At 37.4% G+C, this 72,089-nt stretch overlaps 3 protein-coding genes across 3 annotated transcripts in view; 2 read left to right on the forward strand and 1 right to left on the reverse strand.

The window, feature by feature from the left end:
- Pur-alpha (Purine-rich binding protein-alpha) overlaps positions 1–1,748 on the forward strand; it is a 72,184-nt gene extending 70,436 nt beyond the window's left edge. Inside the window, exon 7 of the mRNA XM_071594233.1 lies at positions 1,431–1,748. Coding sequence (XP_071450334.1) covers positions 1,431–1,748 — 318 coding nt within the window. The remainder of the gene's footprint in view (positions 1–1,430) is intronic.
- Positions 1,749–9,940: 8,192 nt separating this feature from the next.
- On the reverse strand, positions 9,941–18,958 carry LOC139695188 (uncharacterized). The gene is made up of 4 exons (XM_071593858.1): positions 18,762–18,958; positions 18,577–18,678; positions 17,703–18,507; positions 9,941–10,388 (listed from the first exon to the last, which is right to left on the reverse strand). The coding sequence occupies exons 1-4, from the start codon at positions 18,780–18,782 to the stop codon at positions 10,114–10,116; spliced, it is 1,203 nt and encodes a 400-aa protein (XP_071449959.1). The 5' UTR covers positions 18,783–18,958; the 3' UTR covers positions 9,941–10,113.
- A 123-nt stretch (positions 18,959–19,081) lies between these two features.
- Positions 19,082–44,656, forward strand: LOC139695152 (tRNA pseudouridine(38/39) synthase). Its single transcript, XM_071593803.1, has 8 exons — positions 19,082–19,238; positions 19,328–19,455; positions 19,631–19,832; positions 19,912–20,217; positions 31,524–32,101; positions 33,811–33,957; positions 36,506–36,645; positions 44,328–44,656. Exons 1-8 carry the CDS (start codon positions 19,179–19,181, stop codon positions 44,420–44,422), a joined length of 1,656 nt encoding a protein of 551 aa, XP_071449904.1. The 5' UTR covers positions 19,082–19,178; the 3' UTR covers positions 44,423–44,656.
- The last annotated feature ends 27,433 nt before the right edge of the window (positions 44,657–72,089 follow it).

The following is a 72,089-nucleotide window of genomic DNA, read 5'->3' on the forward strand; positions in this document are numbered from 1 at the left end:
AATAGTAAGCCTACTCGATATACGAGGGGTGTTCAAAAAGTAAGGTGACTTTATATTTTTATGAAAAAATATTTATTTATTCTTCAATATGCAAGTAATCCCCTTCAAAGTAGTCCTCTCCAGATATAAAACACTTGCGCCAATGCTTTTTCCAATCCTCAAAGCAATTCTGATAAGCAATTTTTGGTATAACCTTGAGCTCTTCAAGCGATATGGTATTTATCATTGCAAATCTCTGTCCTTTGATAGTTCTCTTCAGTTTTGGCAACAGGAAAAAGTCGTAGGGGGCTAAATCCGGTGAATATGGTTACTGAGTCATGATTGTGGTGTTGTTAATGGCCAAATAATCTCTCGCAAGCAACGATGAGTGAGCAGGTGCCTTATCGTGATGCCAAAGCCATGAATTTATTTCCCACAATTCTGGATGTTTTTTTCATATTGCTTCTCTAAAAGTGTGCATAACTTCAAGGTAATACTCCTTATTGACCATATGACCTTGTGGTAAGAACTCCTGATGCACTATGTTACAGTAATCAAAGAAAATAGTGAGGAAAACCTTGACATTTCATTGAACTTGGCATGTTTTTTTTGGTCTTGGTTCTTCTGGGTTCTTCCATTGGCACGATTGGGCTTTGGTTTCGACGTAATAGCCATGTACCCATAATTATTTGCCAGTTTTGATCTTATTGAGCAAATCAGGATCATCATGAGCGTCATTCAACAGCTCCTGAGCGATGCCCATGCGATGGTTCTTCTGGTCAAAATTAAGCAGTTTCGGAATGAACTTCGTTGACACACGTCTCATGCCCAAAACATCCGAAAAAATTGAAAGGCACTTGCCAATTGATATGGCAACATCCTCAGCATCTTCTCTAATAGTGATTTGATTATTAATCAAAACAATTTTCTTCGCTGCTTCAACGTTTTCATCTGTTGTTGATGTGCTGGGGCATCCAAAGCATGGTTCGTCATTGGCATCTTCTCGGCCATCTTGGAAGAGCTTGTACCTCTTATAAAAATATTTTTTACTCAGAGCATACTCACTGTATTTCTTTGGCAACATTTAAAGTTTTTTAGAGCACTTAATTCAATTTTTTACACAATTTGATGCAAATTCTTTGATCCATTTTTTTTATAGCTGAAAATCACCGAGCACACCAAAACATGTCTAACATTTGTATCTATCAATAACAAACTAAATATGCAAAATAGTTTAAACTGTAAAGAGATACTTATGTTTGGGACATGTGTACCGGCACAAAAAATCAAATGTTTGTTTCCCACACAATTTGAAAAGCCAGGTTACTTTTTGAACACACCTCGTATTTCTTAAGCATCTTGCAAGAAATTGTACTCTGTTTGAACTATATGACTATTTAATGGAAATAGTTCAAAATCATTATAAATTCAATCTTTTTCTTTTCCTTCAGGTGAAGACAAACTTCCGAACTGCCATCACAATCCCAGAGAAGTCCTGGTCTCGGTTCCGGGACATATTTGCGGACTATGTGGATAAAATGAAGGAGGGGGGTGGAGGGATGGTGGGTGGCGGTGTTGGCTTGAGTGTTGCGGGCGGGAGTGTGGGAGGAGGCAGTGGGGCAGGTGGGGGTGGAGGTGTGGGGCCGGACCACAGCAGTAAGCCCACCGTGTCCTCATCCACCGGTGATGGAGGTGGTGGAGTGATGGGTGGGGGAGGGGGCACGGGGGTCATGGGGGGTGGGAGTGTTATGGGTGGTCCCGGAAAGTGAAAACATAGGCACTGGCGCGAGACGGTGGAGGCTTTGCCGTGGCAGTGCTGTCAAGAATGTGGAAGAGGGTGCTCTTGAGAGGAGAATAAGTGTTGACGCCAGTTAAATTTGGAAGGCTTTTGAGGAGCCTATTTGGAGCTGTCCTCCAGCGAAGCAATGATGTTGGTGAGGAAGGAGTGTTTGATGTCCAGCGTTGCGGTTCACTTGGCAGTGGAATTTGGATGTGGTGGTACTGATCTGTGATCAACGTGTGAATGTGTGAATGAATGATCATGTTGGTTTGTGTGCTGTGAGTGCATCTCTCTCTCTATCTCTCTCTCGTGTGTCTCTCTCTCTATCAGAAAAAAAGAGTAAAATGTTTTTGCCCCATCCAAAGTAGGCCAGGCCATTAGATCGGTGGTGCGGGCTTTTGACGAGGGCCACAACATAATGCATGCTCCAATTTCATTTCTTACGTCTAACCCATGCCTAAAAGCTTCCTGTTCATATCTTTTGTGTTCCAACGAGTGGCTCTGGAACAAGCTGTTAAATGTCGTTGACTCTTATTGATGTTATTTTTTTCTGTTAATTTTATGTTTCTGCTGCGATTTTAAGAAATTTACCTTATGTTGAATCAGTGGTTTACATATTTCACTTTATACCAAATTCCTTCGTAAACTGTCTTCTTTATTTATTCCTCTTGTGACAGCATTAATTAAATTCTTGTCTTTTATGTTGAGTTAAAGTTGTATGGATATCAGATGGGCATTACAGTTCTATATCTGCTAGTTTCTTCCAATACCATTTCTCCCTCCATCAAGACAATCTCTAAAATTTTTCTTACGTCTCTGTTTTTTCTGGTTCCTTTGTTATTTCCTTCTTCCCCAGAGCTTCCCTACAATGTCTGAAAAGTACATAAAAGATTTTGACAAATCCATTTTATACCCAAAACCTTATTGGCGCTGAAGTACCTCTTAATCCATTTGGTAGCTCCTAAACAAGTCCCTGTTTATTACAGACATTTCTAGGGAGTTTCTAAACCTGTTTAGTATGAATGACAGCTCATTGCTGGGACAATTTAACTCTAATTAAAAACTATGGATAGCTGGCAATCCTCAAAGGAATTGTGATGCTGACATACTTCCCTCGAGTAAGATGCTGTACATTGGTCTTAGGGAGGCTGGAACCTGGTGATGTGTGTGGAGCATATGGTGTTGGAAAGAGTGAATTTATCCAGCCTCCTAGTTGCCCAGTGGGCATCACGAAACCTCTTCAAAAAGAGTAACGAAATGCATAGCTCCACTTAAACGAAAGTAGAGGAACTGCTTCAATGTTGTGTGGGACTTTTTTGGTAGAGGAAGAGGAGGTTGTGGATGAGGAAAAATTTTTGTTTGTGCGTGTGTGTGAGTGTGTGTATGAAACAAATCTGTCATCAAAATCCATTTATAACAACATTTGGTCCTTGTTTTGCATTTGTTTTTGAGAGAGAAAAGAATTTAAATTTAATGTTTTAAAAAATTGTCAAAGGCAAGTAAGTTGTGTAAACAGAATTGTTAAATGTGTGCTGTTAGAAGACCTCAAGATTTGCTGGGTTTTTTATATATGGCTTAAGAAAAAAAGTACATCTTTGCGAATTTTTAACGGTTAGCCAGTATGGTTTTTGATTGCTTTTATGTTGCCATTTGCATTCATTCCTTACATGGGTACATGAGAAAAAGCCTACCAGCTGAAATGGCCTATTAATTGCTTAATGTTACCGAGGGTTCTTTGGACTATTTATCTAAAATGTTGGATCTACTCTAAAGAGTACAAAAATGTTTAAATTATTGACTATTATTCCACGTAAATTAGTTGATTTTAAATGTGTTCAAGTGTTTTTTGTTGAATTACCAAATGATTATCTGAAGTTAGTTTAATCATTTGCAATAAATAAATAATTAGTGGTGCATGTTTGAGGCTACTTAAAGAGGAAATAAGCATGAGGAGCATGATTGAAAGATTTAAAAAATCTTTACTTTGCCCTATTGCTACCTCACATTATACCTTGGGGATGTATCCCTCATTGTTTTTAAATGAGTAGTTTTGATCATTTGTACAAATTTCCCTCGGTAGCCATCTTGCTTCCTTCATCTGTCCCCCTTTTCATCCTCTCCACCACTGCCTCCCCCTCCTCGAAAGAGAATCCTTTGACATCATCATCGTTGCCATCATCCCAACATCCATCCAAAGTACTCCTCTTCCTCATCATACACCTTCCTTCTCATGTTGTGTTAGGATGCTTAAAAGATATAAAAAATATGGTAGAAGAAAAAATCCTTATGGTATTTGATTGATGATTATATGTTGTGTAAAAAGCAAACAGAGTTTAACAGTGTTGACCTCCTGCAAACTAATGAAAGTAAGAAGAGAAGAATGGTGTGACAAGTAGTACGTTTTGCACACAAAAAAAGTCGCCACGGACAAGACAAGTGGACTCTGGGAATCTTCAGCTTGCTCTAGCGTGTGCGAAAAAAATAATAAATAATAATAAACTAGATAGGAAAATGTGAAATGAAGATGGTGTGGGAAAAAGGACTAATGACTGGACAGTGTTTGCAAACAAAATTTGGTCCTCCTCCATCTTTTCTCATCTTTGTCTCCTGGATCAGTCTCTCCCAAGAAACACCCTTTGTTCATTGCCCTGTAAATGTTTACGTATGCTCTATCCCTTATGTTGAAAGAAGCTCACTGTCTCTACAAGTGACAAATGTAATTAATAATCCCATGCCAGCTGATAGTCTACACTGAACTGGATGAACATGACATCAGGGTGAAGTCTCTGTGAAATTTTGAGTGAAAGTAATATCTCATCAAAGTGCAGTCTTTTACAAACTGGGTGAAAAATAGGATGCTTTCATAGTTTGATGAAAGTGTTAATGTTGACCAGGATGTGGGAGAGGAATTTAATGGAGGGGCTCTTGTTTGAAATAATTCACTTGTCCCCCTTTAAAAAAAGCTTTTATATAAAATAGTGTCCTTTTTGGAAAAGGTCACTTAATCCCCAAGTAAATGCTCCTTTCATTGAAATAGGGCTAGAGAGAAGGGTAGTAGGTTTTGGAGTTTGGAAATTCAATGGGAAGAAATAAATATGCGTATATATAATAAAAAAAAGTAATGAAGGTGTGTGCATGAATGCTTAGGTGTGACAGAGGGTGGGTCAAAGTTTGCAAAGAAAGACGAGAAATTGTTGTTAAAAAAGTCCTGTTTGGCTCTTAATTAGTGCAATGCCTGTAAGTTCCAGTTTGAGGAGATATGTTTTATTCTTCCATAGATGTGCTCAAAAAATATTAGTTTTTTTGATAAAAATGTTGTTTAAGAAAAGTTTAGTTTTCTGTTATGCTACTGCCATTAATGGTTTAAAGCTATTGTTGATGAAAGTTTTGCAGAAGTTTGACAGTATTTCCTCCCTCTCCCTTCATAAATGCCTCAGAAAATATATAAATGGGACATCTCATCCTCTGTCCATCTTCTGTCACTCAGAAGGAAGTGAAAAAGTTGATTTTTTTCATTTTTTTCCCTTGTGGCTTAGTAATACATATTGTTACAGCTTTATTTATGTATGTATAACTGAAAAATTGTTGAATCAGTTTTGTAATTATACAAATTTAAATGAGCCTGGCTGAGTAATTTTTTTGATTTTTGGGTATAGTTATGTAATGGACAGTTATATAATACATATACATGTGTACATATATATGTATACTATGGTTTGTGGTGGAAACATTTCAACATGAAACTGCCAGTTAAATTATTTGGTATGCAAACAGTTTTGTTCATTGCTGAGGTGAAATACGACAGTTATATTTTGGGGTGTGGTAAGTTGTTACTGCAACTGCCTTACATCTTAACAATATTGGAGTGCTATGATAGGGTTAGATTGGTCTGCTTATAGTGAAGTTGCTACAAAGCAACTCCTGGCTTTCATGAAGCAGTCCATTGTTACTTGCTTACTTTTTTTGTTTGTTGATAGAACATATCGAGCAGTTTTCCACTGTACCCCCCTTCAAGTTAAAGAAGTTTTCCTTTGATAGGATGACTACAGAAATTTTAAAAAGATGAATACATTTAAGATTGCATGAGTGTGCGAGTGTGGGAATGAATGAATGTGTGTGACAACACTTCTTTCTTTAGCAAATACACTGCCATTTCCACTTATGTGCAGGCAGGAAAAGCCCAAGCACCTAGATTTATTTCTCTTTTGAGAATCATGCAAAAAACCGTGAAGCTTCAGATATGCCGTTATTTTTAATCACCTCAGATTTACAGTTTTTAGCTCTTGTGCATATGAATTTTTTTCTTGGAATCTGTTCCATCCTACGGCATACCTGAATTTTCACAGAGTCACAGAGAAAGATGAGCTGCAAAAAAAAAAATAATAAGGGATTTTGGATTCATTGTATGTTTGTGTGTGCATGTGGCACTAGAGAGAAAATGATATGAATGTATGGTGATGATGATGTTAACTTGTTATCTTCTTGTTATTGCCATTGAAAAAAAAAGAAAGGTTTTTCCAGTTTTGTGTATTTTTTCTGTGGAGTGGCGGACCAGAGCTAATTCAAAATTGTCTTTGGAAATGAAACTAGGAAAGGAATATTGAGATACAATATCTCTTACTTAAGAATTCATTCCTTGTTTCATGTTTGAATGATCATGTATTTTGGGTTTAAGAATAACTTAGAGTGGGATCCCCTTTGGAAGTAGTTAGAGAGAGTGTAATCAATATGAGAGAACTTGGAGGAAACTTAACTGTAAAGATAGTTAAATGTTGTGTTGTTATGATAATCTCAGTTTTGTTTTTAATATATGTTTTAAAATGAGACAAATAGATTTATGTTATTAAAATGAAATGAGAAAGTAATGGTTAGATTATTTCCATATACATTTTGAAAATTTTTGACCATTTAAGTGTGTTACTCATTTTTATATTCTAATGAGTTTGGAGAAACTAACTGGATTTTGGATAAGTTAATAGTGCTTATATCAAGTAAAGACCTCTGAGAATTCAATGGTTTGTGAGTCCTCCTCAATTTTACCTTTGATATTGGAATGAGATACCCTCCTCCCCTTATAAACTGTCATGAGAAACTCTCGATATGGAAAGTGGTGCATATTATAGCTTCCTTTTAAGTAACCGTTATGTGTTAGAGAAGTGGCCAAAATTGTGTCAAATGGGATATGCACAACAAAATGTAAATATGATCTGAATTAGCACAGCTTTGGACTGTGCAAACTGGTGTTGGTGGATTATGAATACAGTAATTATTAATATATTTATTAAAAATAATTATCGTATTTATTTCCCATTTGTGTTAGCCTTGCTTATTTACATAATGTTGTTTGATCATTTTTTTGTTGATATTTACATGCAGAAATAATTTGATGTTAAATTAGCATTTTTAATTGCCATGTTTGTTATTTTTTGTACACATAATTGATCCACCCTGCAAGTTTGGAATAGCTACATTTAATGGAATTACTTTTCTTTATATTGAAAATAAAAATGGATTCCTGTTTTAAAGGAATTAATTCTACATTTGATTTGGTAGTACCTTTGGTTGTTGTAAGGTCATACATATCACAAAAGGTGTTTTGGCTGAAATTTGGGGTGGGATCAGTAATGTCAATTTGTTACATCCAGATTGATGCAAAGAAATTGAACCCTGAAATGAAATAATCATAATTTTGATTCTTGAAAGTGTCCGTATTTTTAAATTGCTATTTACTAAGCTCTGGGCCACTGTGAAATTTGTCTTCAGAGACTCACTTCCAGGGGAGTGACTGGGTTGACTCATCCTCAACTGCCAAGATGAACTGCCACTTAAAATAAACTTGATATATGTATATGTTCCAATATACATATAAAAATATATAATAAAGCCAAAGGAGAAATACTGCTTATGTTTAAAATATTTGAATTAATGAACTGATTGGTTGTGTAGTCATCCTAGAAGTTACATTTTTCAACATTTATTCCAGATATGAGGTCATTGTTCTTAGTTTTATGTCTAGTCATTTTTCTAACTTGATTTCACTTAAAAGGCGGGGTAATAAATGCTGTATTGGCGTGTTGAAATACTTATGCCAGCAATTGTTATTTCTGCCACTTGTGAAATGTCGGTTATGTTCAGTTATTCATAGTTTCCTTGATGCAGGTTTTTCATTAAAGGGGTATGAAAAAGGTAGCTCAACTTGGTTACATGAAATAAATTAGGAAAGAAATCATTTATCGTTCATCTTCTTTACCTGCTAAAAATGATCAGAGTTGATTAATGCTCCAACATTTTTATTAAAATGACATTTTATATCAATTAGTACTGAACAGAATGCTTCTTGAACATTTTAGAATATATTAAAACTTCATTGTACTGATTTTTGCCAGATCAACTTTTATAAAACCATTTAAATCTATTTCTTGGACCTATGCAGATGTATTGAATAAATCTTATTTGCCATTATTAATCATTATTGACGCATTGCTTACAGCTGAATTTGATGAAGATAATATTGAGTTGTTAACACCATTCAGTGGCAAATATTGCCTGACCCTCATAGCAAGTATGAAATAATGGTGCAGTATATGTTGAAAGGTAATAGATAATGGTAAGCCTTTGCAATTCATGGACAACAATTTTATCCTTGTACAGGAATGTATTTTTCCAATTTTTATTGCATGTACTTTTATTAGACTTCTTGTTAACTGACTTGTCTCTGGATTGGGCTTATAAGTGAATTTGACTTGAAGGATGTAATTGGTAGGAATTGTGACAGGTAATAAAAGAATTGTTTTATTTGCTGTGTATGTTCATGATAAAATATTTAAATGGAGAAGAAATTCAGCCTGGTGATGACGTAGGACACGTTATATGGTCACAATGGTGGAATTTTTATTAAAATTAATCAAGAGTTCATATGGATGTTGAAATCCGTATTAAGGAAGAATTTCACATTCTCTCGTAGTGATTCCAGTCAAAAAGCACTGCAGTTGAAGATATTGTGTGGTGTTGGAATAATTTCCCTTATGAATAATTTCAATCCATTTGTATCAAAATGAACAGAGGCAAAAATGTGAGCCGGATGAATTTTTTTCAGCCGTAGACCCCAATTCGGTTTTAAGTACTGCATCTGAAAGTGGTTTAAAGTTAATGAAAACTGGTGATTTTGTAGCCTGTAAAACTATAAACTGGCTTTGAGTAAAAACAAATACAATCTCTGGCTGTAAACAGTCTGCCAGTGGTGTCCTGTCAGGCTTATAACAAACTCTTTGACACGAGCTGGCAAAATACTTCTTTTTTATAACCTTTTCCATCAAATGCAAAAAATATGATTGCTTATTTATAAGCAATAAAAATCTCCAAATACTTATTACCTTGTACGCTCAATATTAAGGATCTTCAGTTGAAGGCAATTTCCCTTAATTAACATGCTCAAGGTTGATTTAATTTATTTTGGATGTGGAGGATGATCCTGATTATTTATTTACCTGTGCACTTTTCACTGAATTTATACTTGTATTATAGTTAGAAGCACAACACATTTTAAACGCAAATATGGGAAGTTATCTTTCATGAGAGGCAATGCTGTGATAATAACAATGCTTTAAATTTGGGCATATAACTTGTAATAATTTATATTTTTGATGAAAAGAATTACTTCCTACATTATACATTTTGGCCAGCTGGGCATAAGAAAACTTGAAATAATTTTTTATCTCATTTTCATTGTAATGGTTTAAATGCACATTGAAAAGTAGTCATGTTGGGACTTGTCTCCATATTGAATATGTTCATTAATATAATTTACCTTGGTATCTAATTAAAAAAATTGCATCAAAGTTATGAAATCATACTCTAATGAAGTTGATATGGTAAGAATTTTTTTTAATAATGCCAATGCCAATGCAAATGCCATCTTGTTCCTTTAAAAGCCCCAAAATTTCAGAGTTTAAGAGGACGCCTCGGTAGCTTAAGTGGCTAAAGCACTCGACCGGATATTGAGGGATCTGGGTTCGAATCCCAGTCAAGGCGAATGATTTTTACACTCTGAAACTGTTGCATTGAAATGCACATTAGCGGATGACTCCGTTAAAAGTTACTGTTGCGGCATCTCCCGCAGTTTCTTTGGAATTTGTAATGCCAATGGATCAAGTACTAAGATACAACAGCTCATGAAGAGGTTTGAATAGTTTCAGCATTAATATGGATATTGTCAATCCTGTATCAATGAGAATCACACTGGAAACTAGATTTTTAATAGGCTGATTAATGTTGAGGTAGAAATTTTTTACCAAAATGGTATAAATCACAAGAGAGAGATTTACAGAAATACTGATACTGTTGGATATAATCAGTCAGAGCAATTCTGCAAGGTCCAAGAATGGCAACCAAGCTGGAAAATGAGACAAAACAATAACCATGACTTCAGTAGGTAGACCTGAGAACATGTTTGTGACCTGACATGAAATAAGTTCTCTATGCTCATTGCTGGATAAGGTGTCAGGATCTATTTCCATCAAGAGAATTAGTGGTTGCACTTGCAGAGGATAAAATTCTACTCTTCCTTTGGCAGTCTCTTGTGCAAATGTTTTGCAAAGGGATGACAATGATGACCAGCTTAGTGAGCATTCTGAAAGGAGAAAGAGTTTTGATGGTTAGAATATAAGAGGTTTAATAAAGGTTAACTATGTAACCAATGTAAATAATAGAAGGGTGCAGATGATAATTGCATCCCGTAACATGAATTTTGGATCTGAATCTTCTCATTTAGGGAAAGAGGTTACAAATTCATGTGACTCCTTCCATCTTAATGGAAATCATAATTGATAATGGACATTTATGGGGGAATAATGAGTTTACTTTACTTCATACTGACAATCTTAGATCCATTAGTATGGGATTATTTGATTATCATTCTTTTTGCACTATCACCGGTCATATTTAATAACAATAACATTATATCTATGACATAGAACTGTGTGGAAAGCAGCAATAAACACTTAGAATATTACCACAAAATTTGAAGGGCCAAAACACTAAAATTGAAATTATTGATTACCTCTTTAGTGTCAAGTTTTTGGTTAAAGCCATGGCTCTCACCCATTATTATGAATCAAGTGATTCAAATGCAACACACTAAAAAGAGTGATTTTATAAAATATCAAACTATTATAAACTAGAGCAATATAATTTAAATTCTTTTCGTTCATTGCTCTTCTTTTATACCTCCCTCTCATTCCCATTAGAGAGACATTCATGATGGAGGAGATAAGCCACTGGTATTGCCTGCTTAGCTGAAAAATCTAGCGGAGATTTAATTGGATCTGAATGGTGGCTTGTTTAAATTCTAGTTTTTTATTGTATAGTATACTGCTAGCAACAAAGTGAATGCTAAAAGCTGTAATGTCAGAAGGACTTCATCGGGGTAAATAAATGATATTTATCAATTAAGTCAGGTTGTAATGCAACAAATATAGTCTTAAATTGAGGATTTGAGCTCAGTCTTAGGCTAATAAGAGCTAAAAAGTTGGTTCTTTTCTTTGGAAAATAGAAGCCTTCAATTTATGATGGTTTTCATAAAACTAATGTGCAAAAATTAAAAGTTTCTCACAACCCTCTAAGCAAAAAAGAACAATATTGTGTGGGAAAAGAATTACATAATATTGACAATATGAATTTACTCAAAGAAATAGTCATTTCTTTGTAAGACAGGGCTTTCATTTAGAATGGTAATGCAGAGTAATTTTCAGGGAGCAACTGCCTTTGGAAAGGATTGCATGAAACCTTGATTATTACTCAATATAACCTTTTAAAATGTAAGTTTTGAATGCAATCTGAAACTACCATTCTACCTCCTCTGCCACCCACATTGTCCCGTTTTCCTCATGGTGTCCCTCATTCTTAATGTTCTCTCTTATATAAAACATCTTCAACATATCACATTCTCTCATTGATATTATCTCGATCGACCGATCCAACAAATTCTTCCTGTGTAGAACTAATTTTTCTCATGTCCTTTTTACTTCATTATGTCCACCTTCATCTATACTTTCATCTTAATACCAACACTGACTCTAGAAGACCTTGTTATAATCATTGAATCCTAGTAGAAATAAGCTTTACTAGCCATCCCAGTTAATTTGTTCTCTGTATTTCATTATTTTAGTAAAAGCTTACTCTGATAGTTGAATTCCTTCCCATTGTGAAGGAATTACATTACTTTTTCATTTTGATTTATATCCATCATCTTTTATTCTCTAATGCATTCATAAGTATTTACGATATGTTGGTTGTTTGACAAGAGCCCACAAATCTAGCTTAATGAGTTCCTTACCTGTCATTTCCACCACCAGCCCTTCCCACATGTCTCTTTATTTCCTTTGCAATTCTATTTAACCTGATCTATTCTCTTTTGAGGTGGGATAACAATTGATCTCATTCAAGCATTCTGACTAATCTCCTTCCTTAAAAATACACTCAATTAACACAAAATGTATTTTTTTCGCAAATATGATTCCTGGGGGATGCTATTTTCTTATTTCACTGTTCATGGCATTAGATATGTTTACTTTTAATAAAGTTGGCGAAAGATAGCCTTATAATATTCTTTTGTCAATTCATAATCTGGGGATATACTTCTTCCCAATTTCACAGCAGACAGTGTCGGCATATTGACTTTTAATAGATTCAAATATTATTTAATGGTGTTAGCCATACGAAAATCTACAAAAACAATCATATTTTTTGCATGATTTTGTACGAGGTTTCTTATGGGCAATTCTGCAAATGACAAATTGAAAACTACTTTGTTCTTCTACATCCATACATTCTTTCTCCACCCTTCCAACTGAACTTGTGACACTGATCATTCAGTCCTTCCTATAATTTTGCTGTACTCCTTCAAATATTTGTGCAGTCAAGTCACTTCCAAAGTAAAACTGGTAATAGCAAAGACAAGTCTTTGGGAAATTTGGGTTTACTGCTGTCTAAAATAAGTGACTGGCAGGGAGGTGCTCTCAGGGGAATGGTAAGAGAGGGTTAATTCATAGAACACTCATTTGTAATACAATTGTTACTTAATCATTGCCAATTGGATTCAACATAATTTTTAATTTACAATTACACCAGCTATTAAAAAGTTTAGAGGCCTAAAACTGGGGAAAATAGAAAAAAATAATAGCTAAGCATAACTAGATCTTGAACAAAGTTTGGAGAATTGTCATGGTGTCATCTAGTAACAATATCATCAAAAAAATATTCCCAAGGTTAAAAAACGATCACATTCGTGAAAAATACAACAGAAAGATGGCTACTTATTAGTTTCAGAAAGAGTTCAAGTTAAAGCGTTTTTATTCATGTCATGTATCATCTCATTTTACTTATTTATGATGGGTCAATATCATTTGATTCCAGTAATTTTCATTTCAAAAATGTACCATGGAGAATGATGGTTATTCATCTATGTTAATGAAGTATTAGTCAGTATGTGCATGCATATTCAGATAAACTAGCATAAATCAAACATTCTTCTGAAAACACACATACCCTGATCCAATTACATCAATGTCGACACTTCAGGGTAAACTTTGCCCTACATGTCTATATCTACTGCCCGGCGAACCATCCCAATATCATTGCAAATGCTCACAGTGGTGTTTGCATATGTTACTGTATGCTCCGTGGTTTATTGGAAAGCACCTCACATTATGATTAAAAGAAGAACAGTCATAAATGCAGAACGTTTCCTGGGTATGTATATTATATCACAGAGTGAGCGATTTAGATGTTTTCTAATTGAAAAAATGCCAAGGGAATGCAAGTAGAAAATTTGGAATACTGCTTTGATTGGAACAAAAAGGTAAGAATGAGTTATTTTTAGAAATGTGAGACTAGGAAAAGGTAGGAGAGCATTCAAAAGAAATACACAGCTATTTCACAAAATATATAACTTTACTGTGACTGCTTTTGATACAGCATATCATCATCTGACAATTTTACAAAGTTTTCAAATGGTTATATAGCATTGGATTGGGGGGATCATCAGCAAGGAAGGGCAGGGGGAGGTTGTTTTGGGAAGTGAGAGCAGTTGCCAAAGGTTAATATGGTTAAAAGGTGCTAAAAAATGATGTTACAAAGATCTGCCAAAGGTTCTATTAGATTGTGCAAGAGAAATAAATGTGTTGTCATTGAATGCAAGAGCAATGACCAGGTAAATGGAAAATGTGGAAGAAAAAATTCATATACAATTGGAGAGAATAAAGGAAATATACAGGCCATTTCAGGAACAATATGGTCTAAGTCTGGATCCTATTTTGAAAATTTTACTTATGAGAACATCTGCAGTTAAATCCTATGTTACAAAACTGTGGCTAAACAAGGTTTACCAAGAATATTTCTGATTTAAAATGAAAATGTTCAATGGAGAGGAGCTAAAATTTTTATGAACTTCCAAAAACCACTTGGCTGACTGACAAGTTAAAGCTTGATCATTTGTAAACCTGATTATACGTACGCCTCGCCTACTTTCATTCCTATCTCCAGTTCTTCCCATACCCCATTAACCATTTTTTCTACATTTCTGTTGAACAGCAATGGTGATTATGGACACCCCTGTCTTACTTCTTTTCATAGCACTGCTGATCCAGATTCTCAATTTGCCAATCGTACCAGAGCAGTCTCACATGTAAGGGTTGTAGATAAGTCTATCTCACCAGTTACTCCCATATTCAGCAATATAATTCCACCTGATTAACTCTAAATGCTTCCTCGAAATCTAGGAAACAGAAAAATACATCCTAGTTGTATTGTATGTTCCCCTCTATTAGTGACCTCATTACCGCTATGGTATCATGCATGATTCTCTCATTCCTGAACCCAAAGTGATCATCTCCTAAGTAATCATTTGCTTTTTCCTCCATTCTCTTATTAATGATACTGAAAACCACTTAAGCTGAGTGTGAAACGTATTGTTCTCCATATGGCTGCCTTTCCCTTTTTCGGGATATTAACTAAACCTGATGTGACCAAATCTTTCGGCTAAAGTCCTCCCTCATAAATGCTTCGACATAGTCCATATAAACTCTTCTTCCAACATTCTACTAAATATTTTGTAGTTCCACAGGAATGCTGTCCACCCTCACGGCCTTGAGTTGAATTCCCTCCATGCCCATTCTTTCTCGCCATCAAATAAACCTGGACCCAAGCTATCCTCCTCTATATCATATTTCCTTTCTCTGTCTAACCTCACTGACCTAATTTATTTACCATATAGTTTTTCTATTTTTTCCTTCTATCTCTGTTGAATATTTTCCACTTAAATGAATCATTTTCCTGACTTATCTTCGTTTGTTTGCAACAATTTTCCCTTCTTACTCCCTGACATTTTTTTAATCTTGATGTTTCAATTTCACCCTTCCTTTGTAAGCTTTCTATATCCTCACACTGTCTTTCGCCATGCCTCTTTCACTCTCTTTGTTTCCTGCCTCATTTTATCACTTAACTCCTTCTACCAAACCCTGAGTTTACATTTTTCCATTTCCTTATCTTGTACATCTTTCTTATCATAAATAAAATGGCTTGTTTCTAAGCACCATTTTCTCAGCCAAGCCATATCCTCCAGCCACGTAATGCCCCTTTTCCTCCTAGGTTTTTCATGAGGCTTTCTTCTGTCTTTCCAAATAATATTCTCTTGGTAATTAAAGGGATCATGATGGTGTGGTGGCTAACATACTGATTTCCCACCGAAAGGGCCCAGGTTCAAATCCTGGAGGCAACATATTTTTCAGTGGTATTCCGATCCCTACTTGAGGTGCTTTGGGGAGAGCACTTTGAGTAAGTATGACATCCATACGGTAAGGCATTTAACTGCGGACCCCATGGTGCCTTTCGTTAAGAGTAGGCTAATTCTGATACCAGGTTTCTCTCCAACCTTCTCCTTTCCTATCCATCCCTAATGGCACAAATGACCTTAGCTGTCAGTTTCCTCCCTTAAAACTACTACTCTTGATAATTTTCTAAGGAAATACTTTTGATGTGGGAGACATTAGACTCAACTTTCTTTAGTATTGCAATTATCACACTTTTGCCAAAGTCTTCTAATAGTTTTCTGCAGTCAGTGCTATTTTTGATTATTCCAAAGAGACCCTTTACTTGAAACACAAGCACCTTGGTTATTTCTCTGGAAGTTTGCTAAATCCTGGCACCTTGTCCTTTAGGCCTTTCACAACCCTATGGAATTTGCTTCTCAGTATCTCCAGGCCTTCCTCTTCTGTTGTGATTTCTTCTTTCAGTCACCAAGTGGTTTGAAACAAAAGTAGAGTTTTTCAATGTATTCAATGCATCTTTTCTCAACTTCTTTATCTTCTATTGGTATTTCACATGCTGGGAAACTTAGTTTTTCTTTATCCGATTATTTCTCTACCACTTTACAGGACATTTCACATTTCTTTATGCTGTCATTGTTTTTCTTCCAGCAGAATTCTATCTAATCTTACCTTGATTTTCCATCTCATGACTTGGTTCTCTAACTTAATCAGGGTTTCTTCAATTTGATTAATTAGATTCTTGTATTTTCTTCTTTTCTATGGGGTTTTTATTTATGCTGTTATCCATGACCTCACCAATTTTTCCCCAACTAAAAATTTATATCTTACCATAATATAGTCTGATATCTATCAGCATGTTCCATACGTACCAACATATACTGTAATGTTTAAAACGGGTATTAGTCATAATTAAGCCATTTCTTCCACAAGAATCGACATATAGTTTTCTCTCCAACGTAATCCATTTGTCCAAAACCATATTCACTCACCTATCAAGTTCTTTCTTCACCTACTACTGTATTCTAATCCCGCAATACTATCAAATGCTTTCTTCCAGGTACATCCATTATCATTTCATCCGACTGATTGTAAACACTATCTAAGCTATATCTAAAAGTACTATATACTTCTTTCTCCCCATGATTGATTCTGGATTACAGCAAGAGTGACTGGATCTGCTCTTATTTCTACTAATAATATTCTATCATTCAACTGTTCCATATGCATTACCTTTCTCCTCTGGATCCCATTCATTACTATAGCTACCTTATATTTACCCCTGCCCCTCTGCACTCAATAATTCTGTAACTATCTGTCCAATCACCTTGCATAGGCCTGGCATTTTTGTACATCACTAGGCCCTCAGGGCTGGATTCCATGGCTACTTGGACTCATTTTCATGTTAAGTACCATCATCATTTGTTAAGATAAATAACTGATTTGATTCCCCATTACCTTCCTAAATAGCCTTTAACGGTGACACCAAAAATAAAATGGATACCCACTGGGGTCAACTGCCTTTGGAACCTCCTCACTGATAAATATGCTGAGCAGACAAACTTTCGTCTAGTTCCTACCATTTTATCTTTCTAGCACCATTACAACCACTAAAGCACATTTAAGTTGCTCCCATCAGTACAACTCTATGGGTCACAGGAACGAGTCCTACCATGTGAAGGTTGTAGTTCACAGGGAAGGATAATGTATGCAGAAAGAAAACCTTTAAACCTACCACTGTTTATGATGATGCAAGGCATACCTGTCGCATACGTCCAGACTTCACCTAAAAACAACCTACTAGAGCAACTGTTAACATATCACATGATGAAACATCATCGCTTGCATATCTGGTTAATTAACAAGCATTCGACTTACTTTCATTCACGGATTACAAAATTTGGCTGTCAAACTCCTTTGAGTAAATATGGTTTATAAAAACATACCTTAGATTTTCTCCAATACATGGATTTTACTTTCCCCAACACTGACTTTCTTCATTATTTGAATTTTCGCAAAGATCTCAAAAAATGCAATCCAAGGCAAGATGGTAACATTGCTTTGTATTATTCTTAAATTCTCATTGGAACCATAGATTAAATATTATATAAAATAATATTTACTTGATGCCTGAATCAGTAACTGATTCAATATGGAAGAGGACCTTTGGAAGAGTTTGGGTGAAGACGCAGCGGCAGCCAAAAATATGGGCGACTCTTGTAAGACACTCAGTGAATTAAGCATCACATCTTCGCTGTGAACAGAGCCATTTCTGCAACCCGCAGTTGCACTTGCAAAACCTGGCCCTTTGTTTTCAAACGGGTCAACCCTGTGACAGCTAATCAAGGCTTCTTTGGCCCATGACAGCACTACCTCTTCTATGCATTCGGGTAAATTATAAAGGGCATCACCCAAAATATCCGGATCTAATTTGATAAGACCTGTCCTTGCCCAGCTCCAAACGTGTTTTAAGAAGCCGAAGCTCTCATCGATGTTAAACGATTCACTTCCACAGTTTGCCCTTTTCTTGGATGGGCCAATATCACTTAAGTTCCGCGCATATTTTTTGTTAACATGACTTTCGCACACATTTGCGTTGTGATGGTGCTCATCATCCATCTCCGGTGCTTGAAATGCATTACATTTCTCGACACAATTTCCATTTGATAAACAAAAACATCTCTTCGATTCTTCAATTTGGCTTATGAAGAGAGTAGTCAGGGAAGTAATGAAAAGATTAAACTGCAGAGGATGACATATAATGAACGACAGATGTGCGTTTATGGATGGCGCGAGCATATCAAGCTTGTGGACTGAGGATTTACAATGTGAAAGAATGACTTTGCTAGATTCAACTGTGCTCAATGCCTTGAACCATGGCTCATGATCATGGAGGGCAAAACCCCTCGTAGCCTTCTGCAGGAATTTCTGAAAGAAAAATAAAATATTAGTCCACAATAATGCTTCATTTGAAGCAAAGTAATGTTCTTTACTAACCATTGCCGATGTTCGAAATGAGTCATTCCCAGGAAAACAGAGAATTCGACTTATTTTTTCACTCGCAAATTCAGCAAAATTTTCCTTAGTGATGCAGGTGTCCTTTAGAAATTAAAATCTGGATGATATCTCAACTCTTGTAAAAATCTTGTAGCATCTAAATCAGTTTTTCAAAGTGTACTTACATTGACGCCTAGCTCATCCATGATAACGATTTTTAAATTATCTACTAAATGCCATTATTTGTACGCTTAATCTGTAAGTGAAGAAAGGCGATAGCAAAAATAATTAAAAGTTACAGAATTATGTTTCTGATAAGTTGGTTGACACGAACATGTTCCATATATTTCATTCTTAACAAAAATGAAAATTTCAAAGTTCCTACACGTTGGTTACTTGCGCACTTAGAATAAAGCTATTCATTTTTTCTAATTCGAGAGGTTAGTCAACTGTTGCACGTTAGTGCCTGTCGTGTTTAAATCTATGTTGACCTGTAATCTTCATATTTGTAGTGAGTTAATATCACGTAAATACCCAATGTTTACTTGCAGAATTGTTTCACGGCTTTGAAAATTATAGTGGTCAATATTCTGGTGGGTCCGATGGCTAGCATAAAGAATAAACCAAAAGCATGCGAAGATCTGGGTAAATTAACCAAAGAGGTAATTCTTGTTTGTCATTGCCTTGTATCGAAGTACCTATGGATTGGTACCCGCGGAATATTAATTTTGAATAAAATTCAAAAAATTAGGAGCTGATTCTTCAAGTCCAGCGGCTGACAGCTCACAATATGCAATTAAAAGGTATTATTAGTAAAACGTTGGAAAATAAACAATCATCGATAGGAGACACGAACAAGAAAAAAATGGACTTTACTAAGTGAGTAGTTATTATTACAGGAATATCTACGCATAATTGTTATCTTTGGAACCGTTGTTGCGGCTCAATATGTTACCAATTTAGTCTTCCTTAAAATAGTATAATTCACAATCGTCATATCACTCACAACCAAATAAATAATTATTAAACCACCCGAACACATTTGTTTTTTCAGAGTCCGCAAACGTCACATTTTTCTCAAGATTTTATATTTAGGTTGGGACTACCAGGGGTATGCTACTCAAGACTACACGAATAAAACTATTGAATGGGAACTATTTCAAGCCCTGCGAAAATCTTGCTTAATTGAGGAACGGACTACCAGTAACTATCACCGGTGTGGGCGGACCGATAAAGGAGTCAGTGCTTTTGGACAGGTTGTAAAGGCATGAAAACGAATTCACTCAGCGCACTGAAAGACCTTTGTCGTTTTATATTTGGTTTTCATTTATCCAGGTTATATCTTTAGATGTCCGAAGTAATATTCACCGAAACCAAAGGCCTGAAAATGAAGCAGTTGCTCCATCTACTGTTGACAAAGGAGGAGTTGAAGTAGGGAGTGAAAAATGTACGCAGGTTCTTCAGCCCTATGAAGAGGAGACTCAAGGAGAATTGGATTACTGCAAAATCCTCAATAGACTTCTGCCACCTACAATTCGTGCCATTGGTTGGAGTCCGGTCCGATCTGATGCAAGTGCCCGGTTTAATTGTAAATGCAGAACTTATAAATACTTCTTTCCGCGAGGGAATTTGAACATTGAGGTAAAATATGCATGTTTCATTGAGTGAGACCTTCACGACATTTAAGTGATAAATCAACACATCCAAGTTTTCTGGGGTTTTGGAATTCTCTCCTAATTTTTGCACAATATGATTAACAAGTAGTCCTTTTCTTACTGATCTCCTTAAAGGAAACTTTAAAATAGTAATGTTGACAATCATGAGATTTGATTAAAAACATGTCTCCCAGCATTAGTTATTGGCCATTTATCAAATAATTGATTTTTACATTTTAGGTTGTAAATGCCATCATTTGTGCTCTTCTTTCTTTTTGGATCATGTAATAGATGACTATCATCATCTACATTTTTATTCCTTGTTTTATCATTCCTTTAGTTTAATTTTCCTTTTCTCATTGCTATAATTTAATTTTTCCCCTGCCACATAAATTTCACAATTACAACTAACTCCTATTATCTTTCTCTTTAGTTTGCCCTTGTAAAGCTCTCTCTGCAATCGATTTTCTGCAGCACAAGTATTTAGTGTACTTTAGTTGCTATTCTGGGACAGCATAGGCTTTTTTCCCCAGTTTCTGGACATGTTGCCTGTTATTGTGGAGCTAGCTGTTATTAGTACATAGTAGATTTTAGAGATGGCTATTATGTGGAGTAATTTTATGAGTAAACCATCAGATAAAATAAGCAGTACATACAGTCCATATAGTCCATATCTGTTTGGTAGCACCTCGGACTGCAATTTCTGCCGCCTTAATGTAGATAGCAAGAAATAATGAGCTCTACGGCCTCTCATTTAAAATAAGAGGGGGGGAAGAAACTCCAATGGTCGCAATAATTAGTCGCAACTCTCGTCAGACCAATTGTTGTGTTGGTTTACCGGGAACCACGTCATGGACCAACCACAATCTCTCGACCAGAATACCCTCTGTGGTGGTTTACGGGAAATTAATCCGCGTCAGGGACCAACACACAGCCACACGCACACTATCCTGACTGAAATCCTTCACGAGGATGTGTGACCCTGTTAAAGAATTTCAGGTGGAAATGGAATCCTTCACGAGGCTTTAGAGAAGACCCCGTTAAAGATTCCAGGATATTCTCAAGCACACTTTTTGTGACTGGTACAAACCAATCATACACACAAGCATTCAAGAAACACACACACACACTCTCTCAAAAAGGCCCAACTTCTGGGAGAATCTGAATACAGGTATAGAGCACAAATGAGGATATGCGACGCATCTTGTTATTTTACTGTGGTAAAATATAAGATATGTCACATAAAAACAAAAAAAAATTGATGCTTACATTTTGGGAAATGGTTATAATACAATTACCACTTGTTTACCTTGAAGAAAAATATTCATTTAGATCATATAAACAATTATTACACAAAACATTAAACGTGCGCCTTCTTTCTTTATATTGAAATGTAATGAAATAATTGACTTTGTAATTCCACACACTTTATTTTAAAAACATGACCCAGGTTTTGACGTTGAACGTCATCATCAGGCCTGACCTGATGATGACGTTTAACGTCAAAACCTGGGTCGTGTTTTTAAAATAAAGTGTGTGGAATTACGAAGTCAATTATTTCATTACATTTCAATATGTTATGCAAATTCCATAAAGTTACGCCTAAGACAACAAATTCTTTCTTTATCTTGTGGCATAATCAAAGATGCTCTCATTTTTCAAAATAGATGCATGTTTTCCCGAGCATGCACACTTACATGATATATTTACAAATATGCTTGAGGGAAAATCATGAGATTTATTCAATGAGGTCAACATGATTCCCTTGTTTGAATTTTGGCCAGATGTCTAATAATTCTTTTAAGCATTATAAATAGTTTCTTAATACCCATAGCAGAGCCCAAAAAGATAATTCAATGGAATGCAATGTTTATAGCACATGGTGTTTAAATTACCCTTCTGTTTTATGAGAACTTCATTTTTTCTTCCTTGGTTTCCATGTGATATGTTATCCTCGCCCATGACACTGATTTCTCAATGATTGTAAACCTTTTGACTGACTGGCTAACCAAACCTTGATTATTTATATTTCTAACTGATTTGAGGAATTTCACAACTACTCCTCTCTTCAGCCCTTCCAATGCCTCCTTTACTATTTCCTATGTATATCATTATTATTATTAGGTAATCTACCGGTTAAGGTAGGTTTTTGGATGGACGTAATTACTCATTAAATAATTTGTGGCCCCTAGCAAATCACAACATCCTACTCTACATCAGGTCCCTCTTCAGCTCCGAGTACTTTCTTCCTCCCTTCATCCCGTCCAACATCCCTATCCTGTTCCTTCCCTTTCCTCGTTTGCCTAACATTCTCCCCTCAATTGCAGTCTTCAACATCCCACTGCCGGTCAATACCCCCTTCAGCCACTTTTCCTGCCTCCATAGGATTTCTCCCAACAAACCCCTCTCTTCGCCCACCATACCAAGTACTTCCTCGTTTGTTTTCTTCTCTGTCCATTTCACCGTCTCCATTCTTCTCCACACCCACATTTCAAAAGCCTCCAGTCTACGCCCACCCTCCTGCTTCAATGACCACGTTTCCGCACCGTACATAGCTACGCTTCATACCAAAGTTTTGGGGAGTCTTTCTCAACATCCTTACTCATCGTCCCCGTCATTAACTCCCTCCTCCTTGTGAAAGCCTCTTTACCTAGCGCAATTCTTCTCCTTACATCCCTATTACATTTACCATGCTGGTCCAAAACACTTCCAAGATACGTAAACTGCTCCACCTGCTCTAGGTTTTGCTCTCCTATTTTAATGTTAAGCTTAGCCTTTTTTTTCTAGAAAATCGCTTAACCTTTGTTTTATTTATATTGATTCTCATCCCATACCTGTCGAACTGAATTTCCAATTCACTCAGCAATGCTTGCAGCCCCTTGGCTGACTGGCAAACTAAAGCTTGGTCATCAGCAAACCTAACTGATTATACAAATTCCCCGCCCACTTTCATTCCTACCTCGAGTTCTTCCCATGCCTCTTTAATCATTTCCTCTGCATACAGGTTGAACAGCAACGGTGATAATGGGCAACCCTGCCTTACACCTCTTCCTAACACTGCCCAACCTGACTCCCCGTTCCCCACTCGCACCTGAGCAGTCTGAGACATGTACAGGTTGTGGATTAGCCTCCTTTCCCTCCAATCTATTCCTATTTTCTGCAGAATACTCATTAGTTTTTCCCAATTCACTCTATCAAACACTTTTTTGAAATCTACGAAACAGGCAAATACCTCCTGGTTGTGTTCTATATTCCTCTCGATTAATAATCTCATTACTGCAGTGGCATCACGTGTACCTCTCCCCTTCCTAAACCCAAACTGATCATCCCCTAAGTAATCATTTGCCCTACTCTCTATCCTTTTGTTTATGATCCTAAGAACAACTTTAGCTGCGTGGGATATCGAACTAATTGTCCTGTAGTCCTCACATGATGTGGCCTTTACCTTTTTCGGAATAGGAACTAAAACCGATCTCACGAAGTCTTCCGGCCAGATTCCCTCCTCATAAATACTACGAATCAGCCCATATAGCCTCTTCCTCCCACATTCTCCTAAGCATTTTAAAAGATCCACAGGAATGTTATCCACCCCAACAGCCTTATTTAGTTTCATCTCCCTTAATGCCCTTTCTATCTCATTGTCTAGTATGCCTGGACCTAAGCTATCTTCCTCTACGTCATGTTCCTTTTCAATGTCTAACTTTGTTGGTCTAAGCTCTTTGCTATACAGTTCTTCCACTTATTCCTTCCATCTCTCTTGGATCTTTCCTGTGTCAACTATTACCTTACCTGCCTTATCTCTAACTGCTATCGTTGATCTCCCTTTCTTACTTCCCGATAAAGATTTAACTTTGCTGTACAGTGCACCGATTTCACCCTTACTCTGCAGACTTTCCATATCCTCGCACTGCGTCTTCCTCCATGCTTCTTTTGCTTTATTTGTTGCCCGCCTCAATTTATTGTTCAATTCTTTGTTCTTCCTTTTGCCTAACTCTGTATTGACATTCTTCCATTTTTGCCACTCATCCATCTTTGTAATCATCTCATCCGTGATCCATGGTTTCCTAGTCCTTTTAGCGTTAACGGTTCTAATAGTGTAAGGGTTTTGTTGGATGACCACCGCGGAAGCCTTGCCTCCCCCGCTGCCGGGCACGACACACGGCCGATTTTGCCGAGCCCCGTAGTTGCCAGGAGTCAAAATATCTGTATAGTCCATCATATTTTTCTTGGGAATGATAATTGAGGTGGTTTCCCGTTGCCTTCCTCAATGGTGTTTTTAACGTGGCACCATCACTTACTGGCCGCCCCACTGGGGTCAGACGCCATTGCAGCCGCCTCACCGAGGAACAGACGCTGCGTGGACTACCTTGTCTGGCTCCTAACCTTCGACCTATCTGGCATGGGTGATCCTACCAGGAGCAATAATTATTACTCCCGCCAGCACAGCTCTAGGGGTCATCGGAACGCACAAGCCCTTCCACCACGTTCCTATGTATATAAAAGCATATTGATTGGCAGTGGAATGTTGGAGAATGTATTAGAGGGGAGAATGTTAGGCAAACGAGGAGAGGACAGGAATGGGATAGGGATGTTGGATGGGATGAAGGGGGGATGGAAGTTTACAGAGATGAAGAGGGATTTGTAGAGTTGTATGTTGGGTTGTTTGTTTTGTTTGGAGAAACAAAATATTTATTTAGTAGGTGTGTCCATCCAAACCTACCTTAACCTTAAAGATTACTTAATAATTAAAAAAAAATGTGTATGCATTGAAAATAACTGGTGGTAATGGACATCCCCATCTTAATCCCCTGCCTAGCACTACACATCCTGACTATTTGTAATCCACACTGATGCACTCTAAAACATGTACAGATTCAGGATAAGTTTTCTATCATCCAAGTCTGGTCCTAATTTATCAATTGTGCCCAGTTTATTCTGTTGATTACCCTCTCAAAATCTATAAAGCATATAAATACATACTGGTTGTACTCCACACAAATACTCCTTCTGTTCCTTTATACTGGTGACCTCATCATTGCTATAATGTCACTTGTACCCTTTCTAAACCCTAACTGATCTTCCCTTAACTCCTCACACTCAGATTTATATCTATGTGAATGCCAGTTGCCCTCTTGGAATTTAATTTTTAATAACTCTTGTTTGAAAAATGAAAACTGCCCACAGAATAAAATTGTATATCTTTCAAATGTGTTTATTTGAAATATAAAACTTCCAGATTGAGTATCAACAAACAAATTTACAATAATATCTCATCCTTTCCACTCTATGGCATTTTGAAGCATTTGTCCGCATGAAGTCCTGAATTATTTTCATAAGTGTTACTATTGTAAATTGTATCTCTTTTTCCCCTTGGATACTTTTATATTTGAACAAACCTCCTAATCTTTCATTCAAGGTTAGGTATGATGTGTAGTTTATCATACGCTGTAGTGTTTCTGAAGATTTTGGTCAGCCCCTGGGAGTTGTATCATCCATTCTAGTCCCCAACGAGTGCTAACATTAATGTCTATTGAATTTGATGTGTGAATCATACGCTTAACTTTGGTTTTCTAGCACTCCTTATATAATTGCATGAGTTCGCTATTCCTACTTCTAGACCCCAGAGAAAAAGCTTTTTCTATCATTTGATTTTCTTCCTCATAAAACAGTGGATACTTGTTTAGGGATCATCAGTATCCTTGCCACCCATAAATCAGATGTTAGTTATAATTTAACTATTCTTCCAGCAAAACTCTGCACATAATTTGCTCCCCATGGTAATTCATTTCTCCTTAACTATAATATCCCTTTGCATGCAACTGGTGTCCAATTCCTGCTTACTATGAAATGTTTTCTTTCTGCTATATTCGTAACCATTTTGCCTGATGGTAAATGCTGTATACTTCTTTTTCACCATGACTACTTGTTTGCATGTACACCTGGATTATCACAGGATCAGTCATATTTTATTTATACTAATACTATGTCAAAAACCCTCTTGTTCATTGCTTCTCTGTCAAGTTTCCTTTTCAGTAATTTGACTCCCCGAAGTTGACTCTCTGCCTTTCTACTATTTATTGCTCTGTAACTATAATTCCAATTATTCCTGATATCTTTCCATCTCATTTCCCATAGGCCTAACATTTCTATATTTCCTGTGTTCATCTCTCACTCAATATTTTCCATCCACCCTGCCCTCAGCCTTTATGTAACATTTGTATTTCCTGTTTTGACGGTGGCATAACTTTTCTGGATCTTCTTTTTTGCTGCCTTCTACTTGGTTGTGTAAAGATTTCATGTGATGATGACCATAAAGGCCTTGCTTTTTCCACTGCCAGGCACCACCCTTGGCTCCATGGACCACCCTGCTGGATTCAGTTTTCATAACAGCTGACACATCTAGACTCATCAACTGATATCTGGACTACCTTTTATCTGGCTCCTACTCTTTAAACTAATTGGCTTGGGGTACACGACTAAGAATTTGGTGCACTACCCTGCATGGAATATCAAATTAATAGAATGTAGTATAAAAATGTAGATACATGGCACTGCTATTGGGTTTATTGAAGAACCACAAATGAAAGTGAATGGCTCAATGATTTTTTGTCATTATTTTGATTTTTTTCATTTAAAGGGTAGCCATTTGTGAAAGTATGAGTATAATGATAAGTTAGTTTCCCTTTGCTAAAAACAGCAATGCAATGAATACTGTTAGAGTCATGCAATTATACAATGAAAACATTAAATTAACGGCTACATAACCGAAAAAAATAATTTTTGAGCCTATAATTGTAATTGCACCTGCCTGGGTATCTAACCATTGATTATAGAGAAAAAATTAAAATATTAATGTGCAATATTTTTATACCCCACCCCCCCTTCAGAGGACTGCAATCATAATGGGGCGCTTCTGTGTATCCTGATGACCCCTAAGGCTACGCTATTTAGACTAATAATAATTTCTCCTAGTAGGGCCTTCCATGCCAGGTGAAAGATAAGTAGATATAAATTACAGTTACAGGTGTGATGCGGTGGTAATGTTCTATAATATTATTAAGTCATCATAATGTAATTAAGTGGCAAATTATTTTATTATTTGTCTCTGTTATTATTGGTAGATATCATCATATTAAAAAAATATTGATGAAAGCAAGAGAAAACCACCTCAATTATTTATGCCACAACTTTATGATGGAACCCAATTTGAAAATAAGTTGTACCAACTATGGAACTCGGCCAACTGGGCCATGTGTTGCATTTGGCAGAAGACGAGGCAAGACTTCCTAGGTCGACATTTTACAAAATCCTTGTGCAGCAGAATTGACAGCAGGAGCAGTGAAAGACAGAAAAGACTGAACCGGTTGGAATAAGGACTTGAAATGTTGGGATGGTATTGAGGTCAGGGAAATTAGAAAATATAGAGCAAGAGATGAAATACAGTTGAACATTATTTAATGAGTAACTTAAGGAATACCATGCATAATGATTAACGAGCAAAATGTTTTTAAGAAAGGACTCCCTGAACTAGTGACGATGAGAGGGAAATTCCTGGAATGATTGTGTGCCTGCTGCCTCTTATTGTGTCAAGCACTCATGCTGCTAGTATCTTAGTGTCACTAGTGATCTCCTATTTGTCCAAACTTGTGTTTAGACATAACATTTGTGATTTTTTGTCCAGAGTTTAATAAACCTTGCAGAAATCTCCTCTGAGATGAAGCCACTAGAACATAGCCATAAGAGAAAAAAATAACTGTGTAAAAATTAGTTCAACAATGTTGAAAGATTGCTTCTAATATAGATAATCGAAAAGCAATCATAAGGCGATGCTCGTAATGAGTACATCTTTAGCGAAAAGGTTAAAGTAATTTTGGATTATCTTGTTTAGAAAAGGCAAGGATCATCAATGGCCATTGAGTATTATGAAGTATTTATGGGAAGCTGTGGATGGTTCAAGAATTTTAAAAGAAAATTCGACATCCATGGCATCGTTAGGTATGGTGGAGCATCGAGCTCTGACTGAGAGGCAGCAGAGAACTTCCTCGGTGACTTCAAGAAGCTCTTAGATTCTGAGGATTACCTGCCTTAACAGGTTTTTAATTTTGGTGAGACAGGTCTCTTCTGGAAAAAGATGCCAAAGTGAATCTATACAAAAACAGAGGAGCATTCATTGCCTGGCCATGAGCTAATAAGGCCATCTCTTAGCTGTTATTTTGTTCTGATGGTGGCAGGGGTTTGAAAATTAAACTGCTGCTTGTTTACCTTGGAGAAACTCCATGAGCCTTCAAGAAGTGTCATGTCCAGAAGAGCAGGCCAAATGTGATGTGGAGGTCACAGAAAAGGGTGGGAAATTGTTGCATCGTACATTGAGAAACATCAACTTAATAAGGCAGTAGCTATATGGGAGCTACAGATTTATTCAATAATAATGCTTTGCCGCATTTTCACAGCATTTTGAAGTTTCAGCAAAAACAAACGTCTTGAGACAACTTCCTAGTGAGAAAGGAATCAGGAATCTATCCTAAATAATAAACTTCATTTTGGATAAAGCTTAGTACTTTGCATATATCCAGAATAATTTTTTTATAATTTTACTTGACCATGGTTTCTATGCTTGGCATCATCTTCAGGTACAAATACAAATTTGTTCGGCACTTATATACTAAAATGAGCTAGGGGGTGGGGGGATTGGGCTGTACGAGTACAGGTGCAGAGAGAAGGATGGGAGGGAAGGGGGTAGGGTTGTGGTGGTTACCTGAAGGGGGTGAGCTATGGGTCTGGATTGTGGAAGGCAGAGGTGGGAGGTCGGTATAGCTAGTGTCTTCTTAGCTAACTGCCTGCAGTGATGAAGGGTGGGAGAGGGTGTGTCATTTGAAGGATTGGAAGATAGTGGTAAAGGGAGGGTATGAAGGTAGGGGGTAAATGGAATAGAGAAGAAAATGGATGGAGTAGTAATAAATAGTAGAAGTGTTAACCAGAATGAAATGGAAGGAGTACCTGTAGTCAGTGGAAAAATGAGAAATCTCAAAAATATAATATTGAAGGCTGCAACTGAAACTATATGTAAGAACAAACAAACAATAGGAAAATCACATGTAAACTGTGTATTATGGATTCATATGGAAGATGGAATAGAGAAAGCAATGGGAGAATGTAAACTTAGAAATGTAGAAGGAAGGAGAAAGATTCCAAGAAACTGTGGGAGATGCCGTAACAGTAACTTTTAACGAAATCATCCTCTAATATGCATTTCAATGCAACAATTTCAGAGTGTAACAATCATTCACCTTGACTGGGATTCGAACCTGGATACCTTGATGTTCGGCCGAGTGCATTAGCCAGTTAAGCAATCAAGGCGCCCTCTTAAACTTAAATTTCCAGAGTTTAAGAGGATGCCTTGATAGCTTAAAAGGCTCTCGGCTGGACATCAAGGGATCCGGGTTCGAATCCCAGTCAAGGCGAATGAATTTTACACTCTGAAATTGTTGCATTGAAGTAGAAAGTGATGAATAATGAAAATCCATCTTTCCTGCCATCTTTGGATTTCTCCCAACAACCCTATCTTCCCTCCCATTATGCCTAGTACCTCCTCATTCAATTTTGGTAAGCCTGTTTCTGAATCTGAGCCAAAACTATAACAAAGTCTTACTGGTAACCATCAACTCCCCAGGGATTTTCTGCATAAGCATACATCTATTGTGGTATTTAAACCAAGGGTTCATTCTGATATCACCATTTCTCTTGCTTAGCACTATTGCCATCACCATACTCTCATCCCTTGTTCCTAAATGGCGGTACCCTCACTCACTCCCTTCTCTCCCTTTGTCTACTGTTATGTTCCAATCCCCTATGACTATCCAATGTGTCCGTCCAGGAACACCAACAATAATTTACTCTAATTGATCATTGAGCCTGTCAAATTCTGCCTCATTTGATTGTTACTTGGAATGTAGTCCTGAATAATGACCAAATTCAGCTTTTACTTATGCAAATAATAATCCATCACTCACTTTCTCTATGTTCAAGAAGCTTCTTACTTTTTGCTCAGTATTATTCCCACCCCTCACTGACTTTCTTCTCCTTCACTGCATCTCTTGCTTCAGTAATTCCCACTCAATTTCTCTCTCATCTTGCACAGCCCTAAAACATTTATATTTCATCTCACCATATCGCACTTCAGGTTTATTTTTCAAATTCCTTATCCTCAGCATTATCCTAACATTCCAAGTTCCTATTCTTATTGGTACAGTTGCCGGTGCTGCTTCTTTTGATTTCACTGTACAAGTATTTTGTGAAGTGATGACTGAGGAGGCCTTGTCACTCCTGTTGCCAGGCGTGCAAAACATGGCCCAGTGGGTCTCCAGTTCCCAGTAGGTTCCTGGACTCATTTCCATACTTGTGTCCTTCAAATTTTCTTGGGATAAATAATTTAGGTGGTTTCATGTTCCATTCCTCAGTAGTGTTTGTTAAGTGAGTGGTCAGTCAAATGGCTAGTACACTGGAGCCAAGTGGTCACACAAAGTGGTAAGCCTTGGCTGCGTACTCACTGAGAAATAGACTTTGCGTGGGCTATCTTTCATCTGGCTTTTACCCTTTGACTTGTTATGGGTAACCCTACCAGAGTAATCATCATAGCTCCACCAGCATAGTTTATCAAAATGAATAATACCGTCTATCATGTCAAGGTTGTTTTCCATGAGGAGTTCAGACAAAATGCTGTAAGGTAAGGAGAAAACAAAAAGGGAATAGAGTTAATGTTGTGTAATAATACATCATTTAGGACCTTGTTTAATGGGAAGAGCTTCGATAAACAAGATAGAAATGGGAAAGGGATGTCTTATATATGAATGGAATGGATGAGATGAAAGCATGATGAACTGATGAATAAAATATTGTTCATCAATAGTTATAAATGTTGTGATTTCATAGTGTTAAGTTCTTCAGAAGACCATAATGCTAAATTAGTTTAAAGACCTGACCAAAGCTTACCTCTAATTTTTAGATTACTAGTTTGAATGAATAATTTATCCATAGCTTCTTCTTTTCCTTTTGTTATTCTCTTCACCAGTTGACTGGATCTTTAAGTTGATTTAACCTATCTCTTTCTCTCTCTTTTGGAGGTATTTTCTCATTTATCTTCTATCTGTCATGTTTTTCAAAAAACCAAATGTATTGGTGTAAAAAGCAGAATAAATAAATCGGATGTGTCATGGGTACTTTTGGAAATTTCTCTTGCTATTTCAATTCTTGAGATTTTTCAAAATGAAATTAATTGTTGTTAATTTATTTCAGAACATGGCAAAAGCTGCAGAACATTTGATTGGAGTGCATGACTTCCGTAATCTCTGCAAAATGGATGTTGGAAATGGTGTCATCAATTATATGCGTAGAATTTTGAGCGTATCCATAAAGGTAATATCTGGTGACCAACTATTTAGAAGTTCAGATGGTAGCTGTAGTAGTAAACATTTTGGAAATGGATCATGCCACCGGTGCCGTGTTGAAGAGGGTGACTGTGATAAAGGAAAGTTTGGAAGCTCCCCAGAGGCCCCATTGCAAGGAGAACATAGAGAATCAGAGTGTACTGTTATGGGAGGAGGCAGCTCCCAAGACTGTGGAAACTCTTCAGTTTGTTCAGATGAAAACTCTGTGGTTCGAGAAAACACAGTACAGTGCAGTGTGAGTGAAAAATTTTCTCAGAGAAAACACTCAAATTGCAGCATGTATGACATGTGTGAGCTGACTGTTGTTGGCCAAGCTTTCTTGTGGCACCAGATACGTTGTATCATGACTGTGCTTTTCTTGGTTGGACAGGGTAAAGAAGAACCAAGTGTAGTTGAACATTTGCTAGATGTGGATAATGTTCCAAGGTAAATATATTTTGTAGTATTTGAACATTGGCATGGGATCTACATCCCACGCCCGCAAGCCATCGCAAGGGCGTGTGGTGGGTGGTGTTAGGACACCACCCGTAATTTAGAAAAGAAAAAAACTGCATGCAAAAACCACAAATTCATACATCCACAAAAAAACATGGCATACATTCATGCAAGAACACTTACACCCCACACACATACAAACACTCAAACTACCAACTAACATACACATGCACCTGAAAGTATACCTAACAGCTTTGCAATGTTTAATTTTGTTCCGACTTGTGAATTAAATGTTTTTAATGTTTCTAAAGTGACTTTGGTTTATTACTATTATGATTTCTGATTGTTCGGAGAAAGAATGAGTATTTGTATCTATCTGTACTGGGATCTCCTCCCCTTATTTTATCTTTGTGGTCTGGTCTACCGTAGTAGTGTGGGGCCATTATAATTCCTTTAGTGTCATCGTTAAACTTGTTTGTTCTGAACCTTTCTAAAAGTCTGTCTCACTTGTTCTCTTCATGATTCAAGTGGCTCCCAGCCTAAATCCCCTAAGAGACCTGTCACAATTGTGTTCTTTATAACAATTTTTAACGAATCTGGTAGATTTTTTGTGGACTTTATCTAATTCTCTTTGCCAAATTTTCTCCCAAGAATCCCAAATACTTGAGCCATATTCCAAATGAAATCTAACTGAAGCAAAATAACAACTCTCTTTAACTTTCTCATTACATTTCCCCACCACCTGTGTCATGAAGCCGAGTTTCTTGAAACTGGATTCTCATATTGTCCTGATATGACCTGTCCACCCATGAAAGGTGTGGTGTTAGAACTTCCCCCAGATACTTAAGTTGATTGGCCGTAGTTAGCACTGAACCCTCTATTTCATAGTTCATGTCCTGTTCTTTGTGGCCATTATCATCCATACTTTTCAACTTATGTGCAGAGGATATGTTAAAAAAAATTGGAAAAATTGATGATAGGAATGTAAGTTGGAGGGGAATCCATGAAATCTGTGAAATTTGAGGATGATAGAGCTTTACATATACAGTCAGTCAAGGGGTTAGAAGTATTGCAGAGCACATAAGAAAATCACTGTGATTGGTATGGGATTAGAATTAATGCAGACAAAACAAAGGTTATGTTTTACATATTCAAGAATGAGTGCTGTTCAATATACTGTTCAACTCAGGATTTAGCATCAGGCGATATTTAGAATGCAGATTGAGGCACATGGCTTTGAAAATATGATAATTTTGAGTAATACTTTTATCATCTGACCTTTTTTAAGAGAACTTAAAGTATTTGAGACAGGTACAAATTATATTATTACTATTTCAAAATGTTGTCATTGCTTTTGCCATATCCTGATCAATTTCATGAGAAGGCTGCATGCTTCTGGGTTTCACTGCATGTGTTGCTTTCTGCTGACAACAATTTTACGAACATTATAATGACTTTGACCTAAAGGTGCTAGCTGTAACATTAGCAAAACTTGTCAGTAGAAGGCAAATAATGTGGAGAAACCTGGAATTATACAGCCTTCACAGCAATCATGCCATGAGAGCCTTCTCACCAATTACAATGTAATGAAATCATGGCATTAAAAAGTTATTGATTGAGGCCTGTGAATTGGAAGCATTAAACATATGAGGTGATTCTCTATTTTTGCAAACGTGACTGTTATCACCTATTTTTTTCAGGAAACCACAGTATAATATGGCATGTGAGATACCGCTCAACTTGTTTGCCAGTGATTTTGAGTCAGAGCTGAACTGGGTATATGACAGAGAATGCATATATTTTATCATCAAGGACTTGCAAAAGGAGTGGACATTGCTGTCTGTGAGGTCTGTAAAAACACTTAAATCAGCAATGAAAAGTGATTTCATGACTTAGAAAGTGGGCATTGTGGTAGGTTAAATTTTCCTTAAGAGTCAGGGAGTCGTAAAATAAGAGAGAGAGGACCTGAAAATTTGGAGCTATTTTAAATTTTAAGGAAAGAAAATAATTGTAATCTGAGCATTCATTCTCAATCTCTTATCCAATATAGCCTCTACTTTTTGTGAGCATCCACCCTATGTGTATGCTTTGTCTAGGGTGGTTGAAAATGCATGAATTAACTGGTTTTATACACTTCTTATGTGGGTAAAATGGAGTTTCAAAGTGCAATTCTGTTAAATTATGTCCATAGTTTGTATGTGCTATAATGACATACGCTCAATAGTTTTTCTGATACGTCATGATTAAGATTTGCATTTTATTTAACTGGTGTAAATATTAAAAGATGTAGTGATAAAACCCGCTCAAAGAGGTTTTCATTGGTTGGCGTAAGATAAAATGTAACTTTTGCAGTGATATACTGTATCTCCAAAGGTATTTAACTGCAACCAATGTTCCAAGGTATTATATTCAAATATCAAAATTCAGGTGCTTGTATAGTACCTTTTAAAAACTTTTCTTAGTAATTTTTAACATAACAATAATTGTTAAAGTTAATATCATATGTTGATAGTTCTCTCATGACTCATTTTCAAAGAACCTTATCTCATCATAGGATGAGGTATGCCTCTAGTTATCTTGGAAAGATTAGCATTCTGTGAAAATCCACAACTTATGGTTGGTAAAATGAAGATAAATACATAGATAACCTACTTTTGCCATCTAAGTGGCTGTTTTAATGTATCATATTTGTTACATCCTAATCATTTATCATTGCAAATCAATGGTGTCCAAGAATGCATTTTAGGGAGGTTGGGATGGGGCAATTCATCCCTATTCCCTTATATTTTTGCAAACAAAATTTTCACTTGCATCATATTATCAGAAGGAAATTATTGTTAATTCTTAAATGAATTGACCAGATATTCTAATGAATTTTAACTGCCGAAAAAAATTTGAGAGACATTTTATCATTAGTACCAATTGGACACTTGTCAATTTTACCATCTCAACTAATGAAAAGTGTATTTTTCTTTCATTCTGCTAATAAAGGCCCTAATCCTTTTCATAGTTTCAACTATTTATATAGTTCCAGGTTGACATCTTTTTCATTTGATGGAATAAGTTGGCTATATTTCAACAATTATGTCAGCTTATACATTTCTAAGATAAGTGTATGCATAAATGTGTCTCTCTGTGTGTGTCCATTATGCGTGTTGGGTCATGTAGTATATTATCAGAGATTTGTCCAAAAGATGTACAGAATGTTTTGAAGGTGATATGCTAGTAATATTCAATATTTCATGTGCAATAAGCCTGTAAATTACATAAAAATCTGCATATGCAGAATGCTCGAATATTCCCTCTACATAGTTGCGTTTTTATTCTTGCTTAAGACATTTAATGCAATCTAGATTGCATTTCAGTGCCATACAGTACTTATGTCTCGTAAACTACCTGAAGTAATAGGGATTGAGGCCACCTTGGGTAATACTGAAGATAAACTACAAATAAAAATATATTTCCATACCTTACTGCTGTATGGCACCTTAATGCACCTATCGAAATAAATTGCCTCAGAATTAATACGTTTGTGATGAATATATTTCTCATTCTTTCTTTAAAAAGTTTTTTTGCCAGTCATATATCTCACCTCTGAAGTTCTCTTTAAAATTCATCTGTTAAACTAGCTTGGTAAAGCTGCAATAAAATTAATTTATTTGCCATTATGTTCGTACATGAATTGGTAAATCTATGCTTTTAAATAATTTTCTTTTCTTCTTTGTCTGCATCTTCACAATATCCCACAAGTGTGTGCAAGGGCATGTTACCAGCTATGTGTGCAGAAGTATTATTTAATGCATATACTTGAATAAACCTTGGATGATATACATCTCTAGGGCATGTAGATGCCTGTACACAACATGCAATAATTGTTGCCCTTGAAAAATTTATCAAAATATAATATTCGAGATAATTTAATGTTTTGAGCTTCTGTTTTTGATTTTGTTATGTTTGCATATTATACTAGGGAAAATTTGCACAAATCTGGTTAACTTTCTCTGAATCTTATCTAAATCTTTGAGTAATGTTTTTCTTGACCACTGTTAACCAGTAGGGTTGTAGGGAGGTAGAGGGGTGGAAAAGCGATCGCCTATTATTATTTTCTTGAAAAAAAAAAATTAAAATAATTTTGTTTTTTAAATATGTATATAAATTTTGGTATTATTAAACAATATTGAAATAATAGTGATTTTCTACTTGTGAAAAATTCATTCATCATTTTTGACCTTGCCATAAGCATAAATTTTCCTGCAGTTGGGCACCGGTGAAGGAAAATATAATTATTTCCCTGAATATATTGTTAGTAAATGATTGCAACACATGTCATATGCTGGTTGTAACTGTGTGAAAACTGTACAAGGTATTGTTTGACATTTATTTTATTTCTCACAGAGCCTCCATGGTTCGCCAGATGATTAAGGAACTGGGAAGTGAGGATGCTGATAAATGGGATGGGTCAGAGCTGACAGACTGCCTCATCAGTGGCATCAGGCATCGGACGTATGTGCCTCTTTTAAAGAGACGAACATGTGGTAAATATTCATAAATTGAGAAAAATATTCAAGCTGTTTGATTGATGAGAAGTTTAATTTTTTTCCCAGTATTGGTAAATCAGCTTGTGGTTCACAGGTACAATGGTGAGCAATAATGGTATAGTATGATGAAAACAAATGATTTCATTATGTGTTAAGCCCTATTGAGTAATTAATTTCTGTTGTAATTTAATATTTAGCACCTAAAGTCTTGAGGAATGTAATCATTTCTGAGAACTGGGTTAATTGATTTGTTGCCTTCGAAAACATTATGTCAATTTTGCAGAACTCAGGGTTAAGATTTTGTAAATTAAATAATTGTAAATTAAACAAAAGTAAATGTCATCATTTAAGACATAATCAGTGATGCCACCTCAGAAAAGGTTTTCATTTTCATCATTCAAGGCCAAATGGGATAAATTCAAGCCATTTAAAATATGTATACATGTATGCTAAAGAAAATTTCTCAGTGTTACTCCAGAATATGGCCATGCATGCAGTAACTGAACCTTTTCTTCTCTAATAGCTTACAGCAGGCCATAAATTCAATATCATTTTCAGAATAATTGAATCCACCGTGATTAAAAATATTCATGGCAGTTATTCAGTAATGGCAGATAAGGCAACACATGGATCAGCACAGGAAATAATCATTGAAGTACTTTCCAACTTAAATGCCATGTCTCTTCCTAAAATTAAATCTCTTAATTTTTCAATCATTGATGTAGTACAAACGTGTTATGGTTTCTCCTTGCTGCAAAATGTTGGTCATACCAAATACCCGAGCATCCTTCAACACTAAATCTTAATCTTGTTATCATGCTGATAATTTGCTCATGTCCAAAAGTTCACTGATACACGAGGGTAATCCTAGAAATACCTGACCCAACAAAGAAAACACGAAAATTTTGGAAAAAAGTGTATTTGTTTTTCAACATAATCTCCTTTCAGCTGTATACACTTTTCCCAGTGATGTTCAATAAGTTTGATACCCTTTTATAATAAAAACTGTCTTGCTCCTCAAAATAACCATTAACTGCCGACATCACTTCTTCACAGTTGGAAAATCTTTATCACTGAGCCATTTTTTCAAGTTTGTAAACAGAAAATAATCCAAGGGGGCTAAATCTGGTGAATAGGGTGCGTGAGATAGCAATTCAAACTTTAATTCATGAATTTTGGCCATTGAAATGACAGATTTGTGAGCTGGTGCATTGTCTTGATGAAACAACACTTTCATCTTAGCCAAATGTGGCCGCTTTTGCTAGATTTCTTTGCTCAAACATTGCAATAAGTTTGCATAATACTCGCCGTTGATTATTTTTCCTTTTTCAAGATATTCCATGAAAATTATCCCACACGGATCCCAAAAAAAGACGCCATGACCTTGCATGCAGATGAAACGGTCTTTGCCTTCTTTGGAGGCAGTTATCCCTTTTGAATCCATTGTTTTGATGTTCTTTTGTCTCGGGTGTGAAGTAATGGACCCTTGGTTAAGAAACGGTGCAAAAATTCTGCTCTGTTGCTGTGAAACTTTGCTAAACACTCAATTGAAATGTCTTCATGACACTGATTTTGATCGAGTGTGAGCAAACGCGGCACCCGTCTTGCCCACAGCTTTCTCATGTCCAAATTTTCAGCTATTATGCGATGTACTGCACTTTTTCAAATGCCTACTATGTCTGCTAGCTCGCGCTCCACTTTCAATCGACAATCATCCAGCATCACTTTGTGGATTTTCTTCACCATTTCTGGAGTCGTCACCTCATTTGGGCGACCAATGCGATGCTCGTCTTGACAGCTCGTACGGCCTCATTTCAACTCTGCTACCCAAATTTTACTATGTTAAACGAAGGAGTAGACTCACCCAGAGTATAATCCAGTTCAGCTTTTATATTGGTTGAGCTGAGGCCTTTCGAATAAAAGTATTATATCACGTAACGATGACCAATTTTCTCCATTTTCACAAATTCTCTGAAAACATTCACTATTGATGGCTGCCAAACAAATCTTAAACAAGGAAGCGTCTTCAAACTTGAAACACATGCTTTATAGATTTCATACTTTCTAATACAATGATATTTTTCAAACAACCACCGCTATCTCTAGGTCAGGCCGGGTATTTCTGGGGCTTTCCATGTAAATACAATGCAGCATATGATACAGAAACGGGTTCTGTTATTTCGCTCATTAGAGTCACCCTTCACAGAATGTGTTTCTCTTTCAGCTTATATTCCCCAAATCCCATTTAACTGCTCAGCAAGATGAAACATTGCCACCTATTGAATTTACATCTATGTACATCTTAACCTGCCAGCTACCATAAAGGGATGTGGCAGGGGTTATTTGGTCACCGGCCATTAATATATCGGCTTCATTATATTTTCAGTTCAGTTTGTTGAATGCGATGATTTGTATAATTTAAATAATGAATTGAATCAGGGAAAGAAATTCCTTTAATCACTCTTCTGCGACCACTTTGCATAACTTTTGTTGAGTTCTTGTCCACCAATGCAATGCAGGAGCTCTCATGTAACCATCTATGTTAATGTTAAACTTGCTCAATTAAAACTTAACTAGTAGTTGGTCCTGTGTGTGATGTTCATAATTCCTATGATTCCCAACCCATGCTATCCATTGGCAATGTGATGCTTTTGATTTGTTTGTAATGATTATTTAGGAAATTAGCTGATTTGCTTTCTAACCTGTTTAATTCTGAAGCGAAGTTTTTCTGTCCAGTGTTCCTTCCATATGCTTGAATCTTATTCAAGCTGATGTCTAACCAATACACAACAGTACCACTCTTAATCTTTTCATTGGGATATTTGTTCACTATTCATGTGACGAAGCCCTTATTTTAAATGCAGGTCTTCAGCTTTTTAGAATGTTTTTTTCAGAACCATGTCCAGGATATTTATGTATATCATTTTATAATTGTCCATATATTATTTATGTTGCTTTTTTTAATACATTTCTCATATTTTTGGTGGACTTTATAATCCTTGATGCAGGTTTATTACCCACACTCTGATTATCATGTCAAAATAAATGATGACATATTTAAAATTTAAAATAGAATAAGATGATGATAAGGTATTTACTCATATTCTACTTAATAATTTGTAGTAGCAGTTGAACTTCCTAAGTGAATATGTGGAGCGTAATTAATTAAACACTTCCAAACATTAATTGTTACTTAAAGGAAACATAAGCAAGCAAATATTTCAGAGTAAAGTGAACTATTGTAATACCAGAAAAAGAAATTGTGTAGGTTAATTTTTTAGAAAGTTAAACTTGTTGGAAGGAGCATGAAATAAATGGCATGAATTTGAATAATAATCTAATATATATTTATTATAATTTTTGGTTAATTTAGGTGTTGCTATTAAATCCCTATTTTCATTGCCTGTGATATGGTTTTAAGGTTCAGATGAGGAGAATAGTGACAATCATTTACTCTTTAGCCTAAACATATTGATGGAGAGTACATGGAGCATATGTACCTGTATGTAAGTTTAGTGTTTACATTTGAAAAAAATCAGTTGTAAATAGTTTTTCATTTTTTATGATGAGGTTTTGATTAAGTTTATATGAACAATCAGTCCAACATATGTGTTTTTATCTGTTTAATTTTTGTAATACTTGTTGAGTTATCGATATCATTAATTGTAAATGACACTTATTTTAATCATAGTGTGATGAATTTGTTGACATAAATTGGGGAGCTGAGTAGAATGTGGCTCGAAATGCCTCAAAAAGAAAATCAATATTGAGGAAAAAAGAAAAGTTAGATAATTGTGAAAGAGAATAAAACATATTTTGCTTCCTTGAGGAAAGTAAATATGCTATTTTGTTTTAGTGTGTCATGCAAAAGAATATTTAACACAGACACATTTCTATTTTTTTGTAGTCTTATTGCATTTTATATTCCTAAAATTCACCTCTATAGAATAGGAAATAACGAATCTCAGGTCATAAATTCTGTTGGACATGGCCCTTTTAACTTGGGATCAGAAAACTATTTAGAGATTAATTTTGTGGCCTACAGCAAACATGGCATTGTAATTTTGATAGTGCATAGATATTTTATTCATTATATGTGTTTAGAATGTCATGGAAAAAGGCCAAAGGGGATAGTTGCTTGAAATGTCAGTCCATATCAGTGATTAAAAATTGCCCCATAGGTGTTAGTAGTTGGTGTGTTTATTATTATTGTTTCGGTGCACCTACTACTAAGATCATTTTGCCCCCTTACAATCAAATTCATTCCTAAAAAAGATATGAAACTGTAACCAAAGAAGTGTAATATCAAGATTAAAGGCAGCGGGAAACCACCTCAATTATCATTCCCAAGATAAATATGATGGTCACTACAGAGATTTTGAGTCCTGGCAACTATGGGGCTCGGCCCAATCGGCCGTGCGTCTTGCCCGGCACTGGGGGAGGCAAGGCTTCCGTGGTCATCATCCCACGAAACCCTTGCAAGGGAAAACTGGCAGCAGCAGGAAAGAAGAGGCAGGAGAAGAAGACCAAAAGAGTTCGAATAGGAACGTGTAATGTTTGGACAGTGATGAGGACAGGGAAACTGGAGAATATTAAGGAAGAGATGGAAAGGGGAAAAATAGATATTTTAGGTTTATGTGAGGTGAGATGGAAGGAAAATGGGGATTACTGGAGTGATAGTTGTAGAATAATATACAGCAGTGGGGACGAGAGCCAATAGGGGGTTGCCGTAATATTGAATAAAGAAGTAGGAAGAAGAATAGTCAACATAGAGCAGGTAAAGGATAGATGGATAAGATATCTACTAAAGATTAAAGCAGAACTGATCAACTTGTCATTTTTCAGGTGTACAAGTACATGCCACCAAGCAATCATAAAGGAGGAAAAAGTTGATAGGATATATGATCAGTTAGAGGACTTAATTGAATGTGTATCTGCAGGGAAACATTGAGAGTGATTGGAACAGTGGCAGTGAATGCAATGGTGGGCAAGGGAAAGGATGGTGATGAAGTGGGGGACTATGGTTTTGGTATGAGGAAGGACGGTAGGGAGAAAGCAATTGAGTTCTGCAGGAGACAGGGGTTAATCATTACCAACACTTGGTTTAGGCACCTGAAAAGGCATAGGTTTTGTAATGTAAAATGCTAGGTGACTCAGAAAGGTATCAGTTAGGTTATATTTTGGTTAGGTACAGGTTTAGGAACAGTGTGATCAATTCGCACAGCTTCCAGGGAGCGAATGGGGTATCTGACCACAATTTGGTTGCAATTAAGTGTAGCATCCATTTCAAAAAGATCAGACTGGGGCAGTGGGTTAGGAAATGGAATGTAGAAGCATTAAATGGATTGACAAAGAAGGAGTATCAGCTGGCTGTCAAGAAAATCATGGATGAGAGTAAAGAGCTGAGTACCATTGAGGAAAAATGGGAATACATCAAGAAAGGGATATCAAAACCCACAAATGAGCTTATAGGAACCGTTATTGGGGAAAGGACAAGGAAACCATGGATCACGGATGAGATGATTAGAAAGATAGATGAGGGAAGAAAATGGAAGAATGTAAAAACAGAGCTAGGCAGAAGAAAGTACAAAGAGTTAAATATTAAATTGAGACAGGCAACAAATAAAGCAAAAGAAGCATGGTGGAAAACGCAGTAAGAGGATATGGAAAGTTTGCAGAAGAAGGGTGAAATTGGTATGCTATGCAACAAAGTTAAATTGCCATCGGGAAGTAAGAAGGGAAGATCTGTGCTAACAGTTGACAAGTTGGGTAAGGTAATAAGTGAAACAGAAAAGATCCTAGATAGATGGAGGGAATACATAGGAGAACTATATGGTAAATAATTTAGGCCGACAAGGTTGGACATAGGAAGGGAACATGATGTAGAGGATAGCTTAGGTCCAGGAATACCCTACAATGAAATAGAAAGGGCTTTATGGGAGATGAAATCAAATAAGACAGTGGGTAGACAGCATTCCTGCGGAACTACTAAAAGATTTAGGAAAATGTGTTAGGAAGAGACTCTATGGACTGATTCATAGTATCTATGAGGATGGAATCTGGCCAGAAGACTTTGTGAGATCAGTGTTAGTTCCTTTTCCAAAAGAGATAAAGGCTGCATCATGTGAGGACTACAGAACAATACATTTGATTTCCTATGCAGCTAAAGTGGTTCTCAGGATCATCAACAAAAGGATGGAGAGCAAGGCAAATGGTTACTTAGGGGATGATCAGTTTGGGTTTAGGAAGGGGAGAGGTATGCACGATGCTATTGCAGTAATGAGATCACTAATCGAAAGGAATATAGAATACAATCAAGACGTATTTGCCTGTTTCTTAGATTTTGAAAAGGCGTTTGATAGATTGAATAGGGAAAACTAATGAGTATATTGCAGGAAATAGGAATAGATTGGAGGGACAGTAGGCTAATCCGCGACCTGTACACATCTCAGACTGCTCAGGTGTGAGTGGGGAACAGAGGATACGGACGGGCAGTGTTAGGGAGAGGCATAAGGCAGGGTTGTCCATTGTCACCGGTGCTGTTCAACCTATATGTAGAGGAAATAGTTAAAGAGGCATGGGAAGAACTGGAGGTAGGAATGAAAGTTGGAGGGGAATTCGTAAAATCAGTTGGGTTTGCTGTCAGCCAAGGGGTTGCAAGCATTGCTGAGGGAATTGGAAATTCAATGCGACAGGTATGGAATGAGAATAAATATTAATAAAACAAAGGTTATGCGATTTATCTGAAATAAAAAGGCTAAGCTAGACATTAAAATAAGAGGGCAAAAAATAGGGCAGGTAGAACAGTTTATGTATCTCGGAAGTGTTTTGGATCAATCTACTCCTCCATCCACTTTCCCTGATATCTTCAAATTTCTCATTCCCTATTTCTTTCTTATGCAAAATGCAGTCTTCCTTCATAATTGAATGAATGCATAGCATAGATTCCTCATGAATTGATTTGATGAAATTAAAAGCACAAGCAGTTTCACTCATGAGGGCTTCATTTGGTGCATCAAACCTCTTCAGTTTTGCAAAAACTGGACCCGTCTATGGATTTTGAGTAGAGGAGTTGAAGAGAGGGTGGAAAGGCTGAAAAAGGGATTAAAGTAAATGGTGGGATGACAATGAGGAAGACAGAAAAGTGGTTGGGATGTGTAATAGTGGGAGCGAGAAGGAACAATGTGTCCATTAGTCAAAATGGATTGTTTGTGTCCTTTTAGCAGTAATATATTTCCTGATTCTATTAAGTTGTTCCTATCACTGAACTCCCTCATAATTTTTTCCTCCCCACCCATCATATTTTCGTCATCTACGTCTTCGTCATTGTCGTCACCCTGTCCACATCTTAACAAGCTACTTACCCTTCTTCCTTAAAAGGCCAAGTTTCTTATCTATATTAAATTATTCACTAATCTTTTTCATTCTTCTCCACTAATGTCCTAATGCCTATTCCCATCTCCATACAAAATAATGCCCAAATACGCATGTGTGCTATTACTTCTACTTTAATGTATGACATTGTACTATAATGGATTATGTCTTTGAATTGAAATATTTTAGTACAAATTTAGTTTTTGATTTAATTTAATTTTTTTAGTTTATTTTTTCTTAGTAAAAATTGTGATCTTTATTGTGATAAAATTGTGATTGTTTTTTGGTATCTATTTGTTTTACAGAGAGTTTGGAAGACAGGATTGAGCACTTCGTCAAAAAAAAGCGGCTGAACTTGGAAGCTGATGTGCCCGAAGTTACAGACACATCATGTGATTAAGCTAACTGGACATAATCTATCATGTGGTCTGCTGGAAATATTTGATCATACTTCTCCTTTGGGGATTTTCCATGATGAAATTCTCAGAGGCTTGCTTGCTTGGTCACACCAGAAGTGGATGAGTGCGTGGGTCTTAGAAAACATACTGATATCAATTTCATCATTGCTTTGCTGCAAATTTTTCCATTAATTTGGAAATTTTCAGTATCTTGATATTGATAAAACCAAAGTATAAATTCCAAGGTGTTATTTTATTCTATGACATGAGAATGTGATAAACTTTCTCAGGCTACTCAAAACATTCCAATTTTCATTTATATTTTACTTTTTTTTTCTATGGTTACCCTAAATTCAGATTTTATACCTCTAGTTAAAAGATACTTTTTCCAAATTATTTGATGTGCCAACATTTTGGCATATAATCTGGTATTTGTCTTTGAGTGAAGTTCTGTAAATTTTAATTCCAAAAGTAGTTATCTTTGTGTCAGCTTGATGACCAGTGGTAGCTCCAGATTTCTTGCCAGGGTTTTGTATTTCATGTGGTTTTGAACCATTACTTTAGTGTAGATTGGGATACAGAAAAGAGATATAATAACGCCCTATGTGCCTACCTCTTTGTGGAGGCGTCCCATTCGTCTTACCAGTCCTTGGGACTACGTAGACGTTTTGTGTTCTTCTGTGTTGTCTCTTGGCGGCTTTATTACTTCAGGGAAGTCTTTCGTAGCGACCCCGCCCCAATATACAGCGAAGTGCAGCAGTCTGAACTACCTGGACTCGAGCAAGACTCGTCTTTGGCACTCCAGACCATACTGGTGATGCGTACGTAATTACTGGGAGCACACACGCCCGGTACAGTCTTCTCTTAGTGTCCGCGCTTAGGACTCGCGGGTGAAGAATCGGCCGAAGTCGACTCAACGCCGCAAAGCCCTTGGCGCGGGCACGCTCGCACTGGGATTTCCAGGTGAGCTTTTGATCCATCAGCACACCAAGATAAAGGACTTCAGACTCCCACGGAAGGACGACTCCATCCACCGACATTCGCTTGTTTGGTGGCGCTCCTCGGCCGGTTTGGAAGATGATGGCTTTCGTCTTCCCGGCATTGACTTCAATCCGCCATGGACGATACCATTTAATGAGATCATCGATGGCCTCCTGAAGTTGTTCAAGGGTAAAAACAGCCTAAATGTTTAAAGTTGACATTAACCTCATGGACTGTGGCACGTCACACAAGACTACGAATGCCTGTGACGTTGTATGTATGGTATTTCGTCACATCATCTTGTTCCTTGTAAGCCCCCAAAATTCAGAGTTCATGAGGACACCTCAATAGCTTAACTGGCTAAAGCACTCAGCTGGACATCGAGGGATCCGGGTTCATATCCCAGTCAAGGTGAATGTTTTTTATTCTCTGAAATTGTTGCATAGTGTTGTTATGTTGTCAGTGAAGGACTGCACTCGTGTGAGCCAAATGGGCTGAAGTTTCCTAAGTGTAAATATGCATGTCTTGAGTTGTCCCAAGTAAGGGTCGATGCTCATTTTGCATATAATACTGACCTAACCACAGCTGGGTCAGAGTTCATGGTCAGGAGTTCTTTTCTCTGTGTCGCATATGGTTTCCCCGGAAGATCCAGTTCTCTGAAAATAACAGCTTGGGAGAAGCTGAGGGTGCCCTGAAGTGTTCCCAGGAATCGAACCCAGGCCCTTAGGTGTGCAGCCCAGCACTCTACCAACTGGACTATCATTTCTATACTGTGACCTATGACCATAGAGAAAATTTTAATGAAATAAAAGTCTAGATTTTGATTTTTTAGCTTACTACACTTTTGCCTCCTCCTACACTCAGATGGAAATTCTAGCACAACCTTTACCATACCAATACATCAGTTGATCTTTGACTCATTCCAGCTTGTCTTGTCTCGTAGGGTGTGGTGAGTTCATGGGCATCAACAAGGTGGAAAAATCATTACTTACAAATGAGGACACTTTCACCTCCCTGGGTATTATCTTTGCTATGAATTCATTTAATTAGCATGTTGCATTATGTCCACCAATTCACATTTACCTGTTCAAAGAATCTTACTTTCAGTTTACAATGCAATTGCAAATTTAATGGAAACCCTTATGTGGATCCCTATATACTTCATTTTAAAGTTATTTTCTTACAACTTGAAAGTTGAAAAAGTCCATGTCAAGTCAAGAGATGGCACCAATGGTACATGTGGAGTTATTTTCAGCTATTAGCATCTTTTGAAGGAACACAACCAAGTTTCAACCCAAAGATGGGTCTGTTAGTCTGTGTTAAGTGTTCGTTGGAAATGGGCGAGTTGGGTAATGTTCTCAAAAATGGATAAAAGAGAATTTAGTTTGTTGAGCAACCTTTATATAAGACAAATCAACTTAAGAGGCTAAATAGAAACCTGATAAACACTAAGGTGAATCTGTGCCTTCAATTAAAATGGTTTATCAGTGATTTCAAAATTTTTTGTTTGGCCATATGAGCTCAAGTGATGCTGAATGTTCTGGGTGCCTTGTTGAGGTCATTAGACCAGAAATCATTGTTAAAATCAATGAAATGGTGATTAATAAGAGAGAAGTGAGGGTATATGAGGTTAGTAATGCTGTAGGAGTCTTGATTGGATGGGTGCATAATATTTTGCAAAATTATTTGAACAAGAGAAAGCTATCTGCACAAAAGGTGCCATACTTTGTTCCAAGACTAGTTTACAGCTGTTTCAGCCAAGTGCACAGGACTTTTGGCATCATTTCATATCCAAAACAAATTAATAGTCCAGCAATGGGTTGTCAGCCAAGAGTCTGCTACAAAGATGACGAAGACAGTTCCTTTAGCTGGGAAGATTATGGATACTGTTTTTAGGGATTCATTAAGATGGGTCAAGGGGACACAATGCATCATTATTAGACTTTTGAAAATGGAGCCGCAAGGAAAGTGTCCATATTTGGTCCACCAAAAAGTCCTGTTGTATCATGACAGTACACCAGCTCACTCCTCTGAAGTTGTGGCCACAAAATTGAAGGATTTACGATTCAAACTCATTCCTATATCCCCTAGTCTCCAGATTTGACTTCCTTGGTCTACCACCTCAACTCCAATATGAAGAAATGGCTGACAGGGAGGAGATTTTATTCAAACAATACAAAAAGTGAAAACATACCTATTTTGCAGAATTGGAACAATCACATTATTTGGAATGGATCAACTAATTGGAGCTCTAGGGACAAAATGTATAAACCTAAAAGGAGACTGTATGAAATAATAATTAAGGTGTATCCTGGAAAATAAGTAATTTTCATTTTTGCTCAACTTCAAAAAACAACACTCAATTGCTCCTGTATGCTCAAAAGCCATGCTAAGTGTGACATATTTCCAATTACTATGCCTGTTTTCTTTTCCATTTTTTGGCATGCGACTCTTCTTATGGTATAAGTTATTTCTAAAGATCATACTTAATCATAATTGCTGCAAATTCCCATGGGATCCTAATGGTTTCATCTCTTGGTCATTTCCTGATATTAATATGACAGATCCCATGACTGTACTTTCCCTCAGAAAATAAAATTAGTGAAATATGATCAGTTACTCTAGTATAGAGTAATATTTACCATTTTAGGGCATAATTGTGCATCCAAGTATAAGTCGTCAAGCCCCTCCATGAGAATATAATAATTTTGGAAAAGGCCTTTATTAATCCAATTATATTGTAGTTAACTAAAACTCTACAGCATCATTTGATAGTGTTTAATCTATGGTGCTTTTAATGTAAAATGAAAATAAGCCATCTCTTATTAGTCCAGTTGAAATGTTAATTTCCTGAAAGCATCCTTAAAAGTATTAGTTGAAGGGTAATTGGTGTCCCTTGCATGGTGCTTCATGTATGTATTTAAAAAGGTTTGTTGTTGAATATTGTGTACTTGGGTATATTTTGAAATTTAATGGCTTAATATTGTTATGATCTGGAGTGACAATATCGAGCAAAACATTCAAATAACCATAAAACGGTTACTTGTAATGTTTTAAATATGCTTCTTGATTTTAATCAAAAGAAACCTGACTCCACAGTCACCAGAAAAAAACTACAGACATCTACAAAACTTAGGTCAGAGTTTAAGGTGAAAAACAGAGGTCAAGAGTTTAAGAACTAATTGTGCATATGTTTTCATTGTTTGACAATCTGTTGACGAGTTAAGTTGCTTGTCACCAGAGAGTTACTTTTTAATGTAATATATCTTGATGTACATTAACTGACATTGATGTTGGGAAACTACTTGCTAAATCTTTTTAATATACTTGAGGTTCTCAACTTTAAGCATTGCTCAAACATTTTTGTTGGTGATAAGAGTAGGATTACAAATCAAAATAATCCTTACTTTTTGTTTTACAGGTTAATGATACCTATAAAATAAAAGAATTTTATTGACAAAAAAATGTTATTACAAAAAAGATATATTGATGAAATAATGTCGAATGCACAATAGATAATTAGTATGCATAATACCCTGGAAAGTCCATGCATTATTTATCCATAACATAATTCGATGAATGAAATTGACCATTAAGAAGACTTGGGGAATATGTAATCCAGAAGGTATATATATGGCCTAGACCACTTATTGAAGAGTTATTTATGTAGTTATTATTTTTGATGTAGAGAGCAATACTTCAACAAAAATATTTGTTGCGGTATTGGAATTTTGAATTCATTAAGAAATAGCTGCAAGTCAACTGTGTAAGTACTCTTTTAGTGAATCTTTGCATCATAAAACTTCCAGAAGCTCTTGGTAAATTGAGCAGGAAATTTTGTTTTCCTAGCATATTTCAAAGCATTATTTGAAACTTATTAATAAAATGGACACTATTACAGAGGTTCTAAATGCTACTGTAATATATCGTGCCTCTGTCAAACATCTTCTCTTGTTTTATGTATGCCATGAATTCAGGTGCATCCAATGATTGCTTGTGAATCTGGGTTAAAGTTCCTTGTCACCTCACGTTCACTTCTGCATAACATTGCTATGAATAATTTATAGCTGCTAATAAGCTCATTAATAGCTTAAAAATTTTTCAGTTGAAGTATTTATTTTATTAGTTATTGAATGCTATACCCGTGGGGCCTATTTCTTGAAGCAACAGGTCAGTGTACAATTTCCCTAAAAATTGTTGATTTAGATTGAAGTTTCACTCTTACTTAATTTATCTTCCTCGCAAGCGGATCTCTCATTACCATTCTGTTCCAATTTGTGAGGACTATTTGATATTTCACATGAAAATGCAATGACTTACCCTGCATAATTTATTAATTATTAATTATCATATGAATACGTTGCACATGAATACTGCATTAGGTATTAACCATTTGGTATTATTTGAAGTTCTATATAACCTTGGCTGATTTTAGAATTTACATGTATTTCTCATAGAAAGGGAACCAGCCACTACTGAAGGAAAAGAAAATGTACTAAACACACCAGCATGATGGCATCTTATGCTTGTATGTGCTGATGACTCATTTGGCTTTTGCCATTCCTGTCTCTGCATTTCAAATCTTTGTGTATCCGTTCTGCCTGCTGTTCCCTGCTGTTGTATGGCTCATGTGCTCCGTAAGTCCAATCAAACATACTTCCACTATGGGACTAAAATTTCGGTTGAAAAATAAAGCACCCTTGACCCAGTTTATTAATTTCTCCTATTCTCTTCATGTTGAATTGCAATCTCCTCTCAATTGACAACTAAACTTCATTATGATATCTAACTTGAGCAAATGGTCAGAAATTACTTTTAAGATTGGAGTAGGGAAAGAAATAGAAAATATGGAAGGAGAAAAGGAGTCAAGTTGCTCTTTCATAAATGATTTTTGATATTTTTCAAAAATTAATTCTGTGTTCTCTATTGCATAGCAACATTATAGATGCCTGGATAATAGAGAGTATTACCTGGTCTGAAATGATGCTTGAATGTTTCAACGTTTGAAAATTGAGTATAATGTACGTTTTTTTAATAACAGTGAGTTTTTCAAAGCAAAAAATGAAACCACTTCTAGGTTTTAATGACTGCTTATAAAATGTAGATTTTATCTCATTTTGGATCACCTGGGAAAAATTTGTTTATCAACAAATTTTTAGAAATATTTACTTGGTAGAAGTGCTTTCATCAATGGCTTGTATAGGGTTCTATCTTAGAATGTCATTCTTGTATTCTGTGATACCTTTTAGGGTAATGTTCGGTGTAATTCTTTACAATATACTTATAAATGTTGCAAGAAAAGCTTTCCATAGTGATGTGAGAATTATGACTCCAAAATTTTCAAGTTGCTTCTGAATTGATCAATCTTGTTGAATAACAGTTTTTCCAGTTAGAATAACATTTTAGTTCTCATCTTTGGAACTGACGATGTTACTTTGAATGCAAGCAAAGCTGACATTCAATGAGATGCAAGAGTGAGCTTAAAAAAATGGAATCACATATGAATTCTCCTCTTGTATGGAGCTGAAATTAATGCCAATGTGTATGAATGCATAGCTCTGTTCATAACATTGTGGTCACCCTGCACTTTCTATACTGCTAAGCCCTTTGTATCCTGCTCCTCTTATGTTAATATTTTCTAAAGGGGACAACTTTTGACCCCCTAAGATGTTAGGGCTGAGGGGGTGAAGAGGAGAGAGAATAAGCCAAGCAGCTTAGTACCCCCTAAATGCTGGATATAAAGTGTTCCTCACAAGGGTTGCTTAGGTTCACAAATGGCAGATTGGGTTGAAAGTTGGCAACCATATCCTCCTTTACTCCTTGAGCTTACAAAAAATCCTTTGTGGGCAATGGCGACCTATAGTTAATGGAAAATGCACATTTATGTTTGTTAATAAAAGCCTAGAGTGGATTTTAATGTCATAGTGGCAAATTGTCTGTGGTATGGTTCTCAGCTGTTTATTTCAAAGAGATGTTGTCAACTTGGAAAATATTTCTCATATCCATTTAGGTTTTTTAATTTTAAAGGGAAACTTTAATACCAATTCTGTCATCATTTATTACTAGTATTCCGTCATTATTATTTACTGGTGAAATAGCCATTTCTGTCTAAGTCCCTACTGATCTAAAATCCTACCTGTCTTATTTTTATCAGTGGGCTACAGGTTTAAGGTTTTAAATTGACCCTGGCCCAGCACACTACTGTACTACCTACTGTAGTGTAAACCCCAACTAGCATGGTACGAAATATCTGTAAAACTCACACTACTTATTACAATAACTCGTTCTTTCACTCTGCATACTTTCTACCTCCAATTCCACTAAAAATGGTTAATATTTTCCTCCCACTACATCGCTTTTCAGCATTCGCACCTCTATTACCGTCTTTAGCATCTCCTTGACCCTCTCGCATGCTGTAAAAATTTTCCTCGGAGGAAAACATCATTTCAATTGAAGAAAAACAATTGTGATGGTAGAATTCGATTATCGTTTGGCATTTTTGCCATACCCATAAGGTCCCATGGTTATTGTCGCGGGAATTGCGGTTAGTAAACCCATAGATGTAAAGTTGGTCAGTCAACATCTTCAGACTGGGGAGCTGGCGTTTGTCCGCGTCCAGTTCCCTTCTTCGCTTCTCTCTCCTTCCCTTGCTTGGCTCCCGGATGAGGCGAAAATAGATGGAGGTGGCGGCGGCGTATCGTCCCGCCTCCCCTCATTTCCCTCCCGGCCTTCCTCCGAACTCTTCGCCCATCCCCCGATTCGCTCACACCATGCTGCTCCGCGCTCACAATGCCACGGGTCCGAAACCTTTCACGCCCTCACATTGAGGGCCGCACCCTACCCCGAAAATACGAGGAAAGAGAAAAAGAGTCCGCCGCTGAGCCTCGACGAAAAAAAAGCGGAGCGCGCGCAATGGACACGTGAAATGAAACTAGAATAGAGCGACACAGCACGTCTCTGGCCTAGAATTAGTCTGTTATTCCGCCACTTAATGGTTACCTCGAACGTTTTACTCCTTTCATTACCAAGGGCCCGATTCTCAAAACTGCACACCAATTCGCAAGACATTTAAAGCCACGCGTGGGTAAAGATTCCAAATCGCGTCGCGGTCTTGTCTACGTACACGATTTTGAATTTAATGGTATTTTTTGCAAAAAATGGTCTAGGTGGGCAAGCAACGAGGCCTGCTGAATGTGCTTAAAGCGTCCTGAAATGATCCGGGGAATTGACGAGAGACAAGTGTTATTTGTCAAAGAGCCACATTTCGTTTGGTGCAAAAGAAGTAGTCAGACGTCATAAGCACGGGCTCTCACATGCCCTCACGCTGTATCCTCTTTTAAAAATAATAACAGTACTTTCTGGTTGAGCCGTCTCTATTCCTTGGAAAACGATTTCCGTATTCCCCATTCAGTAATTGTGTTACTCAATATTATTCATTGCGTGACATCGCTATAATGGACCGCCCGACTAGGATCATTTGCTGGACTGAGAAATACGCTTCGAACATGTGTTGCTGATCATGCTGCCTTTTCAGGCTCCTGCCATGTTCTAAGGGATAGTCCACGCCAGGTTCTATGTGAGACCCACGATTATGTGTACGAAATAGTGCTACGTTTTGTCTGGAATGGGGAGCCCCGCCTAGGAGATGTGAAGAGATCACTTCTAAGCGCAATCGTACGTCCCTCGAATGGAAGACTATAATAAACACCCATTGGTACCTCTCGTTTAGAGGAGGGCATCGGAACCAACAATCCTACCCGACGAGCAATGCTACTATCACCAGATGGCAATATTTTATTCCAGCTAGGACCGGAGCCATGCCTTCCCCGCTCCCCCTTGTGGGTTATTTTTAGCTTTGATGCAATTCAAAATTAATAATGCTGGAAGGCCTGACACTAATTTTAATTATCTGTTGTCTCCCAAGCATGAAATTTTTCCACTTCAGAGTGCGTTGGTGTCTCTTAGTTAATGCAATTTTTTTTCAAATTCAACTGATTTTTCGACTGTTTTTGCAAAAGATATAAATTTGATTTTGTTCAAATATGAAATGCCTCACACTCTTGGCGGTTTTCTAGATCCAGCGAGTATTGCTCAAAATGAGAGCGTTACAAGAGGAAGAGATGGACGGAATACGAATTAAGGATTGATTTTTCTACATAATGTTCTTGACCAATAAAATATGCCTTGTCGGCGTGACGCAAGTGACATACCGTCGGTGCATAAGCAGAGAATGGAAGGGCCCGCAATACATCCGACACTTCCTGGAAGGGTCACCTCCGTACCTCGTCGTTTCCGGGGTTCATTAGTGTAATCCAGCATGCGTGTTATTTTCATCTCACGCCCTCGTCTGCCATCATTATTTAATTCCATTGCACGCCATCGCAGATCGCCATCCTTCAATCGGGGGTCAGGGGAAATATATTCCGCCCGGCGTCTGTTCACACGAGATGCTGCCGTAGAGACCCAAGAGCCCAGGAAGGTAGGCATTTAAAGCGATGATCTCAATTAATACTCATGAGGAGAAACCATTTCAATGAAATGACTCCCGAGAAGACACTAACGAGGTGATAGGGATGCCACTGCGCGCAGGACACTGTCAGAGCAAGTTGGCTACGCTACATGGAGTGGTTCTAGCTAGCATGGCTTCCCCTGTGGCCATGAAGTAGCCATCGTGTGAGCTGAATTACATGAATAGAAGGGCGCTATGGGCACTGTCACGTGAAGATGTATTTACCAGTCACGGCGATTGTTTTAATTTGTCACATATGGTACAAATTATCCACGAAAAACTGATTGGACCCTATCGGGATGTGTGTCCAGGTTTTCCAATCGCCCTGTAATTCAATTAATTGCCTCGTTAAAATAAGGCAATGATCTGCATTCGAAGCAGAGGAGATAATTAAAAAAAATAGTTGGGTGAGGCAGACTGGAAGAAGTGAAATGATTTTCCTATTTAAATCCGCAAGATCAATAGCGCTGGAAGAAGCAAGCAGAATTTCGTAGGCAGAATCAAGGGTTAAAAGGAGTGTGGTAGTCCCGTGGGTAAAGCACTGGGCTACTGGACGAAGGGCCCGAGTTCGACTTCGCGTAACGCTTCTGGGCACCCTCAACCTAAGCTGTGTGATTTTTCGGTTACCACATCTTCCTGAGAAACCACAGGTAGCACAGGGAAAGGAACTAGCCCTCCTTCTACCCTCATGTGTGAATTGCACACTGTTGGGCTTATTATTAGGGGAGCACCAACTTCTCCGATCAAACCAACATGAGAGTTTATAACTGTGGCTTTTTTTATTGTATTTATACTTGTTCACTTATTAGCGAAGGATTTTTTTCGGATATTATACAAATATCTTGATAAAATCGTGTTTTAAACGGAATCGCATTGAGGAAAAGCAATAAGCAGTTTAGAGGTTGTTATTGTGTCGGGACAAGGAGATGTTATGAGGCGGAGAGATCTTTTAAATGCTGAATTTTGGGTGTAGTTGAAATGTCTTGATGCTCAATGCTAACGGTTACAAATCTGAAAAACCTCTTAAAAAGGGGAAATTGATAAAATTAATTTTTTTCCTATGAAATATTGGCATTAAAGCGTGGTAAAATGTAAATCGGGGAACGAGGTTTCCTTGTACCACCTAAAATGTCTCAGACATTACCGAGATAACTGTGGAAGTGGAGAAGCCATGGCCCAACACTCATCGGCCGAATGCTCTATCAACTGGGCTACCGACTAGGCCTCATAGATACGTATAATAAATATAGACCCTAGAGCCGATTCTACAACGCTGCTATGGCGTGACTGTGCTCTTGTTAATAATGCTAGTGGGGCAAGGTGGGCAACCAATCGCGGACTCCGGGATTCACTCAATTATTTAAAGAGACGGGGAAAATGGGAAATTCTTTTTAACGTCGGGAATTTGATAATGCATATCTGGAATACGGCATATGGTCTAGAAGAATCGGTGAGAATGATGTCATATCTACGTAGGTCATGGCATGTGCAGATCCTTGCTGAAACCAACAGTAGAGTAGGACCGAATTCAGTAAGATCAGTTGCACACGAAGCAATTAGGGATGAACCACAAAACCACCTGATTAAATACAAATATTTCGGGAGAATAATCGGGGCAAAGGGATATCATATTTCTCCTGGAAAAATCTGGAATGGGAATCTGGAAAATGAGCGGCCTCGATGAGTACAAGCGGTCGAATTGAGAAAATTGATACATCTAGTCGCAATGAGATTTTGTTTCCCAAATTAAATTTTTAGGATCGGAAATATAATTAGATCATGACTCGAGCCCCTGAGGGCATTGCTGCTAGGTCTTTCTGGGCTCTGTCACCCTCGTAAAGGAAATATCTTTTGCTGTGATTGGAACTTGAGTTTAGGTACTCAGAGTAATCCAGCCATGTCGCACGAAGGACGCAGTTCCACGCTCACTTGCAGGATGTGATTTCCCGAGGCAGGATACGAATACGATTCCCTGATTAAATCTGGCTAGAACTCTACCGACAGGGTTAACCGCGCCGGCCTTGAGTGGTGGTCTCAAGTTGGTAGTATAATTGCCAACAAAGGAATCATTCATCATCGCTCTTCGAGTGAGCCGTTAGTTCATCATCGGCTGGAGTTATTCGCCGGTTCAGTTTCCCATTCTGTTTGCATTGTGCGCTTAATGCGTTTTCCTTTGAGCTGAAGCGTTGGGGTCGACTTGAAACATGTATCATTGACCCCACAAATGCTTCCAAAATGAATAATTTTCCTAGTTTTTATCTCACGGTTAATCACATGTAGGGAGAGAAAACAAACTAATCCACCTTTAGAGAGTTATTTGGACATCATCCATATGACTTAAAACAAAAACAATGTGACATCGTTACTTGTGATGGTCTAGAATTCAAGCATATACGTCTATCTACTATCTTCTTTGGCTTACCCAGTTTCCTCTCATGCTAAGGAATTGTATAATCAGGATTTCGAGATGAGGGCGTGGAGAATGATTGTTTTCACATTTTTCTGAGTTTTTCTTAATTGTTATAGGAATGATGTACGTTATTCTTAAAGTCCATGGCTATTTCTCCTCACATATATTAGGCTGTATAGTATGTTACATGATCTAAATTCCTCTGTTTCTGTGGTTCGAGGTTTATATCGTCTATCCCTGGTGCAGTGTTTCTTGAAGTCTTTCACTGCAGCACCAAATTTTGACTCGAGGGCAATGTCTTCTTTCTCATCGTCTTCGACAATACCTCATTTTTCAGTATTCTTTTATGGATTTATTTTCCTTCATAAATATTCTACAATTCAATTGTATCATATCTATTTTTGGATAGATCTTATTTTGAATTGGAGGAGGAAAGTATAGACTCGAATAACTCTTTCGGTAGCAACGTAGAGTAAACGTGAATCGTTATCTTTTAATCTCTGTTTCGCCCATTAACATTCGATGATTCTAGCAATAAGAAAATACATTCTCAGATACCTGCATGTTCTATGCTTTTTATTAGACTCTATGAAGCAGCCGCAGTCTCAGATTCAAAGCTCTAGAGCTTGTTTAACTATACTCTCACAATTATTGACTAACTCAAAGGTAAATAAAGTGCATCCGGTACGTTGGACATAAAAATGCTTTTAAATAATTGAAAATGAAATATATATACTTGTTCAAAAGTGAATCATATTTCTATCATCATTGGCTGGATGATCAGAATTACTTCGCTCAATGGCAATTTATGTTATAGTCACTGGTTGGAGCAGTAGTTATTACTGCGAGGATTGGCTCGAAGTAATTTACTCCATAAAATTTCTCCCCCGTGCCGTCCTCATGAAAAGAGAGCCATATATTTTTCAATCTTGTATTTTACCAAATGAAATCAATGATTCGTGCACATCTTGGCATAGATCGTCGATGAATAATTTTAATTATATGCTAGAGGCTCCGTGGCGTTATAAACAGTTAAAAATAGGTGAACCTGTTAATGTTGATTGATTTTTGAATAGTTTTAACTATTTATAACGCCACTGATCCATGGGATCAGTGGCGTTATAAATAGTTAAAAATAAGTAAACCTATTGATTTTCTTGTAATAGTAATTGCTCAAGGGATACCATGTCGGTTTTGCTCACTTTCCAGTGACACCTACAAAAGCAGTGAACAAGGTGGTTTGTAGTTCCACTATTAGCTCTCACCAGGCGCACATTTCAAGAAGAAATGATGTTTTAGTGAATTTATTTTAATCTTTTATATAAGTTATAAGCAACGATCAATGACTTTTCAATATATTTTTCCAGTATTTCCTGCTGCTCATTGAACATTTTTTAAAGACTTGCGCATTTACGAGTCCGTAGTTCCTCTCACAGCGAACGCCGTCAGAAGCTGACTGAAGAGTTCGTTCCATTTGCGCAATATGCTCAATGAGGCTAACTTTTTGGAGCAAATTGGGCTATGCTATTCTGTTCTGAAACGAAAGGTTATCGAGACAGTCAAACGAACATCTAATTTGGATCGAAAAGGTTGCTACCGTCACAGTGTTGTTTGAAAATAGGTGTTACAAGGGTGAATTACATATACGATATTCTCCCTCAAAGGAAAATAATGTTTGTGACTCTAAATAATCTTTCCGTTCCCGAAACACCTCTGCATATCGAAGTTTGCATTTGATTAGTTTGGCGAGGAAATGCGAGATTACCGTAGCCTTCGGGTCATCTAACAGCTAAATCTATTAAACCCTAATTTTAAAACTCCTTCCGTCAGAAGATGAGTATCGTCGTGCAAGCGAATGACTTCTGATCTCAAATGGTTTCCACGCTCATTCAAAAAGTATTATTTTGTCGTGAGCTGTATCTCACGCATTTAATCTCCGTGGTGTCCCTGACCCTTTGATTACGGTGACACAATGGGGTTCCGCCATGACATCTGACTATTTCCTTTCCTAGAATCTGGTAGCCACGTTCATGGCGAGCGTGACGGGTGCTATGCTCGTAACGAATCTAGCGGTACAAAAAAGTGAGGGAGGGTGACCGCACACGTTTTATCTTCCTAGCGCTACCGCGTGTCCTTTCGTACGCGTAGGGCAGGGGTCCTCATAAAAGAAAACAATACAATCCCAGGTAGTTTTGGGAACAGGCCGTGACAGTTGAAACGATTTCTTGGGGCATCCAAAACATTTGTCCTATAAATCGTGAATATGTCCAGTAATTATTAATAAGTATGATTTCAATTTAAATGGCGTTATTTACTGCAGAATAATACTTTTAAAGGGGCATAGTATATTTATTTGTTTCAACTAATGTTCTTACTTTTTGGAGATCGACCATTTGATGGGCGTCCAGTGAGTAGAGTGCTTTAAGGCAGTTTCACGCAATGCGCTTCAGTTATTGAAATCCGGATGTTCAGTATTTAATTAACACGTATTTATGTTTAGGCGATTTAACCTTTTACGCGATTCAGCTCCCCTTTTGATTTTTCGCCCGCACTAACGCTTTTGTTTTGTGTCGGAGCCAGAGGTGGTCGATGTTGATTACGGCGTAACATTTGGTAATCTCTTGAAACGACTCAGCCCATATGCGATGTTGGTAGTTGGATTCAGGTATCTGATAGAGAATGAGTGTCGTACTTATTTCTGGTTTTCGTAGGGAAAATCGGCTTTTACTCATTTATCGAATGAGGTTCGTCCTTTTGAACGATTTTAAGAATCCTGAATTAGGTACTAAAATGTATTAATCGACCTCAATGACCACCCCGGTTTCGAACAGATTTACACAAGCTGTGTTTTTTGGGCAACATGTCTTTATCGGGAACTGAAATCGGCAAAGGGAAAGGAACCCTTCCTTTACCCTGATATGGAAATATCCCTCCGATCTACCCTCATCCATGAAATAAATTTTCGAATTGATGAATGTACTGTTTTTATTATTTCTTGGTAGCCTTGATGGATACTTGAAACTTTTGATACATGATCAAATGTTGGAAGGATGTCCAAACTGGAATTGCCTCTCACAATAAGCGAATTTCCATTAGTGCTTTGGGGACTTTCTAATGCATAACTTAAAGGTATGAATACACGTATACACATTAGTTTACCATACAGAAGCATGGTGAATATCCGATTCGTCCATTGTAGTTTTGCGAAGCGTGGATCATTTTCTTTTACAATGCGTCGTTCCAAGTTTATCGTACACAGTTTGTGATTTTCCTCTAAAAACGTGAGCAAATTCATGGGTATATTAGTTTAGTTTGTTTTCTCTCCCTTTGCTCAAAATTCCTTCCGGTTTGTTTCCATAGTGTATGACAACATTGATCGCCACTCGATTCTGGTCCTTGGACATTGAAAAATTAAGTTTTTCATTCAAATTTTCATTTTTTCATTGAAAAATTAAGTTTTTCATTCATTCATTCATGCTACAACGTATATAGTATGTTTCAGACGAAAGTGGGCAAAGTGATGAGAGCATTAAAAGAGTAGTTGCGTTTGGTAAAGGAGTTGTACAAGGTGGAGGTAGTTGATGGCAAGGACCTCAGGTAAACTTGTAAAGAAAGCAGTTATGAAATGTTTGACATGGACTTAGTATTTAAGGCTCAGACACCAGGTCGATGAGGTAAGAGAATAGACATAAGATTAGAGAAAACTCTGATGGGGAGCGTAAGATTGTACGGGTCCGAAACGTGGCATTTGAGGCTAAAAGATGAGAGTAGATTGGAGGCTTTTCAGATGGAAGTGTGGAGAAGTATGGACAAAGTGTAATAGACTGAAAGAAAAACTAAAGTATTGCTGTATGTAGGGGAAGAGAGAGAAATTTGTCGGGAGAAGTTGAAAAATACGTCAGGAAAAGTGGGTACAAGGCATATTGGTCTGCTGCAGACGTAGTGAGGAGAATGTTGAATTAACGAGGAGGTAGAGGGAGGAAAAATTGGGCCTTTAAGGTAGAGTCAAGGGTGTTGGGAAGTATGCAGAGTTGATCGCGATTAATAATAATAATATATTCTTATTAAAAAAATGTATGGGGCGAGCTTGAGTCTCGGTACTGGCCCGAGCAGTTGCGCAGGCAGGTGCGAGCTCGAGTTGGTCCCCTTAACCTACACAATTTGGCCACATGGATTGTTTATGGCTTATGTGTTTATGGTCCTGTATGTTTAAGTGCGCAGGGAAAAAAGTGAAAAGTTTGAAAATTTGTCATTATCATTCCACGAATTGAAGAAATTTTAATAACCGTTGACCAATGATTAACCTTGACTTACTCTTATTATTGACGAAATTGGCCAACCACCGCTCACATTTTATTGCAGTCTAGTAATCGGACCTCAAATCGGAAATTATCCCAAAGGCAGAAAGATCGGCCGAAAAGCATAGTTTTTCTCACGCGGGAACAACTCTTAATGAGCCCTGAATGAATGAGGAAACTCGGTATTTGGAACCCTGTGACAAGGTGACCCAATTCCCGAACTTAAATCCATTTAATCAACATTAAATGAAATTACATTAGATGATGAACGACGTGATGTGAAGTTCACGCTTTCTTAAGACGAGAGTTGAATTTATACCTGGCCTTGTGTGAATTGGCGTGCTGTGGATTTTTTGTCGAAAGTTATTTAAATAGTGAATGGTGGTTAAAAACAATTAAGTACATGGTGCTGAGTCGGAAACCCGTCATTTCGACTTGATTGTGCTGGCTGGTGGAGAATGCCTCGTGAGAGATAATGAAGGACTTATTAAAGTACGTATGACGATGCTACTAATTTAAAATTTCCTTTTAGGTAGGCCAGTGTCTCGGAAAAAATTCGTCTCTCCCTCTGGAAAATTCGAAGCCACTGTGCATGGGCATTGTGAAATTGATGGAAACACGACCCTCGGGTAATATGTTGCCAAAATGAAGTTGACAAAATGGTCCGAATGGCGTTTTGGGAACGAAAGATGTGCATTTGATGGACTATAGGGAAAAACGAATAAGGTCAGTTGGACTATTTTTTTGTTTTTAAGAAATCCCAATTTTTATGCTAAAAGTTAATTGAAAGGTTTTGAATTAACTACCGAATTACGTTGAATGTGGTTATTTCAATGACATTTTCATTTAAGCACGTGATTATATTCAAAATCACACCACATTACCACCTTGGAATAAGAGCTTGGAAGACAAATCGTATTTCTCGGGCACCTCCCATTTGCAGTAAGCTTGGCTAATTAAGTTAGGAGGCGCGACACAGAGTTAACCGTTGTAATATGAGTCTCACACTGAAAATCTAATGGAGGGGTATTATCTGATGACAATCTCGTATGTGTACCTTATTCGGAGCCAAGGGGAAGCCGATGGACCATCAGTAGTATTATCCCTAATACGCATCGCATTTTTCTTTAAATTCTATAAGCCTTGTTCTCCAAGTTAGTCCTTTCAAAAACTTTGGAGATCCGAAGGGATGTGTTTTATAAACAGGTTTCTCGCATAAATGTTGGCGTGGTTTTTAAGCCTTGATTGCAGTCAGTTGACGTGTAAAAGTATATATTTCTTTCGAATTGCAACATTTTCAAAATTAAGGAACTCAGGCTCCAGGACTTATTGTTTATGTTTACGAGCAATTTGGTTCTTTCAGATTTTGCATTTCAGGGCTGCTTCTCCGACTCAGGGGATTGTAGATACTACTTTGATCAAAAAGTTCCCGGAATAACCACCGTGTGGCCCTGCCATCGTTCCGATTTGAGTTCTGTTTTTTTGTTAAATTGGTACATATGTTGTTGATATTCCCTTTAAATCTTAGTGTCATAACTTGACATTTGCAAAAGTTACGGTCGGTTTTCGGTATGTCCATCAGTGCTTCCTGCGATTTTTCCATTACTTCCTCTCGGCTGCTAAAACGCGTTCCCCGTAATGGTTTTTTAACTCGATTGAACAGAAAGAAGTCACAGGGAGCCAAATCAGGTGAATTCGGTGGCTGTTGGATGGTATTTGTTGCATTTTTCGTCAAAAAATTACGAATAATGATAGCACTGTGCGACGGTGCGTTATCATGGTGCAAAATCCACGAGTTTTCTGCCCACATTTCTGGTCTCTTTCGGCGAATTGCTTCACGCAAACGACTCATAACGCCCAAATAATACTCTTTGTTTACTGTCTGGCCTTCTGGCAAAAATTCATGATGCACTACACCGTTGTAATCCACGAAAACCGTCAGCATTGCCTTCTTTTTTGACTGAAAACGACGTGGTTTTTTTGGTCTCGGCTCATTTGGTGAACGCCATTCACTTGCCTGATGTCTGGATTGCGTGTCGTACTCATAAACCCACGTCTCGTCTCCAGTAATGATCCTTTTGATGAATGTGGGATCGGATTCAGCCTCGCAAATCATGTCTTTTGCGACGTCAACACGGTCTCTTTTTTGCATGAAATTGAGGTCTTTTGGCACCAACTTTGCTGCTACACGACGGAAACCCAAATCATTAACCACAATGTCTTGGGCGGATCCATAGGCAATGTTCAAGTCCTCCGCTATTTCTCTGATGGTTAATTTGCGGTTATTGACCAACATTTCTTTTACTTTATCAATTTTTTCACCGACTTTCGATGTCGATGGTCTGCCACTGCGTTCATCATCTTCGATTGACTCACGACCACTTCTGAACCGCTCGTGCCACTGGTAAACGACCGTTTTTTTTAGAGAATCGTTGCCGAAACACTTTTCCAACATTTCCAAAGTCCGTGCGCCACTAAATCCGTTTTTTACGCAAAATTTAATACAAGTTCGTTGTTGCAAATTTAAATCCATTTCTGAAATTGTAAAAAATCGCCAACACACACAGAGATAGATGTACTCTTGGCTACGTAACTTTTGCAAATGTCAAGTTATGACACTAAGATTTAAAGGGAATATCAACAACAGATGTACCAATTTAACAAAAAAAACAGAACTCAAATCGGAACGATGGGAGCGCCACACGGTTGTTATTCCGGGAACCTTTTGATCAAGGTAGTATGTACGGCATAAAAAATTACCGAGTGCCTGTATCTTCACACGGAAGAGGATTGGTCGAATGAATGCCCCTTGCGAATTAATATTTCCATCGCGATATGGTAATTGACGAATTCATATCAGCCGTGTGAAGCTTCGGGTCTTGATTTCCAGAATTAAATCAATCGTTCGTTAATTAAATTAGCTGGGTTTTGCAAGGTTGTACTAGATCGTACTCAAAGTCGATTCTGAAGTTGCGAATAATTATAGGGTCTCTGATTTCCAAAGGTTTTTCATTTTAAAGGGTCTCTTTTTCAGTAGATTTTTAGTTGGAACCTCCCTATGTTGATTTCATTTTAAATCTTAAATTATTTTTTATCGAAGTGATGAAAATATCCTCGTAATTATGGCTTGACAGATAGCCCGTCTGGATGGATATCTTTGACGCTTTTGAATAGCAAGAAAATATTCTCTCGTAAAAACCCTTTCAACCACTCTTTCTCAGAGTTTTCATTCTCTCCCTTTGTCAATATTATGTGTTTATTTAAAGTGTATCTCATCATTGCAGTCCTATAAGTAGTAATTATTTCAACCCTGTAAATCTGGTATCAAGTTATTTTTTTAACTAGAGTTCCGTCAAAAATGATTGAATGGATGGGAATAAATACATTCATGGAGAAAATAGTAAAAACGTTTCCGTGATCCTCAGGGAGCATTTTTGGGTTGAAATCGCGGAGTTTTAACTCTTTGGAGCCAGGCCAACTTCTGATTCCCACATCAAAATACGTGAAATATGTTTTCTTTATTCGAAAGGGCGCATTTTTGGGTATTTCATCGGATTAAATTACCTTTTCACAAACAGCACCCTAATCCCAAAAAAAGATACATGATTAATAAATAATTTACTTTCGTAATTTTTTCATTATAACTTAAAAGAATGTTTTCATTGTGATTATTGCTCCTAGCTGAATAATTTTTATTTAAATAAATAATGTTTGCAGGGGAGATAAGAGTTTTTGGGCGACGGCTTATGTCCTTGGATTTGCATACATATTTGTCATAACCGTTCCCGTAGTCTAGGTGAACGTTGTTTTCCAGAGGTAGCGGTGATCGGAGTTGAGTCACTGGGGAGCTATGAGAGCGGACTTTCCTTCACGCCACCTCGGGTTGGTACTTTCACGCAGGCTATCGCAAAGCGGCCGTATTTGGAAAAATGAACGGGGGCAAGGGCTTGTGTGATGAACAAAATGCCATTTACGGTAAATTTTTTTCATCCCGCTCCGAGTCAATTTGAAATAATGGCAGATTTAATTCCAACCAAGGTAGGTAGGTTTTATTTCCTTACTCTATCTCAAAGTTGCTAATTAGCAAAGATCTAACGAATGGTTACATTAAGCTTGGATCGAATAACGTATTCCTCGATGAGGTTTTTTAGCGTTTGGATTTTGGCACGATTGGTAATCTGAGGTGTGGCGAAGACACCAGCGATAGTTTGAGATTTCATTTGAACAATGTGGTTACTACTGATTTTAAGATAAAAGTTGGCATGCTATCAAATCGAAAAATATTTAAAAACCTTTACCCGTTTTCCGAAAAATTTCGCTCATAGTTTCGTTTATACGTACTCGGATGTCATTTTTCATTTCGCACTATCTTGGAATAGAAAGATTATATTGCATTACGGAAATAATCAAGCTGGCGAAGTAGTACAGTGGGTGGAGAGCTGTGCTGCTGACTAGAGGGTGCGTGACTCAGACCCTGATTGATGTCGTTGGACAACCCCATCTAAAAATCCAAACTATCATCTAATGGCTGAAACCTCTTGGGAAACAGAACGACAGCTCAGGTGGAGGAACTGTCTCTCATCCCCTGGCCTATTTGCGTGAACGGTACAGTCCGTAAGACATTTTGGGGTCAAATCTACCCTTTCCCATTTCAACTTGCCTTTTTTCTGATTGCTGTGGTTTTTATTAAGAAAGTCTATCGGTCAAGGTAGGTTTTCAATAGATTCCCCACGTAAACACTGGTATATTCCTTAGCTCCGCCTTAAGCGATATTGTATGAGTACTGGAAAATCTGAATTATTATAAGCTATTCTTCAACCCCATATGTTTCCTGCCTCCATTCACTCCATCCAACATGCCTATTCTATTTCTGCCTCTATCACGTCTACTCAGCATTCTACCCTCTATCACAATATTTCCCATTCTGTCGCCAATCAATTTTCCCTGCATCCAATTTTCTCTCTTTTGAGTTTATCCGAACTGTAGTTTCTCCTCAAAGTATTCAATTTACGCTTATCCTTTTTCCTCATCGACCAAGTTTCCGAGCCGTGCGATGCAACGCTCAATCTCAAAAGTTGTTGGTAGTGTTATATTCTATATGTTTACTCAAGGATGATGATATTAAGGATTTAGTTCTTTTTACTCTTTTGTTATTTTTTCTAATTACATGTGTGATTTGACTAAAATATCAGAGGATCGTATGCAGATGAAGTTTTGCGATCATCCATCCAGTCCACAATCATGTTAGAATATCCAATTATGTCAGATCCTTGGGAATGCCTCCATCAATGGTAGATTTTTGGATAGAAAGGACATTATTTCTAAGGCATTTTTGGAGTTATAGAAAATGAAAAAATATCCCGAGTTGGTTGCTCAGCCGCATCCCTACGTTGAATGGGTAGAATTACGGGTTGCATTGCATTCAGGATAAGTCATTCGGGGTAAAGTCATTTGGGGTAAAGTCATATTCCAGTCTTCCGAGTTGCTTCTTTCTTTAGGGATTGTTGCTTTCATTAATTTGCGCCATGCTTCTTACGATGTAATGAACAGGATTTAGCCGAAATATGCGGAAGGTTCAGGTTATGAGACGTTGATAAAAGGAAATCAATGCCGGACCGTAATCATGAAGGCTATAGTGCTTTAATTATCGGGGTACTTCGATGGTGTGGAGAATATATGATAACACGCTGGATTACTCTGCATCAAAAATTTCATTTTCATGGGGTCTTAGTTTTCAGTTGATCAGTGTGGTCAAGCGAAATTGAGCGAATGAGTTTCATGTCGACTCGAAGTGAAACAAAACTTGTGAGGTCTGGGTTTGGTTTCGTCAAAGAAATTATGAGAATTTAATTTTGATCTGGGAGGAAAATCGACACTCGGACACGAAAAGAAACTTTGAAACTCGTATACCCTTTGGTCAAGTGTCATTCTCGAAAGAATGGCGATGGGGTAAATGAAGCAACAGTTTCAGTAAGCGATTGAAGAGTTGTTTCTACATGTACCCCTACTAATGAGATACAATAATTCGCAATGATAGCTGATCATTGTTCACAACTTATTATTAATCTGATTTGACTTAAGATTAAGTTAAGACTTTCGTTAAGTTTGGTTAGAAAGTGTAATAACTTCGTAAATTTTGCCATCGAATTCTCAGGGTAGATATCACCTACTTATGGAAGAGTGAATAACGTGGTGCTCAAAGTTCAATAAAAGGCGAAAGTACTATAGCAAAGGGAATGTATGAGTACAATTCGTCACTATTCATCATTTGAGACGTGGTAGCGTGAAACTAAACCATTCGAAGAGTGATCACCTGACCCTGTTGTCCGAGACAACAGAGATTTCGAAAGAAATTCACATTTCAACTATTGGTACAGAGCAGACGTTTATTTTAGACCGAGGGTAGTTTAGCATCACCGTTTCGCGTGATGATTTCATATAAATTGCAATATTATCTCACACCAAAAGGTGGCAGAAAGAGTCCGAACGAATTTAGCTAACGGTGACAAAATAGTTACGTGAGAAAGTAAGAGATGGTCTGGAAGTTTGGTGTCACATGTAAAGCTCGCGAATTTTCCGTAATAAACGCGAAATACACTAATGAAATGAGTTACCTTAATATAAAGCTCAGCGATTTGAATTTTCATTAGTAAAATTAACGATACTTGCTTGAGTTTGTAGCGTCGCAGTTTGTCGAAAGAAACGGAGTGTAACACTAAAGTGGGAATTGGGCTTGTACGACTTAATTGAACGAGTAGGAGAATCAGAATAATAACAAAAGTGTGGGGCGTAATGATGTGTGGCACGTATTACCTAAATCCTTGTGCCATGAAGTTTTATCCATGGCAACGCCCTTTAGGGTTGGAAATTCTCACCCTAGGTCATTTACCTTGCATTTTCATTTTTGTTATTTTCCATCAAATTTCTATGTAATTTTTACGTTCTATTAGTTCAGGGGACATCCATTTTATCGCGGGACGCTTGCCTCACTACAGCTCTTTGTGTTTACTGATAAAATAAGTCCTCTGGTGAGAAACTTGTGCCTGTGAAAAGACCTCTCCCTAAGGTTAGCCGGCCCATTATGGCTAACCTCTGTCACTGGCCTCATCAAAGGCGGCCTGTGAAGTGCCCCTTTGCGGTAAGCGTCACTCTTTTGTTATCATTTTTCAATTTTTTTCTCCTAATCGCTATCTTTTATTCGCTCAGGTCAGAGTAGGCCACGGATTGGCTTCTGTTGAACGTTTTTAACCGCCTTAGCCTGACCGATGGCATTGAAGAAGTCCTTATTTAATGAAAGAAAAGACTAGTCTTAACGTTCATGACTCATGCCTTGCCCTCTTTCGACCTTTTGTTTTCTCTTTGGCAGTTAACTCACGATGTTGCCATTTGAAGGCGGCATGTGAAAACCGCGACTTTCGAGTACATCAGTGCGGCGGTTTCCCTTCCTAATCGAATCAAAAGGGAACAACGTCTGCTGCTAACGTGCGGTATTTCAGTTATGCTCAATATTGGGGGGACTATTTTTATTTTTCGCGCATCCCTAGCAACGAGTTTATTTATTTTTTAAAAAATGTTTCTTTGAATTGAAAGTTTTCGGATCTTATTCGTCCTTGAAGGTGTAGGTCTTTTTTTTTCTTTTCTCTACTTCAGTAATGTACTTTTATGGGTGGAATATATCATTTTTCTCCGTTTTAGTAACAATTTTGTTTGTTTTGAGATAGAAATTTCTCTGCACGGAAAGGTTTTGCACCTTTTCGTCTTGGGAAGAGTAAAATCTCTGTTTTCCATTTATGACACTTTGGTTATGTACTTTGGTGAGTGGAAAATGTTTATTTTCCTCCCGTTCGAGCACCAAGTTATTTATTTGGCAATATATTCTTTTTGAATATCAAGTTTCGACTCTTATTTATCTTTACAAAAGTTTATGTTAATCGTTTTGTAACATACTCCCACCTATTCATAGACATCAGACTTCTGGTAAGCTTATGTAATATTTTTATTTGTGACTTCATTATTAAGGCCTGAAAATCACAGGGCATGATTTGTATGCGTTGGGATCTCATATGGAAATATTACAATTAAATATATCTGCTATAAATACATCTGAAGTGTTTAGTAACCTTTATAAAGTTACAAATCATTTTGATACTTCACAATCTGGATTTCAGAGAGTTTATCTTGTTTATTAAAGAGGCAATGCTCAGGACTATGGGTATATCTAATAGGAAACATAGCGTGGAACATTTTTTGGTTATTCTCATTTGTAGTAGTATATCGAATTTTTCTGCAATCATTTAGAACCGATCTCATTTGACGCCGTTTGAAGAGCTATTTCAATTATTGAAGAGAGATGCCCAATCCTTGAATGGGCGCATAGAGTGACTCAATTACATCTAAATCAATACCATGCCAGCCACCAAAAAGGTGTGTGGCAGGGGGTGCAGCACCAGGAGGAAAGGGTAAGGGATGAGGGGGTGAGGGTTTTTCAAATGGATAGGGAAAGGTGGGGGGAACCTCCAAAAAAAAAAATAAATAAATATACTAGTATAATCATGCGCAGTCCCTACCTTGTAGGTTAATACTTATTATGTCGAGCCGACTCCTGGGGGATTTCGATTACAAGCATTCTGGTCTCTTATTGTTCTTGGAAAAAATGACCATTTAAATCTGTCTGTCCTGCATTCAATCTCTCTAATCTTACATTCATGATCCCTCTGCCCGTAATACGTTGGGGTTCGTATTATGTTCTTGATGTCATCGGAAAAGGACCCATCTTTAAATGTTTTAATAAGTTTAATCTATAATGTAAACGCCGCTGTGTAAGGGAATCCCAGCCTAAATTTTCTAGCAAAGTAGTTACGCTACTGCGTTGGTCATAACATTGTTTGACAAATCCAGCCCCCCTCCGCTGAACTCGATCTAATTCCGAAATTAAATTTATCTCTTGAGGGTCCCATATACTGGCAGCATATTCTAGGTGGGGACTGGCTAGGGCAAGAAAACATCGTTCCTTCACTTTTGCGTCATATTTACCGAGCACTCTTTTTACAAATCCCAATTTTTTATTAGCACGACCGCATATTTCTCGTATGTGCTTTCCCCATGACAGATCGTGAGTAATTGTTACACCCAAGTATTTAAAGGAATCTACCCTCGCGATTTCTGTTTGTTTCACTTTGTAACTAAATGGGAGGGAATTACTCTTTTCCCAAAAATGTATTACTACGCATTATTTCAAATTTAATTCCAATTTCTATGTATCGCACCAAGTTTGAATCGCATTTAGGTCGTTAGCTAACGCGACTCTGTCTTCGCGACTTCGAATGTCCCCATAAATCACCGCATCGTCAGCAAAAAGCCTGCTATTAACCACGGTACTGATGTCATTTATTTAAATAAGAAACAAGAGGGGGCCTATGACATTTCGCTGTGGTACATCCGACGTGACCTTGACAGTATCGGATGATACACCGTCCAAGACGACTGTTTGAACGCGATTTTTAAAAAATTGTCTAATCCAGCATATAATACTCCCGTATATTCCATAAGATTCCCACTGCGCGAGTAACTTGCAATGAGGGACTTTATCAAAAGCTTTTTTAAAGTATAGGAATATCGCATCAACTCCAATATTACTTTCACCGGAATGAATTATATCGTGAACAAAGAGTTGAATTAAAGTTGATCCAAGTGGGGAACCATTGCTTCCATTGGAAAATATTTTTGGTTTTGATAAAATTCAAAATAAATATTATTTATATGCCTGAAGCTCATTATAAATTATTCGAATTCCCAGGGCATAAAAGTATCTACTCTATACTGCGTAGTGGTCCCTAAATTAGGACGATTGGCTTCAAATTAACATGAATATCTGCTTTCTTTGTCGGAAAATGGCAATGAAATTATTTTTTCACATGTGGAAATTGCCGTGGGGGACCAGTGGAAACGGCCCTCAGAGGTTTTTTAAGTACACGTAGATGGCTACTGCACACAACCATTATGTAGCCTGGGATAGGAGCCCCTGAAAATTCTATGATACAAAGTTAGATTAAACTTATTATTGCAAATGTATCCAACCACAGTTATCAACCCGGAGGCCATTTTGATAAGTGAGGGTTGAGCTCACCTAGCTTTAAGCCCAGCGGCGTGTGGAATTCGCGCATTAGGTTCGGGGGGGGGGGGACCTGTTAGTCTCCCTGTGCCACCTACTTTTTCCAGGAAGATCTGGGACCCGAAAAACCACACAGCTTGGGTAAAGCTGAAAAAAACCAGGACGCATTACCCAAGACGCTTTGCCCACTGGACTAACACGTCTCCGCAAATGTATCAGTAGTGTGATTTTATTTTCGACCATTCCGTATTAAATTCCAAAGAAACTGCGGGAGATGCCGCAACAGTAACTTTTAAAGGAGTCAACCGCTAATGTGCATTTCAATGCAACAATTTCAGTGTGTAAAAATCATTCGCCTTCCTTTAAAAGCCCCAAAATTTCTGAGTTTAAGAGGACGCCTCGGTAGCTTAAGTGGCTAAAGCACTCGACCGGATACTGAGGGATCTGGGTTCGGATCCCAGTCAAGGCGAATGATTTTTACGCTCTGAAATTGTTGCATTGAGATTCCGTATTAAAGATTAATTCTCTCATTCTTCCCTTCAGATATGACTTCTTAAACAGATTATCCGTATACTCTTTATCTCTAATGGATCAATTACTGAAAATTGCTCCTTTGTTGTAAATAATACCAATTTAACTTAAATTAAGATACGATAATTCCTCTGACATATTTTATGCCTTGGTATTATTCATCACTAAACTAATTATCGAGTAAGGCTGATAGATTAATTATAACTTGAATTTCCTATCCATTTTGCATCACTATATATCACAGATAGGGTCGTTGAAATCATGGATAGATTCGAGTAGTCTTATTGAACGTAACTGTTAGGAGGTTCGTTCCTGAATTAAGATTCATGGCTCTATTTTGGACAATAATCGCGTTTCCGATGCTGACGTAGACCCCACATATTCCCCTTATTGTCCACATACGCGTATGTGTTTCACCCAGGAGAGATCGTGAGTGATGGTAACGCCTAGGTATTTAATTGAGTCTACACATTCCATTTCGGTGTTTACAATGCAGTAAGTGTTAGGGGAAATGACCGCGACCACCACTTTAATCGCTCTCAATCGCGCGTCGTCTATATAAATTGTAATCGATCCCAAATTTTGTGTTTTTATCCCTTATCTTAAATAGCTAGTGGATTTTTTTGTTAGTTAAGCAGGTTAGTGACATGTGATCGTGGTCAACGATGCCGTCGATCATTGGATCTGAATAGATTATGAATTTATTCAGGGAATTGAGCTCGGTAGTGAAGCGGGTGGGTGGTTTCGACGGGATTTATGTGACGCTCTTGATCTGCGGCCTTGTCCCGAGGATTGATCGTGGACCTCTGGTTTGGAGCCGAGTGGAAGG

Source organism: Hetaerina americana, unplaced genomic scaffold, assembly GCF_022747635.1.
Source record: "Hetaerina americana unplaced genomic scaffold, ioHetAmer1.1.p SCAF_6, whole genome shotgun sequence".
NCBI classification, from domain to species: domain Eukaryota; kingdom Metazoa; phylum Arthropoda; class Insecta; order Odonata; family Calopterygidae; genus Hetaerina; species Hetaerina americana.

What these genes read in the sequence shown, in the direction of transcription:
- LOC139695188 (XM_071593858.1), bottom strand. Translation starts at nt 18,782, where the DNA reads ATGGATGAGCTAGGCGTCAAT. An exon ending in CATTTCGAACATCGGCAATG is followed by an intron (nt 18,508 to 18,576) that starts GTTAGTAAAGAA and finishes TTTTTCTTTCAG; the next exon opens with AAATTCCTGCAGAAGGCTAC. An exon ending in GTTACTGATTCAGGCATCAA is followed by an intron (nt 10,389 to 17,702) that starts GTAAATATTATT and finishes TTCTCCTTTCAG; the next exon opens with AATGCTCACTAAGCTGGTCA.
- LOC139695152 (XM_071593803.1), top strand. Translation starts at nt 19,179, where the DNA reads ATGGCTAGCATAAAGAATAAACCAAAAGCATGCGAAGATCTGGGTAAA. An exon ending in TGGACATTGCTGTCTGTGAG is followed by an intron (nt 33,958 to 36,505) that starts GTCTGTAAAAAC and finishes TATTTCTCACAG; the next exon opens with AGCCTCCATGGTTCGCCAGA. An exon ending in TTTAAAGAGACGAACATGTG is followed by an intron (nt 36,646 to 44,327) that starts GTAAATATTCAT and finishes TTTGTTTTACAG; the next exon opens with AGAGTTTGGAAGACAGGATT.